General features: G+C 42.9%; 2 protein-coding genes across 3 annotated transcripts in view; one reads left to right on the forward strand and one right to left on the reverse strand.

The window, feature by feature from the left end:
- Nucleotides 1-12920: 12920 nt before the first annotated feature.
- LOC311046722 (uncharacterized protein) lies at nucleotides 12921-47368 on the forward strand. Its single transcript, XM_084059232.1, has 18 exons — nucleotides 12921-13035; nucleotides 13296-13409; nucleotides 13639-13786; nucleotides 21806-22123; nucleotides 22933-23250; nucleotides 23517-23784; nucleotides 29988-30024; nucleotides 30112-30161; nucleotides 30543-30754; nucleotides 31134-31378; nucleotides 31661-31774; nucleotides 36915-37059; nucleotides 39213-39281; nucleotides 41696-41716; nucleotides 42330-42370; nucleotides 43756-43789; nucleotides 43962-44204; nucleotides 45691-47368. Exons 1-18 carry the CDS (start codon nucleotides 12922-12924, stop codon nucleotides 45966-45968), a joined length of 2769 nt encoding a protein of 922 aa, XP_083915358.1. The 5' UTR covers nucleotide 12921; the 3' UTR covers nucleotides 45969-47368.
- Nucleotides 47369-60172: 12804 nt separating this feature from the next.
- Nucleotides 60173-72089, reverse strand: part of dapk2a (death-associated protein kinase 2a) — a 20947-nt gene continuing 9030 nt past the window's right edge. Inside the window, exons 3-11 of one of the 2 annotated variants that reach the window (XM_084062944.1) lie at nucleotides 71265-71486; nucleotides 70075-70213; nucleotides 69109-69238; nucleotides 67725-67800; nucleotides 64961-65113; nucleotides 63290-63335; nucleotides 62638-62790; nucleotides 61396-61602; nucleotides 60173-60613 (exon numbers count right to left, since the gene is read on the reverse strand). In XM_084062944.1, the coding sequence (XP_083919070.1) occupies nucleotides 60263-60613; nucleotides 61396-61602; nucleotides 62638-62790; nucleotides 63290-63335; nucleotides 64961-65113; nucleotides 67725-67800; nucleotides 69109-69238; nucleotides 70075-70213; nucleotides 71265-71486 (1477 nt within the window). In that variant the 3' untranslated portion in view covers nucleotides 60173-60262. The remainder of the gene's footprint in view (nucleotides 60614-61395; nucleotides 61603-62637; nucleotides 62791-63289; nucleotides 63336-64960; nucleotides 65114-67724; nucleotides 67801-69108; nucleotides 69239-70074; nucleotides 70214-71264; nucleotides 71487-72089) is intronic. The other variant, XM_084062945.1, reaches the window with a different exon arrangement.

Below are 72089 nucleotides of genomic sequence, written 5' to 3' on the forward strand. Positions count from 1 at the left end.
GTGTGTTTGTGTGTGTGTGCGTGTGTGCATGTGTGTGTGTGTGTGTGTGTGTGTGTGTGTGTGTGTGTGTGTGTGTGTGTGTGTTCGCGCAGTGGTGGAAAAAGTACAGTAAATATACTCTGTTAAAAGTTAACTCATGGAGTGTGGAGTTTGCATGTTCTCCCCGTGTCTCTCAGGGTAGTTAATACCCTCATTAAAACATGCAGCAATCTTGGTCACTATACTGCCTCCCCCTGGCCAGCCGGGGCGCCTGATGGAGGGGAAAGGAACTGGTTGAAATAACGTGTTCCTTCCACGCGCTACGTCCAACCAGGGAAACTCCCCCCTGTCAGGTGACAAGAAGGTCAGTTGGCTCTCATGCATTGAAGGAGGCATGAGCTCGGCCCTGGCCTCCCTAGGCTGGTGAGGGGAGTGTAGTGCCCAAGATTACATAGACAATTGGCACTGGGTGTAAAAAAAAAAATAGGGTTACAAAATCGTGGGATAAAAATAAATAAATAAATAAAAGTTAACTCATTCAGTGCCAATTAAATTAAAAAATAGTAGTCACAGAATATGTATCTCCAGTATGATGGATCCCCTGATGGTTGCTAATCACTGAGGGTATCACTGTGCTTCAGAGAAATAAATAAAATGTCATCGCGACCTCCCCGTTCAATTTTATACGCCTTTGAAAATAGCATGTTTCGCCAAAAATACATAGCAAAAAAAAAAAAGTACACAGGAGCCGAGATACAGCCTTTTTAACACAACGGGTGCCAGCGTTTTATTAAAACATTACTTTGAGTGCCAGAGATCTCACTGTTTGTAACGCTGTGCTGTTTAGAGCTGTGGACTCCACGGCGAGCACCCACACGTAAACAATGGATGCGTGTACGACGACCGATGGTCCTGGCTCTAACGCCTGGAACAATAACGTCTCTCACGCGAGTCGCCATTACGGAGTGATCGCCCATCGAAAATGAGTCGTTTTCCACCACTGTAAAAAGTTAAGGAGATACAGAGGTTTTCATCAAGGAGATAGAACGGGAGCGTAGTATGACAGCATATACTTTCTTTTACAACATAATATAGTCTTGACTTACTTGACTTAAGTGTCCTCCATTTCACTCGGTTCTTAGCGGTTCTTTCAAGATCTCCCCAGTTGAGCCCACTCTCTGTAATATAGTATTAGTTGTTAATTCTTCATTTTTTTAATTACATCTCATAACTTTTTGGACAACATAGCAGACTTGTCATTTTTACCACTTATAGGGTGAATTTGTCCTTGTTTACATTTTTTGAAATTCCTTCTCATGTTTTTTGATGCAAATGATTTGCTCATTTGTTCTTTTTGAAATGTGTACACTTCCAGGCCACTGTAAATTAACCATATGAAACTCAGAAAATCAAAGGACTTAAAATAGAACAAAGCCTAACTGTGGAATGATGTGGTGACAATCATTTCAAAGTTTCCAAGTTGCTTTATTATGCTTTAGTGCAATTAGTTTGGCTTCATAAAACAAAACAAATCATTACTGTACCAGACATTTTATCAAATATAACAACTTTATCGAAGAATCAATTACACCGAAGGAGACAAGTCAGATATGAATGAAATGCCTGTTTTATGAGATGCAAACCAACACACTGGCAGAGGATTCTGTCAATAGTTGTCCCTCACAGCCTGTGCCCCTGTGCCTGAGCTGTCAATCACACTATCTCTCACCATAGTCACCCATTTAAAAGCATTTCCTAGGGAATGTGATTGACAGGCGTGTTTCTAGAGTCAAGCTGGGGTGCATTATAGAGGCGAGATACATAATAAGAACTACAGCGCAGGAAAAGGCCCGACCCCTGGGTATGGTTTCCCTCTTTGGCACAAAGCAGTCATTCAAACAAGATGCAGATAGAATGGCTACCTCTTGCGGAGTTGAGAATCGAAATGTGAAAAGATCAGCGAGCTGGACAAGAAATAACTGGAATCTTATCGGATCTTAACACTACATCCACCGTGAAAACCTGCGGCACGCCACAAGTGACTTGTCTTGGTTTTAAAATGTCAGCTGGTTGACATTCTATTTGCCTGCCAGACTCAGTTGTTGGAGCATTTATCAGTTAACTGTTTTGTTTCCTAATTTCTTCTTATTTTGTTCATCTGCTTTCCATCTGTTTTAACTTTCTCTTTTGAAACTCTCCTCTCTGAAAACAGTACATACCTCCTAAGTTTCAAACACATTTCAAAAAGTGTAAAATAAAAGCTGGAAGGGGGGGGGGGGGGGGGTCTGGGATCCTGCCCTGTAATTCCTCGACACATTTCTAGAACCCTGTGCTTGAGTGTAAGCCCAAAATCAACAACAGATAAGCCTTTTTCTGTGTGCTGGCTCTTTCATCTGGGTGCCCCGCACCCCCACCCAAACAGCTTGTAGATTGGCTATTTCCACTCTGCTAATCCCACTATGAATGTATTTTTGGTAATTAAATGATGCATATTATTTGTCAAATCTGCCTTGTGCAACTTTTGTTTACAAAGCCCTAAAAGCCAAAAATAAATTACATTTGTATTCATAATGTTCCCTTGCTCAACGTCAAACACATTATATCTTTGATCGCAATCATTTATGTGACAATGAATCGTCAACTTCCATTTTGTAATGGTGACACAGCCCTGGTTTATAATGGCCAGCAGTGGAAGAAAAAATACTGATTTGTTTTTACTTAAGTCCGGAATTCAAAATTCACTTGAGTAAAAGTCCAAAGGTACTGGTATCAAAATGTACTTAAAGTACGAAAAATAAAAAGTACTCATTATGTAGAATATCCCGTTTCACAAGTTTTCAAAATATATTAAAATCCTTTGAAAATAGCAGATCTACAAGCTCACAATGCGTTGCGATGCGACACATTGTGAGCTTGTAGATCGTCTATTTTCAAATGGCTGAAATGTATATAGGGCTGAAGTGGTTAATGTGCATTTTATAATAATCAGTAGAAGTACAATATTTGGATCCTAGGCTAGATGTAGTGGAGTAGAAGTAAAAGTACTAAAATGTGGAAATACTCAAGTAAAGTATAAATCCCTTGAAATTGTACTTAATACAGCACTTAAGTAAATGCACCTAGTTACTTTCCACCACTACTGGCCAGGTGTGATCCAGGTACGTACCGTGTGAGGTCTTCCGCCGCGTGGTTGAAGATAGCTGGTATTAATAGAGCCGCGTAGGTTGTATGGCACCACGTCCCGAGCACCGTACGCCTTGTATCTCAACGGAGAGCGTTCGTTGGCACCGTTATACGTTTCAGCTCTCAGGGTTGCTGCGTTGACTCCATCGAGGTTCCATCTTCAAGCCCCTTTTCCCGAGTTACAGACACTCTATTACCAGCTATCTCCTGATGACTCCATCCATCCAGGACCTTCACTGTAGAACTCATACAGCGAGTCAAACGCTGAGTCATAGCTAGAAGCCATGACTCAGCGTTTTTAACTCACTGTATGAAGTAGATTTAGTCCACTCTGCAGAAGGTCACCACATGATTAACCTGCAAGACACAGATATACACCAACATTACATTTAATATATTGTATAAAACTATTAATAATAGAAAATCTAGTTTTTAAGTAGGCTATAGTGCAGAGGTGATGCAACTTTGATGATGTAGAGGGACACTATATTTCTACACTCACTCCAGAGGGACACATATTGTTGCGGGCAGAAACCTCTTATCTCCTTATTTTTACTTTTTTCGTAAATTAAATTTGTCATTCTAGTATGTCACACAAAAGTAGAAAAAATAGCTGATCTACAAGCTCAGAGCTTGTAGATCAGCAATTTTTGCTATTTTGGAATTGGAATCCTGAAGTATTTTTTGGTCTTTTTTTAATTGGAATCCTGAAAAGTAATTGTTTAATTTAATTTCAAATGCATCTACTCATACTCAAGTTAACTTTATGAACTTAAATACAAATACATTGGATATAGTCATTAAACTGATAATATGACTGAAGTAATTAAAGCGGGTCATGATTGCATGTTTGGAATTGGAACAGCTGAAATCAATAGATTCCTATTAAGGGTCACATAAGGGTCAATTTGGTTTCTAACTATTAATTTGGCTGGGGACCCCCTGGAACCCCCTCAAGGACCACTGGTGGTTGTCCCCGGACCACCAAGAACCACTGAAATCAGTGGTTCAAATGGAAACCACTGACAAATGGAACCAAATGGACCCTAACGTTAGAATTCACCATAGGCCACTGATTCTGCATGAAAAGACAGATGTTGTGCTTCTCATCTATGTTGTTTCACACTCACACCACCAGGTGGCATCATTACACCAATATGTAACAAAGTAGAACCCATGTGTATGAATGTGTTAACATTAAACACAGTGACATCACTGCACAGCTGTTGACAGATGTTTTATAAGCTCTGATGTGCATGAGAACATGAGGCAGAGCAACTACTGTATGACTCCATATATATACTGTATGTTTATTACCTATTGTTCAATTTGCACTGAGACAAAGATCAGTACATTATGTACTATACCTAAGTCTGTCTGTCTGTCTGTCTGTCTGTCTGTCTGTCTGTCTGTCTGTCTGTCTGTCTGTCTGTCTGTCTGTCTGACTGACTGACTTAATTTACCTCTGAGTCTACACTCTCAGAGTTACAGACCTATAAGGGTCCATTTGGACCCATGCCCGAACCTGGCTTATAGAACTATAGTGGCATAATAACAGCATGGCTTCCATCCTGTGTGTGTGTGTGTGTGTGTGTGTGTGTGTGTGTGTGTGTGTGTGTGTGTGTGTGTGTGTGTGTGTGTGTGTGTGTGTGTGTGTGTGTGTGTGTGTGTGTGTGTGTGTGTGTGTGTGTGTGTGTGTGTGTGTGTGTGTGTGTGTGTGTGTGTGTGTGTGTGTGTGTGTGTGTGTGTGTGTGTGTGTGTGTGTGTGTGCGTCGTGCGTGCGTGCGTGCGTGCGTGCGTGCTTTTAGTGGCAGCGGTGGCCTAGTGGTTAGAGGGGCGGCCTTGATACCGGAAGGTCCCTAGTTCGATTCCCCAATTCATCACATCAATCATGAATCACCGCTGAATAGCCCTTGAGCAAGGCTTCCATGCAGGGTCCGGCTGGAAACAAGCTTCGTGCTTAGTCCGACACCCTGGGTAAACAACAAACTTTGCTTTGCTTTGCTTTGCTAATCACAAAAAACACTGGATGGATCAGCACAAACGTTCTTCTTCTCAGTGCAATCTAAATTATACATATTAAATAGTATTGTTTGAAAACATGTTTTCTTTATATACAAAAGCCAGTGAACTATGTATGAGAAATGTTGAGTTATTTAGACCATTGGTTCAAGCTCGTAGATACGAGCTTGTAGATCTGCTATTTTGGAAAAAACAACATTTTTGCAAATCTCTGAATATAATATTTTTTAAAGCAAACAATTGTTACTCTCTTTATTTCTGGGGGGGTCCCTGGAACAAAATGTTTAAAGATGGGGGTCCGTGGCCAAATACATATAATTTTGGGGGTCCTTCACATGAAAAAGTTTGAGAACCACTGATTTAGACCAATTAAACTGAGGGCGGGCTAGGGTGTGTCATTCAGTGTGTGTGTGTGTGTGTGTGTGTGTGTGTGTGTGTGTGTGTGTGTGTGTGTGTGTGTGTGTCTCTCTCTCTCTCTCTCTCTCTCTCTCTCTCTCTCTCTCTCTCTCTCTCTCTCTCTCAGTGCTGTGTCACTATTGGCCAATAGAAGGCTCTGTAGTCTGTAGAAGACCTGGCCACATGAAGTGAACGGAGGTGACGCAACTCTCCTTATATGGCTCTGCTGTGAACATCCGCATACATACCAAGGGCATGAAGACCGTGAGGTGATTGGCTGCCTCTCTCTCTCTCTCTCTCTCTCTCTCTCTCTCTCTCTCTCTCTCTCTCTCTCTCTCTCTCCCCGCTCAGCTCAATTGTTGTTTAAATCAGGAAGACACACATCAGTGTTTTTCCACTGATAGAAACACTTTATTTACCAGTTATTAACTTCAAACAAGGACTTTACTTTGACATCTAAAGCTTTAACTAAACATCAACAACAACAACAACAACAACAACAACAACAACAACAACAACAACAACAAGACATTGAACAACTATCAGACTACAGACTCTTGAACTTGATGTTGAGCTGAATTCACCAGGTAAGAATATACCATTATTAACTCTTTTACTATTAAAACAGAAACATTTCTCTGTTTCACTTTCTCCCTCTCTTCTTTTTTTTGTTGCAAGCCACACACACTGTCACAACTCTCTCTCTCTCTCTCTCTCTCTCTCTCTCTCTCTCTCTCTCTCTCTCTCTCTCTCTCTCTCTCTCTCTCTCTCTCTCTCACTCACTCTTTCTCTCTCTCTCACGCACTCTCTCTCTTTTGCGCGCTCTCTCTCTCTCTCTCTCTCTCTCTCTCTCTCTCTCTCTCTCTCTCTCTCTCACTCACTCTTTCTCTCTCTCTCTCTCACGCACTCTCTCTCTTTTGCGCGCGCGCTCTCTCTCTCTCTCTCTCTCTCTCTCTCTCTCTCTCTCTCCACTTGTAATAAACCATTTACAGGAAACACACTGAAAGTCCACTGAAAGTCCACCTCTTATTCCTCATTTAGTGACTATCTACAGTAGCTTTGTAGATGAAGGTATTTGTGTTGCAGAACTGATCACTTATGACAATATAATGAATAGCTGTAGAAAATAGTCTCTAGTAAGTTTGAAGCCTCTAAAGTCGTCCTCTGCCCACGCCTTATTCTCATCGTGTTTATGCACAAACACACATCTGTGTAACCAGTGGTGAGCTGTGGATTTTTTAACTAAGGGTACTGTATTTTATGACGTCACGCACATAGCCACTCAGCTCAGTGCTAGTTGAAATACTGTATTCAACATGTGATTATTAATGTAATCATATGTATTATTATTTTGTTGTATTGTTGCATTGTTAATTTGTTGTTTTTATTTTTGTTTCAAATTAACTATTTTATTTTCCTTTTAATTTTATATAAAAGCCCTTTACATAGACTCACCCACACATAAGTAAGTTCTTAAAATAATCAGACAACTTGTCTTTGTCTTGTCTCAGAGAACTGGGTCCTCTGCTAAGCGATCCCCTTCACACCTTGCAGTGCAGAGACTGTTGTCTGTCATTGTGAGAGGAATGTAACACATTCAGTTCAAGTCCGTGTCTTTTCTCGAGTAGCCTAATGTTATGCAAAGCAGCCAGGTAGACGCTATTGAGAACGGCTCGCCACTGACGGCGCGAACCTTGAGAGGCTATTGTTTTGAAACTTTAAGGCGTTAAAGACCGCCGCTGACGGTGCGTGCACGCGCGCCCCCAGCTCCCACAGTGTCAGAACTAAGGGTACGCCGTACCCCCCCGTACCCCCTACAGCTCAACCCTGTGTGTAACAGACCTGTCTAGTCCCTGAGCCTAGCCTGGGGTTAGATTACACTCACAGGGCAAAGGTAATAAAAACACCCACAGTGAAAAATCACACCTGTAAACACATTTAACTAATGTATGGATTTAGTTTCATACATATCTCTGTGGTCACATGGTCACAGTACGCATTGTGGCTGATCCGTTTCATAACATGGCAGGTGAATCTGTATGCAGGCACACACACACACACACACACACACACACACACACACACACACACACACACACACACACACACACACACACACACACACACACACACACACACACACACACACACACACACACACACACACACACACAGAGAGAGAGAGAGAGAGAGAGAGAGAGAGAGAGAGAGAGAGAGAGAGAGAGAGAGAGAGAGAGAGAGAGAGAGAGAGAGAGAGAGAGAGAGAGAGAGAGAGAGAGAGTTTCAGTGTTGCTCTGTGGCATTATGAAATAGTGGAACAATTAAACGTCTTTCTGCACTGCTATTTTGCTGACTAGTTCTCTGAAGGCAACAAACTCAACCGTTGCGATAGGAAGCATGTCCTCCTCAACAACATACCTAGCAAATGGCAATCAATCTGTTTAGTTGAGTCTAGGTGACATGCTGTGGCGATTTTTTTTAATCGTTTTTTGGCTGTTTAGATGGAGTAGCTATCTGGATAACTGCCGGTGATGGCGACGGAGAGGTCTTGCTTGGCGCGACATTACAAAGTCTAAACCAGTTGTGCTATAAACACGCCCCCTTCTGTGGCCAACGCGGAAGTGCCTTTTTCAAACAACCGCGGACTATTTCTTTTCGCCGATAAAGTATAGTTTTGGACCATGACGGAGGCGCGCCGACTCAGCAGACCTTGAGGCCGAGGAGACGCGCCCGAGCGCCTCCAGGCGCGAGTGCCCGCGTCGACCGGCCAATGGTCTGCTAGTCGACTCAGCGCCGTTCGAGTTATGTACCGATAGGGACAGAATAGTAAATAATGTTTTGGTGAGAGCGTTTGCCCCAACTGTCACTCAAAGTGGCTACTGGCCAATCACAGCGCGTCCTTGCACAAGCGTATTGGCCAATCATGCACAACTGGTTTAGACTATGGAGTCACGCTTCTTTGGCGACTAGTTTTATAACCCCATGTACTTTAGTTAGGTGATTCAGGAGATTAGCATTGTTGTTACTCGATGTGGACAATGTTTTCTGTCCTGCACACAGTTTACATTTCACTGCAATGTTTTTAGCGTCTTTTATCCCCACACATTCTAACTAATGGTTATCCAAGCTGCAAACTACTGCTGTGCTCTGTGCTGTCGCCTAGACTGTGTGTGTGTGTGTGTGTGTGTGTGTGTGTGTGTGTGTGTGTGTGTGTGTGTGTGTGTGTGTGTGTGTGTGTGTGTGTGTGTGTGTGCGTGCGTGCGTGCGTGCGTGCGTGCGTGCGTGTGTGTGTGTGGGGGGGGGGGGGGGGTGCGTGTGGGCAAGACCCGCCCAACTCTGTCTCTGATTGGCTTATCCTGAAATTTAACCCCGCGTTAACCAATCATCACTCCTCACTTCCACTTTTCCATTTTAGAGTGAGAGGGATCGCAGCTGTATCCAGCCTGAGCTGCTGCGTGCTGCCTGTCTGTGTGTTAGATGAGAGACAGTCTGCTGCCTGTCTGTGTGTTAGACAGGGACGCGGGAAGTGGGGTGCTGAGGGTGCTGCAGCACCCCCTGCCGTTGTGAGGAAAAAAATAAAATAAGGCTGAAGGCGTGCGTGTGTGTGTGTGTGAGAGATTTTCTCCGGTGGGCGCGGCTCCCCCAAAAGAATTAAATCACATAACCCTAATCCAACCCTAACCCTAACCCTAAAACCGAAATAAAGTAACAAAAAAAGTAACTTTATCCGCAGGAAACCCGAAAAAAAACGTGCGCGCGTGCGCACGAGGGACCCATGCACGCGCGCGCACCCCTTGCTCTAAAGTACTTCCCGCGTCCCTGGTGTTAGATGAGAGACAGTCTATTAGACCTCCGTCTAAAACCGGGTTATAATTGGTCTAACAGTGAAAGTTTTTTAGCGGTCTAGGCTTAGCCCAGGGGGTCTTCAACGTTTTCAGGCCAAGGACCCCCTAGCTGAGACAGAGATGAAGCAGGGACCCCCTCTATATCGTATAACATTGTGTTTCAGATTCAACATTTTTAGTTCATGTGGTCTGCTCTCTTTTCCCCTCTACACCTATAGCCTCTTTGCCAAAAAATAGCAGATCTACAAGCTCACAACGCCTCGCAGCACGAGGCGTTGTGAGTTTGTAGATCTGCTATTTTTGGCTAAAGTTCTCCTCAGAAAAGGGATGGTAGGGTTCAAGTGGTTAAGGTAAAATAAAAAGTCCTAACACAAAGATTTGGCGGACCCCCTGTAGTAACTCTGAGGACCCTCTAGGGGTCCCGGACACCCTGTTGAAGACCCCTGGCCTAGACGTTGATTAGCTGTTTTCTAAGCGTCTGTATATAGACGTTATTTCAACGGCTATAATATAGACGGTCTATAAATAGACGCTTAAAAAACAGCTAATCAACGTCTCTAGGCTAAGCCTAGACCGCTAAAAAACGTTCACTGTTAGACCAATTATAACCCCGTTTTAGCCTAGCCCTTAGACGTATTTTAGACGTCTAATCGCCCGAAAAATGCTCAGTGGGAATGGGAAAAGGTAACTATTTACGTTATTAGTTACCGCAAAAAGTAGTTGCGTAACGCGTTACGTTAGTCCCAACACACACACACACACACACACACACACACACACACACACACACACACACACACACACACACACACACACATACACACTTCCTTGCTTGTTCTGTCTCTTCCTCCCAAAAGGAAAAGGTTGCCTATACTGAAGCGACAGTAAACATTATTATCTTCTCTCTAATATAACTAATGTCAACTATGGAGCACAAAGCAATCTTTTGGTGAGCAGACATATGGAGAACAATTGTCTATCGAAAGGAGTCACCAAGCTTTGTAAGTAATCTCCAGAGCTTGTAGATCAGCTAGACTAACATTGGATACAGAACCAGTTTGACTCCATCTTTTATTCTCTTCAAATAGCTCTAGCTAGAAAGTTCTACCTGAGGATCATCTGGGTAATTACCTGTGGTAATATTATTAAGCATTATGTAAACATTCTCATATTTGTTGAGGGTCTTGTGCAGTGGTCTCTTGCCAAAGGTAGGATACAACAGTGGCTACACATAAATGACTAAATTGGGACTTAACTGGGTAAAAAAAAGTGGTACTCTAAATAGCCTTAAAAAAAGTGCAACCCATTAAAAAGTAAGTAAAGTTGGACATTCATATTCACAGATTACATTTTTTGTGGCCAATTAGCTCATGGGTGAAACATTGTTAAAACACAAACGATGCCTTTACATAGAAAATTCAAAGGCTTCTTAACATTATGCTTGTTTAGGAGTTAATATTATAGCTTGCATGATGCTTTCTATCCAGCTAAAGTTGTAGTTTGTTTTTAATAGGATGGTTCAAAATAACCAGATGACACCAATAACACCTAAAGGTCACACATGGGCATTACCCCGCTATGGTACAAAAACAGTGCACTTATAGAACTAATGAATGTGTTAAATCCAATCTGAGAACATGACAACAACCACGTTAAAGAACAGAATTTTCGTTATGGTTATAACGAGCATTATTATAGCCTATGCTATGTGCCGCTACGTACACGCACACTTGAATATGTGATTGAATACTTTATTAGTCAAAAATGTTAACAGCACATGGTAGGCCTGTCAAAAAAAATCGATTCATGAATAAATCGCGATTCTTAATGCCACGATTTTAAAAATCAATTCAAAATATTAAAATCGATTTTTTTATTTATTTTTTATTTTTTATAAGTTAACCTTTTCACTGGCACTTTGTCTGAAATCAATATCAGAAAGACTGACTGACATGATCTGGCTGCATTGAAGTGTATGATTCAACTTTTCATGGTTTATATTATATGAAAATGTTCTAGTATAATTAAAGCAAAGTGATTTGGGGTAGAAAATCGCAATAAATTGCAGAATCGAATATCAATTAATCGCAGAATCGAAATTTTAATCGAATCGGCACCCTAAAAAATCGCAATAAATCGCAGAATCGAATCGAATATCAATTAATCGCAGAATCGCAATTTTAATCGAATCGGCACCCTAGGAATCGATTTTGAATCGAATCGTGAGGTAAGTGAATCGTGACACCCCTAGCACATGGTACAGTCAGACATTAAGGCTACAAGGATAACACAACAATGTCCTGGACTTTTCATTGATGGTGAAAGTACAGGCAGGGAGAGGTGTAACTGAGCCAGTAAAACACAACCATTAATGGATAACGCAGTACCCGTGCATCAAAGCAACCTAATGATCATCATGAGCTCGCACCAATGTTATCACTTTCAATTTAAACTTGCACCTTTTTTGTCACAGTCTGGAGCCCTGCCCCTACTCAGATAAGACTTCAGTTGCAAGGCTTGCCTGACTTTTTTTTAACACTTGCCCTGGGCAATCCGTCACTTGATTGTGTGTGTGTGTGTGTGTGTGTGTGTGTGTGTGTGTGTGTGTGTGTGTGTGTGTGTGTGTGTGTGTGTGTGTGTGTGTGTGTGCGCGCGTGCGTGTATGTTAGCAAGGTACTGCTCAATATCAGCTATTATAGGAAGCCGCTCTATTTGGAGGAGGTGTTGTTTCCTTTGCCCATGATTGTTGTTTGCTGTGTTTGACAAGTATGCCAACATTATTGTATGAAACAGTGTTCTGCCTTATATGCACTTTGTAACTGGCTGTTTTCCTATTATCTGACTGCACCGGCAGTGTGTGTGTGTGTGTGTGTGTGTGTGTGTGTGTGTGTGTGTGTGTGTGTGTGTGTGTGTGTGTGTGTGTGTGTGTGTGTGTGTGTGTGTCTAGACTAGACTCTCCTCTGATGAGGTTGATCATTCAAACATGGACAAAACATGGAGTAAAACCAGCTTTTCTACTTAATAATCACACAGATTGAACATCAGAACAGTTACTGATTGTTTCCTCTCTGCTTTCTGTCTTTCAGACCAGTTTTTTTCCCCAGCGTGCTCACAGAACAGTCAGCCAATGAATACAGGTATAAGTCATCCTAAACATCTTCCTCTATAGATGTAGAAGCTGTGTCTTTAAAGCCATCAGCTAATCATTCACCACTTCCTGTTTCCACTAACATGTTGTTTCTATTCAACCAACTGTATGAACCAACCGCTGGCATTGTAAGTGAACTTAATGTAACATGACACCTTATGAAGTCAACAGATGCTGTCAATTAAAATGTTTGATTTGTGTCACAGGTTCCAGTTGCCAGGTGCTGTTCCAGTGCAGTGTGACAGGGTTGGGGTTTAGAACTACAGGGGAAGGAGAAGTCCTCTACAGGGCTGTTCAGTGGGAGGAAACATGTCTCCATATGGGGTAATCACAGGCAAGCTCCTGGAGATGATTAGGGCGCACTTATCTCGTCATGTTGTCATGCTGTTCCTTCAACCACCGGGACGTCGGACACGGCGACTGAGTGTATTGTTGCTGCCGGTCAATGTGGTTATCAGAGAGGTAAAATGAGTTCTGTTAAGTAGACTTAATGTATTTAACAGTTAAATGGATTCTGATTTAGAAAATACAACCAGAGGCTAGTCTGTAGGTGCGGGCACTTTTGACACCAATTCAAGGTCATAGTAGTAAGGACAAAAGAGCAATGTCAAAATACACTGGTATCGATGGTAATTGGTAAAGAAGCCTGAAAAATCTGGACTCGTACAGTACCAGACATTATGATTGAACCATCTGGTCAATTTGTGTTGGTTTCATTGTAGGTGATGGCAATGTATAAAAATAATCAATACATTGAGTCCAGGCCCATTCTTCTCAACCCAAAGCAACACTACAGTCTGCAATGTAGACCTACTTCACATAAAGTACAACCACAGGTATCACACATTAAAACTACTATCAGTTTATCATGTGTTAAAACAATAAGAGTCAGTAAAACTGTCCTGTCATTTCCACTACTACTACTACAAGTATTATTATTATTATTATTATTATTATTATTACCCTTACACATATTATTATTATTATTATTATTGCTAGCACTACTAAAGTAATCCAATACAATAGTTCAAGAGTTATCTAAATAATGGTTATCTCTGTTTTCAGACTGCCACAGATCTTTTCAGCTATGAACCAAATTTCCTTCCAACATTTGAGGTGGACTTGGATCTCACTGCAGAAGAAGTCTCCTTGCAATTACTGGGACCTGACAATGCCTTAGTCTGGGAGAAAAACATTCACCTTACACTGACAGGTAAAGGCAGTTATTCAGTTTAACTGAATTATGACTTTTCCATATTAAAACTTTATCTTCCATCTTCCCTGAGATCCCCACACACTTTGGCCCCTCCCTCCCATACCAATGCTTCCTACTACTCATAGTGGATTTTCCAGCACAAGTTGACTTCTAACTGCACTTCAGCTGAATGAATGGTCTTACATAAACTAGCTTGATTGGATGTTGCGTTCATATTGTATTGGTTGTAAGAAATACAGTAGGCCCCTCTCACAAATGAGAGAAGCCAATTACAGGCAGACAATATGGAATATCAAAAAGCTGTTTACCGCTCATAGTCACATGACGCCCAATATCATGTGTGACCAGGGGCGATCGGGGCTCAGCCCAAGACATAGTGGAGAGTAAGGCAGCACGAGAATTGTTTCCTCTTTCATCTCCTCTAGCAGCTCCTCCGTGTCATTGCACTTCGAGCCTTCATTCTTATTCTTGAAAAAGTGTCTTAATATCCATAGTACTAGCTAGTAGCTAATGCAACGCCCTCAAACACTGCAAATGTCCTAAAATGCACAGGTGACACACACATACAGGGAAGAGAACCCAAATCCTCTTTTTCCATCCAAACATCGCAAAATCACGGTAAAATCCGCTATTTCTACCCAATCGTTTTGAAAGGTATCACTAGTCTGTTGGCTTGTGTCTAATGTAAACCTCAAAGAAGTATGTATTAACAATCATATTTTGTTAAAACTGTTGTCTAAATGTGTTTATGTTAGTCATCCTGGTGCACTAGTTCCAGCAGGGGGCAGTGGCGAACGCTTACCACTGCCAGCCGTACTGATGTTGCCAGATAGTGTGTTGCCAGATAAAAACAAGCAACCAGATCACCACCAACACCGAACGTTTTTTGTTTCTTAATTTTTTGCAACAACGGCTGATAAGTCTATTGAGAATTACGGAGCCATTCCGGGTGGAAAACGGAACGCTCGTCCCAAAACACACTGCCCCATTTTTTTTCGCGGACGAGGCCGCCGGTTTAGACCTGGGGCGAGGGTGTTTCAGGACGACGGTTCTTCTTCTATTCCATTTCTGAATGGAGAGAGGTGGCCGTCTCTGCGCAATGGAGAGAAGGATGGCCGAGGTTTCCTTTTTGCTACTCACAACAATTATGAAATGTGAAGCTTCAGGGCCCTCTTTATGCTGTGTACCTGGCAGGAAACCGGTTTGACTGCTAACCTGCTTTTTTAATGGCCACTCATTAACAATTTGGCCGAATGCAAATGAGCCCCATTTGAAAACAAAGGCGACTTTCTGTGGTCGGCACAACAGAATAGGGTTAGGGGCTGCTAATGTTGATTTTTAGTTTTTTCCCCTGGCGGATCTTGCCCCTACACAGGGACAAGCTGGGTTTACAGACCGGGCCATGGCCTCATTGGCCCCAATGACGGTACGCGCCTGCATGAGAGATCTACTCTACAGAGCCTGTCTGACCAAACAAGCTAAACAGCCAATCAGGGTGCTCTAGAGAGCCTTCACCCCCCTCTCTTCCTCCTCTTCACTACCCCACGGTTATCGACGGCTCTACCGGTCGGCCCAAAGACCGAACCTGCTCCGTTTGTCATCGACGGCAATCTTCGAGTCCCGACCCGACGACACAGCGCTATCGACGAGGATGAGTAGGCTCAATATCGGTGCGGTGGAGAGCTGCTTTTAGGCACCCGGAACTGGTGGCAAACAAAGCTAACAACACTGCAGAGCTCAAGATCCTGATGCTAGACAGGAGGGTATGGAGGGCAGCGATGCATGAGTTCCAAGTCGGTGTTGGCTAGTCCGCACTATCGCATCACGTTGCATATAGCTAGTTAGTATGGAATGTAAAACATCAGTATGATACGTGTAGAGATGCACCAGTGGATTGGTTTTGGGGTGAAAAATCGCAGCTCAGCCAGTCACAACAGTTATCATAAATTCCGGTTTTATGTCGATGTTGTGTCAAGTTGATATGCATGGGCGCTGTACAGCATGACAGTCAAGTCACGCACATTGCTGAGTCAGTAAACATTCGCGAGTAGCTTAATGACAGCCTACAGATGGAGGTGCTTACCGTTGCAATTAGGGTTGTCCGATATTGGCTTTTTTACCGATAACCGATATACCGATATTGTCCAACTCTTAATTACCGATACCGATATCAACCGATACCGATATATGCGGGGATTATTGTGATTAGGGTAAGCTCAAATTTCATATCACACACACCATATACAGTAAGAACTCCTGTAACTTATTTATAAAGCAAAAAAAAAAAAAAAAAAAAAAAAAAAAAATTTTTTTTTTTCAAAAACTTTATTATTTTTATTTATTTTATTTAACCTTTATTTCACCAGAGAAATCACATTGAGACTAGTGTCTCTTTTACAAGTGTGCCCTGGCCAAGAGAAGAGGCAAATAAAATGTTACACAGCTCTGCCAGTAACGACAATACAGGACATAACAAAACAAAGACAAACATGACATCCGTAATACCAAAGACCTACTACCAATAGCACCAATACAGACTATATAAAATACTAATAACAACAATACATCATAATACTAATAAACTAATATAAGACTAAGATCACAGCAATTGCTACTTGTCAAAGCAGGAGCAATGGTTGGAGAATGTGCCCATGGCAATCCTCTTAAAAGACACTAGAGGGATCAATGAAGCCAATTTTAATCTGGTCTGTAGATCGTTCCATGACCAAGGCCCAAAAAACGCAAGGTTTTTTTTCCCTGCCTCAGATTTAGTAGTGGGTACGACATAGCGCATCCAGGCATTCGATCTGAGGTTAAGCGAATTTTGGACAAGATTAAATTTTGAACAAATGTACAAGGGGGAATTTCCAAGAATGGCTTTATATATAAAAGTGTACCAATGTAGCAACCTGCGAGATGCTAAGGAGGACCACCCTACTAGGGAATACAGAATACAATGATGTGTCCTATAGGTGGAGCTGGTAATGAACCTCAATGCAGCATGATAAAGGGGATCAAGTCTACCCAATATTGAGGGACAGGCGAATCGATACACAATGTCGCCATAGTCGAGTTGCGACATAAACAGGCCAGTGACCAGCCTTTTCCTTGAAGCAAAAGAAAAACAGGACTTCATTCTATAAAAGAAGCTTACTGTGAATTTTAACTTCTTAATCAACGCTTCAATGTGATGATTGAAGTTTAACTTGTTATCCAACCAAATTCCCAGATATTTGTAAAGCACCACCCATTCGATGGTTACTCCTTCCAAGGTGGTGATATTTGGGGGGATAATGTCAGCTCTATTTGGAGTAAATAGCATGGCCTTGGTTTTTTGGCCGTTTAATAGCAATTTGCTATTTACCAATTCATGCTGCAATGAGACAAAATCTGAGGCCAAGTTTGAAACTGCTACATCAAAAGAAGGAGCACAAGAGTACAGAATTGTGTCATCGGCATACATATGATACTTACAATGCTTAGATTGACTACAAATATGATTGACATACAAGAGAAAAAGCAATGGACCAAGAATGGAACCTTGGGGGACTCCTTTCTCAAGGGTGATGGAATCAGAAATGGTATCACCAAATTTGACACACTGTGTGCGGCCAACTAAATAGTTTTTGAACCAACCAAGCACATTTTGGCAAAAACCAGCTTTAGAAAGGACCTTGAGCAGTACGTGAGGATCCACGGTATCGAAGGCCTTACTCAAATCAATGAATAAGGCCGCACAAAAAGATTTCTTACCCAGGGCTGCCCTGATGTCGTCGATAACATTAAGGCATGCCGTTACAGTGCTATGTTTTGCTCTAAAACCTGACTGCATGGGGTTCAAAATAGAGTATGAATCAAGAAAAACCTTTACCTGATTTGATACTTGGCCCTCTAAGATCTTTGCCAAGGTGGAAAGGTTAGAAATGGGCCTGTAATTGTTTACATCACAAGGATCGCCAGCCTTGAGAAGAGGGGAAACATTTGCTTGTTTCCACTCTTCAGGTAGACTTTGAGTGGCTAAGGAGATATTGAACATATCAGTGACAGGTTGAGCAATGATAGCCGATGATAATTTTAGGAAAAAAGGGCCAAGGCCGTCTGGGCCTGCAGATTTTTTAGGGTCTAAGGTAGACAGGGCGTGTAGAACATCCGATACCAGGATGGGAGAAAAGTCAAAAACAGAAACAGAAACAACAGATGAGTCAACGTTATCATCATGGGCGTCTTGATGAGGAGCATTGGCAATTTGCTCATCAAAAATGTGTCCCGCCCTTTTAAAATGCGAATTGAAAGCATTTGACATGATTTTTTTATCAGAAATAAAGGACTCGCCCACCCGAATCTTAGGCGGGGGGCCTGCTGCTCCTTTCTGTTGCAGGGATTTGACTACTCTCCAGAAGGTACAATGATTGCTAGAGGTATCAGTAGTGAGAGATAAATAATGTTCCGATCTTAACTTCCTGGTGAGGACCGTACATTTATTTCTCAAGACACGAAACAGAAGCCAATCATGACTTGAATTAGACTTTCTTGCAAGTGACCATTGTCTATTTCTTTCATGAATCAGATCAGCCAGGTCCCTAGAGAACCAGGGATTTGCACGGTTCTTAATTCTGATTTTTTTGAGAGGTGCATGTTTATTCATCAGGTAGAGAAACTGTTCGTGAAAGAACCGAAAGGCCTCATCCATTGATGGAATTAAGGACATGCGAAACCAATCAACTGCAGCCAAATCATGAAGAAAGGCTTGTTCAGAGAAGTGTTTAAAGCAGCGCCTGATGACAGTCAGGCCTTTGGTTTTGGGCAGCTTAGTGTTTCTGACACATGCAATAGCACAGTGGTCACTCAAGTCATTTGCAAACACACCAATTGAGGCATATTTGTGCGGTGCATTTGTTAGAATAATATCAATCAAAGTGTCACCATCCGGTCTGGCAGGGTTTAATCTAGTGGGGCTATGGATGATCTGTGTTAAATTTAGGGAATCACATTGCTGTTTAAAACTAGCAGATTTATCAGTCAACCAATCCCAATTCAGATCAGCGAGAAGGGCAATCTCGGAACTAGTACACTTAGAAATTAAGTCTACTAGGTTTCCCATAGCTTCACTAGATGCAGAAGGAGGCCTATAACAGCAGATAATAGTCAAAGGAGAGTTAGCCACAACTATCTGGACGGCTAAAAATTCAAACTGCCTAGGTATAGTTACAGAATGAAGAACAGACCCTTGAAATCTATCAGAGATGTACAGAGCAACTCCCCCACATCTGCCTTTACGATCGGTTCTATAGATGTTATAGCCAGGCACACGAACCACATTATCAGTAGTGCCAGGTTTTAACCAGGTTTCTGAAACCGCGACCACATCAGGCTTGGCTAATTCAAACCAACAACGAAAAGTGGGCAATTTAGGCACCAGGCTTCTAGCATTAAAATGGAGGAAGCCTAGGCCATGTCTACAGCTAAAATCATGGGGGGTAGACAACATTGGTAGGGCCTCAATGAGGGGGTCCGGTCCAGGATTAATGTGTACATTACCTGAGATAAACAGCATTAGTAAAATCAACAACCTTGTTGATGTTCTCCTAAACACTGAAACAACACCAGGGGCTCTGGAGGAAGACATGCAAGAGTGAGCAGTACAACAGGGATCGCGCCATAATCCAAGAATCACCATATCCAAAGCAGGCTGAGAAAAGCAATTCAGAGAAACACGTTTACATGGTCTTTGTGGCCAAAGTACATTTTCCAGAAATCCTGATGTAACGCGTGTTTTACCAGCAGTGTTTAGGTTCGAGTGTGGCAAAGAAGTGGTGTTACCCAGATGGAGAGTGTCCAGTGACATGAGACCCATGCCCAACGAGACAATCAACACAGCCAACATATTGCAAGGCAACATGTTAAACATTTCACCACAGGGCATACACAATACAATGAAAACAAAAACAAAAAACAGCCACAGAATATTATGCACAACGTTCAATGAAGCATGTAGCATAAACAATGAAATGAAAACAAAACAACCACAGAATGTTTTGAGTTGTGTTTTGTGCGACCAACCGTGCGCCGTACTGGAGCAGGAGGAGGAGAACTGTAATCCAACAGCAACAGCCGAGGAGGCGACGAGGGGAAACGGAGAACGGGCCGAATCCGAGGTACAGAAACTGTTCAATCCGTGGAAGAGAAGCAGGGCAGAGGCTGGAGGCCTCGCAATTCGACAGGCTATGTAGCGCAGTAGTGCAACGAGATTAGCGTGCCATCTGAACTAGCATGCCAACACGAGGACGCCGGCAACAACAACAGTGCTCGCCGTCGCAGAAGCCAGAGATAGATGAGAGACGAGACCGCCGCACAAGCCAACCTGGAGGCGCCGTTTATATCCACACATCCACCGCAGTCCCTCCTCACAAAGCCCGAGAAGAGGCAGGACGCAGAGCCACGGATCAGCAGGGCAGGCGAGCCCTCCGAGCAGCAGCAGCAGAGCAGATCCGGCGCAGAATCACCGTTGATAGCGAGATCACGGCCGCCGAGTATCCGCGAGGAGAAACGCTATAATTGTACTAGCGTTTTTGCCACAGCCAGCGGTGGTATAAACACTATGTCTAGTGAGCAGCACAAGCTACGATGAGCTAGAGTTGCCACCCAGGGTGATCCCAGCACTCAAGGCCAACCAGACAGGAACGGAGCGGACAGTCCAGGGGACACCCTGGCCTCACAGACACAGCCCCTCGGTTGAGGTGTAATAGCGTCGTACACCGGGTCAAAGCCGGCAGACACCAGGCGGATTGTGGAACAGGCTTCTCAAAGGTAGACTATCCACTATTTCCTAAACTTCAGCTAAAATAAATCCCAGGATATCACGATAACACCGAACTATATTTTAAAATGTCACTAAAAAGAAGCAACAATAAAATTCGCGAGGCATAGATGACTTAAAAACATAGAAACATAAAACCTAGCAGAGCATGTCACATTCGTGCCGCCATCTTGGATCCTGACCAATACCGGCCACACAATATCGGTAAACCGATACCGATATTTTCCCGATATCAATTTTTATGCTAATATCGGCCGATAATATCGGGAGGCCGATAAAATCGGACATCCCTAGTTGCAATGTAAGGAGATATATTCCATAATCCTGCATGGAGCATAGCCTGCCCTATGCTGTGACCGTCATGCCCTCTTTAAGAGCCAAATTAACAGAAACATTGCATCACCAGGCTTTCCAGACGGTCCACGGCAACTGGAGACACTTTCACTTTCATGCAACAGTTTGTTAGGGTTAGGTGTTGTAGCATTAGCTTAGCCTGGTCCACTAGAACTGTCCGTGCCTCGCTGAGAAGTCCTGAATTAGAAGACTTATAAATCTTCATAAATTTCTGCAACAGCTGCTCTGCATTCTCTCATTGGCTAATGTGACAGTGTTAATCTGCGATGCATAGGCTTGTAATTCAGGAATCTTTTATACCCCATCATACAGTGTCAGAAATCCAAAATAGCAGATTAGGATGTACTACCAAGCCATAAGTCACAGGTTTGACCCTTTGTGAGGACAGTAGGCTAACAGTATATGGATTGCATCTTCAAAATCTGCAGTTTCATTATCATGGTAATTGAAAATGGCGTTTTAATATCTATCGATCTATATCTATCTATCTTAGCCAATGTTCTTTCATTATTATTATAAAAAAAGTGAAAACTTTTTATTAAAAGTACTTATTAAAAGTACTCGTATCAGAACTCTGTATTGGCAAATAGGCCTTCTCAAAATTAAGTACTTGGTCAGAAAACAAAAAAAAATAGGCATCGGAGCAACCATACTGTCTAATTATAGTTCTTAGATTTGTAAAAAAAAGAAGAAAATCCTACCTCTCCACAATAATGTCTTGGGCTAATCCCCGGATCAGGAACCTAGAATCGCCCCTGCTATGACTTCACAAAAGTCTGTTACTAAGACGGTTTAATTATGTATATTAATTGTAACTGAAAACAATGCATTTATTTTTTCTCCAGGTGGTCGATACGCCGGCTCTAGTCAGCCAACGAGGAAGATTAAATTACCGATAGAAAAGACGATGCTGTCCGTGCGGACAGAGTTCATCAAACGAGTGTCGGAGCCCGTTCTCTATGGTCTGGTGGACAAACTTTTGGAAGAGAAGGTTCTCAACGATGAAGAGGTTAACTCCATCAGAGCAGAGAAAAACAGAAAAGAGAAAGCACGACACTTGATCGACAGGGTGAGAAATAAAGGCAATGAAGCATCTTTGAAGATGATTACTGCACTTCATCAACTGGATCTGACCCTTCATCACCATCTGGGTTTGGAAGAAGGTGTGTGATTTGTAATTTCTGTTTAGTATCAATGTGGTCTGAAGACTAGAAATGATATGATCTGCAGGATCTCAGATCTCTTTGATTTTGGTCTGAAAGTGATTTATCTATTATAGCAAAAGATGTTTCATTATTATTATAACAAAAGGGAAAAGTGCAGAATTATTAAAAGTACTCGTATCGGTACTCTGTATTGGCGAGTAGGCTGCTCAAAATTAAGTACTCGGACTCGGTCAGTTATGTTCCTGGTCCCTTTAGCAGTCACCTAAAATTGCAGAGTGAATTCATGGATACTCATAACTGCAGTAGGGTCCAGCGGTGTTGTTCGGCACTTATCGGCGTTGCCATTAAACAAGTTCAATCCATATTTAAACATTTAGTTTTGCTCTCTCGCGCTCCATGTCCCGCCTCCCACGTCTTGTGATTGGCTAGGCACTGTGCAGCTAGGCTTACAGAATTGTGTGTGTGTGTGTGTGTGTGTGTGTGTGTGTGTGTGTGTGTGTGTGTGTGTGTATTATAATAATAATAATGTTAATAATAATAGCACATACTATGTAGTATTTCTTTGTTCAGATAAGTGTTAAATAGCTCTATATAGTGATAGTAATTATAAAGAAAAATGTATTCAACTGTATTAAAACTACAAAAAGGTCCTTGTTTAAATGTGCCTGCAATTTTAAAGTCCCTCTGTTGGTCTCTTTGTCTGTTAGCCTTTCTGTCAGTGATTTAATCCATCAGTGTATGTTAATAAGACAGTTTAATTATGTATATTCATTGTAACTGAAAACAATGCTTTCATTTTTCTCCAGGTGATCAATGCGCCGGCCCGAGTCAGCCAACGATGATGACTACATCACAGGAAGCGGAGATGTTGCTGTCCAAGCAGAAGGAGTTCATCAATCAAGTGTCGGAGTCCGTGCTCGATGGTCTTCTGGACAACCTGTTGGACGAGAAGGTTCTCAACGATGAAGAGGTGAACTCCATCAGAGCAGAGAAATACAAAGAAGAGAAAGCACAACAATTGATCGACATGGTGACAAGGAAAGGGAAAGAAGCATCTTTGAAGATGACCACTGCACTTCATCAACTGGATCCAACCCTTCATCACCATCTGGGTTTGGAAAAAGGTGTGATTTTGATGGGGCAGGGTGGGGGTGTATTGTCTTGTTTTGAAACACAAAGGCCTGTTACCACCTTTCCCTTGTTTTGTTTAGTAATGGATTGAGTATCACACAATGTGAGTTATTTGTTAATATGTAATTGCAGTTTAGTCAGTCATTAAGTCCCTTTGGTCATTCTGTTAGCTTTTTGAGTCAGCCATTTAGTCAGTCAGTTTAATTGTTTGTAGGCTATTTTAATTGTAACTGAAAACCAGGCATCATTTTCCCTCCAGAGTACCTTCCAGGAGCCAGCTCGAGCCAGCCAAACATGCCGATGACATTATTACAGCAAATGGAGATGTTGCGGACAGTGATGGATGAACGACCAACAGAACCCGTGCTCAAACTACTGCTGGACAATCTATTGAAGGTTCTCAAAGATGAAAAGATGACCCCAACCAGAAGGGAGAAGTACCTGGAACAGAGAGCACAGGAATTCATCACCACACTTCAACAACAGGATCCCAAACTTTATCAACAACTGGGTTTGGCGGATATGAGGTATGTGTTTGGGCTGTAAAGTTCATGTTAGAGAAAGAGACAGAGAGATGGAGAGTGAGCACCTATTTCAATTACCTGGCCAATGAAGGCTACCGAAACCTGAACATGCTGCTTGATGCACAGCAAGCCAGTCAAGCAATAATTAAAAATCAGCCTCATCAGGGGATTTAAATGAAGTGAATAAAAGAGAGCATTATTTCATTCAGCTATAGGACGTTTTGTCACTTTATGCGACAGATTGGGACGTTCACGGCATGTTTTGCACCATCACTCTGCGTTCATCATCGGTGACGAGTGCCTCTAAACAGCCGCTGCTGGCTGCGTGCACGCAGAGAGGCGATGCGAGACACTGACACAATCACGTGCAGCATGCGTCCTCGATCTCCAGGCTTTTATTTTTTAGTTTTACTAAAAAATAAAAGCTTGGACATTCCTGTCCCAACTGTTGGTGCGCAAAAGCGCTTCGCGTCGTCTGACGTGGTGCTCATTTTTTATTTTGGGTGCGCATGCGCACCTGCGCACCAGTTATGTGCACCCCTGGATATAAAGCTGTGTGTTATTGGCTTAAGAGTGTAATGAAATGTCATATGTTTTGAATGATTTGGCCAAGGGGAAACATATAAATAGAAAAAAAGGATGGGGCCTAAGGTGGAACCTTGTAGCACTCCAAAGGAGAGACTAGCAGAGGGACAGGAAAACGCTTCTAGGATGTGAACCAGTTCAAGGCATTGCTGGCAGCCCTGTACTAGAGACAGTGTATCCGGTTAGCTCAGTCAATAGAGTACTAGCCTTTGGAGTGCCAGGTCCTGGGTTCGATCCCGGGCACCGCCAACTCAGCATATGAGTAGCATGCTTGCACTTGCTAAGTTGTGAGGTAAATCCATTCCAATCCCATCTCCCAGGGGCATTGAAAAGGAAATAGACACCCTCGTTCGCCACCGATAGCAATAATAAGCCACTCTAACCTACTTACTTATTTGTACTGGAGACAGTACAAGCACAGATGGAGTAGTACGATATCATGATCAACAGTATGGAATGGTGAGGTGCAGAAGTAATAGTGGGGCGGCATGGCACGATATATCAGCCTAATCATTCACTTTTGTGATTAAAGCACCAAATTTGGCAGAAGTGTTGATCGATATATTGGGAACAAAACTGGATATTGGGACATCACAAATTCTCACCCTGGTGGGCGTGGCAGCCATATTTCAAAATGGCCACCAGCGGTTGATCAAATCTTCCTAATTTTTGTCCTAGTAGGCCGAAATGTTGCTCAAGTATGTGAGTATGAAGGTGTGTGGGTGTGTTCATGTTAATTACCTAAAAGGGGGCGTTGCAATGGGAGTGGCCTAGATAACAGCAGAATTTGGGAGAATTGTTCAAATGGTGATACAAGCGGGACATTTGGTACAAATCATCTTTGGAGATCACGCTTCGATTTAGGAAACCGGGCATTATAAATCAAAGATGGCAGCAATTTTTTTTCAAGATGGCCACCAAAAGACTGTATTTTCATTTCTGCATATCTTTACCTAAAATGATTTGAGGTCAATTACCAAATCACCTAATAGCACGACCATAGTATGTTTTTGAACATTTTCAAACAGGAGTTACCATTTACGGTGACGGTGCCAGCGTATGAGTAGCACACTGTAAAAATGTATGGACAAAGTGACGCCATTGGTTTCTACAGACTGTAAATGAAGCCGATTGTTCAGGAATTTCAAATCCACCATCTTTCTATATCGTGTCATATCGCGTCATATCCTGCGCAACCGGAAATAATGCTATTGATTGGGTAGCTTGTCAATCAAATCATCCCGCCCCCCAGCATACCCTACTTTATCATCAATTTAAAAATAAATGGGACCATAGTTTCCCAAAACGCATATCATGGTGATTGAAAGAAGACTTTAAACTAGCGAATGGAAGCATAGTATTTATGACAATGTTTATTAAGGTAAGAAAATCAAGTCTAAAGTTCGTCAACATCAGCCGGGGTAAAACAGTGAACCTGCTGGCCATTCATATGAACTTTTACTTCCTATATAGACTATTTCAAAGCAGGAAGCTGGGCCCTTGGAGCCTGCAGTATTCAGGCACGGCTTGAGTACTGGGAGCTGGTGTGAAGATGAAGATAGAACAATGCTGTGTGGAGCTCAGGGAGGAGATAAGAGATGGCAGCCAGAGAGAAAGTACGAGGAGTACAAAGAGATGAGGGGTAAGGCAGAGAGAAAGGTGAGGTGAGGGTTAAGGAAAAGATCATGAGTAGTTGTATGAAAAGTCGGACACCAAGGTGGGAGAAAATGACCTGCACCTTTTGGCACTGAGATGGGAAGGATGAGCAACAGGTTAAGGTGATAAAGGATGGATGGAAAAGTTCTAGCAACCAAAGACAGCGTGTTGAGAAGATGGAAGGAGCACTTTGAGGAAACAGATGGAGTAAAGTGTCAGGAGTTATTTGTAACAGAAGTATACCAGTGAGAGGGAAGATGTATAAGACGGGAGGAGGACCAGCCATGATGCTGTACGGCTTGGAAACGGTGGCACTGACGAAAAGACAGGAGGTGGAGGTGGCAGAATTGAGGATGAGGAAGGAAGGACATCATCAGAAATTATTAAATTAGAGGATCAGCCCAGGTTACAAGGTTTGGGGATAAAGTGAGGGAGGCAAGGTTGAGATGGTTTGGACATGTGAAAAGGAGGGATAAGGGGTACATTGGGAAAATGATGCTGAAGATTTAGCTGCCAGATAAGAGGAGAAGAGGAAGGCCAAAACGGATGTTTAAGGATGCGGTGAGAGACGACATGCAGGTGGCTGGATTCGCTGAGGAAGACACAGAACCAGATGGGATTTTTTTTTGTACAGGTTCATTCATGAGATTTTGTTTTGCTTTAATCCCTAAGTTTGACTATGAGCACAGTTGTAGTGCGTGTTTCTGAAAAGTTTTAATTTAGATGGTTATAAATGGTAACTCCTGTTTGAAAATGTTCAAAAACATACTATGGGAGTGCTATTTGGTGATTGACCTCAAATGATTATAGGCAAAGATATGCAAAAATGCAAAAACTAATTTTGGCGGCCATCTTGAAAAAAGGCTGCCATCTTTGATTTAAGAGTGGCCTGGTTTCCTAAATCGAAGCGTGATCTCCAAAGATGATTTGTACCAAATTTCCCGCTTGTATCACCATTTGAACAATTCTCCCATAGTATTGCTGTTATCTAGGTCACTCCCATTGCAACACCCCCTTTTAGGCAATTAGCATGAACACACCCACACACCTTCATACTCATATACTTGAGCAACATTTCGGCCTACTAGGACAAAAATTAGGAAGATTTGATCAACCGCTGGTGGCCATTTTGAAAAATGGCTGCCACGCCCACCAGGGTGAGAATTTGTGATGTCCCAAAATCCAGTTTTGTTCCCAATATATATATATATATATATATAACCTTCAGGATGATGTTGGGAGTCATGTGTGGCTGCACAGTCATGTGTGTACAGGGAGTAGAGGAGAGGTAGCCAGGGCAGCATTCCTTTTCGGGTATATGATCCGGTCGGGTGCGGAAGTAAAAAAAAAAAAAAGTGGCCAGATGGGCAGAACCGGAAAGACGTCTCACCCGTCCGTCCTAATAAAATCCTTGATGCGGCATAGTTTAGCTTATTTTTTAAATGTAAATGTGCGTGCACTATCCAGAGACTATTTAGCGTCTGTATTATCCCACGGGGAAATTATATTCCATTTAAATAGGGATTGGGGAACCAAAACAAAGCGGCACCGCAAAACCGGATGGGCAGAATCCGGAAAGAGGATTCTTTTTTTAGGCGTGGCCTAGACCGGATCATATGGGTCTTTAGTAACGCAGACCAGGCTTTCCTCCGAGGTGGAAAGACGGGTGATGCGAGGTTAGAGGACAGGGCTCAGCATGCATCCTTGGGGTGCTCCAGTGTTGAGGATCAGGGTGTCAGATGTGATACTATCTTTCTCACCACCTGGTGTTGGTTCGACAGGAAGTCTAGTATCCAGTCGCACATGCTTGGGTGTAGCTCTAGGTCTCTGAGCGTTTTGTCAAGCCTTGTTGGGACAATGGTGTTGAAAGCTGAGCTGTAGTCCATGAACAACATACGCACGTACTTGTCCTTCAGCTTCTTGTTATCCATGAGGCGACAGGACGCTGTGTAGAACCGTGGCAATTGCATCGTCGGTGCCGTCGATGTGTGAATGTTTGTGAGAATGGGTGAATGTGATGCACATTGTAAAGCACTTTGAATAAAAGCGCTATATAAATGCACCATTTACAGTTATTTCAGATACGTAGAATATCTGTATCTGTCCTTTGCAAGACTGCAGCTTGTTAATGACACCTGACCTCAACCACTCAGCAATTAGACTGAAAGAACGAGCCCAATCGATGGTCTCGAAGGGCGGATCCAAACCCAGGCGCTGGATTCCAACGCCGCTTCCTATTGCTTCACCAATCTATGTCCCCGCCTCCCCTCCCCTCCCCCCCCCCCCCCGGTCTGTGCACGAAGCACGCTGACGTCACCAAATTTAGAGCGACGCCCCTCTGCACTCTGGTTGGTTAGGAGTTAACAAGGTCCTAAGACCATCGTTCCTGCATCGTTCGCCCAGACTTTTTTTCTTTTGTAACAAAAAAAAATGCATGGGTTTCCGAGGCTACTCAGCAATAGTCTCAGGTAGCCAGACGATCGGACATCTCTGCCTATAATGGAGTGGATAGGGGAAGAATCGTGCAAATTATGATAAAAGAGCGAAATTTGGTACATTTGCTCTCCAAAGGGTATCGATAAAAAAAATCCGATTGGACATTTGAAAATCCAAGATGGCGACCATTTTTCGACGAGGTTGCCAAAATTGGCCTCCCGAAGTTGTTTGTTGTATTGAAATGTATGTAATTGACCAATTTGAATGATATTTGGTGTCAATTTGTATTTATTAGAATATTTTGATAAACATGGCCACCAAATTGGCCTCCCAAAGTGAGGCAAAACCGAAAAAAATGTTTTTGGCTGAACTGAATGGTCTTTGATGCCAACATATCTTTTGTGACAAGCCAGCTATCTCTTAGACGTGGATGAGTGGTAGAATGATTCTAAACTCATCGCAAAAAGTTAAATAATACCAATTGGTATTGTATTTTATATCATTTGTATCGTTGATTAGTCACCTTTATAACGAGGTATAACTTGCAAGGATTGTGCAATCGTGGAATGAGGAACACAGCTAAACGTGTGGGTACCGCCCTGCTCTCACACCCTGCTTGCAGGTGTGTGCCAGTCACAGGTGTCTGACTGGCACCTGAGCATGGGTGTGTGGTTTCAGGTCACTCAAAACGAGAGTGATTACCAACAGAAGCATATTGGGGGATTTTGGCAAATGTTTGGGGGGCGCAACCCACACGTTTAGCTGTGTTGCTCATTCCACGATCCTTACAAGGTATACCAAGTTGTAAAGGGAGTTTAAAATGTCGGGATATGTCATTCCTTCATTTAGTTGGGCTATTTCCACAACTACATTCAGGCAAGTTAATACAACAACAGTAAACACACACGTTTTAATTTCTCATATACCTTCGAAGCTCCATGGCAGGTAGAACATTAATATAGGCCTGGATGGGGATGTAGAATTGAGACTCCACCTCAAAGTCGGCGCTCGTAAAGACAGTGATGTCACTGAATTGCGACTACTTGTCATTCTGCCGTCTCCCCTCTGCTCTGTTAACATTACTAGTCCATACCCGTGGGGGGATATGCGCACATGATGTGGCAACCCGGGGGCCATTCATCCCATATGTGTGTGCAAATGCAGAGCAATTGCTCCAGTCACTGAGGAGAACCGAGCAAAAGAGATTTTGGGCACACCACCTCACCACCCTCACACCACCCTCACAGAGCTTTGTAGAATTATAGAAGGATGGGTAAACCCCATTCAAGTCAAATTAAATGTGAAACACACATTATCTAATGAGAAAACAAGACGATATGTTGACAAAGACACTCCATACATTTGGAAACATATTTTTATTCAAAAAAAATATAATATATGCCTCTATTCCATTGTGTGTGTGTGTGTGTGTGTGTGTGTGTGTGTGTGTGTGTGTGTGTGTGTGTGTGTGTGTGTGTGTGTGTGTGTGTGTGTGTGTGTGTGTGTGTGTGTGTGTGTGTGTTTTTTAGACTCTCTGATGAGGTCGATCCTTCAAACATGGACATTGTAAGTAAAACCTGCTCCTCTGCACAATAATTACACAGACTGAACAGCAGTACAGTTTTTGTTTCCTGACTGCTTTCTTTCTTTTAGACACCTTTTCCACCAATTGTGCACAAAGAACACACAACCAATGAATACAGGTAAGTCATCCTAAATGGCTTTATTGGTTCCTAGTTGTAGAAGCTGTGTCTCTAAGTCCATCAGCTGATCACTAACCACAGCTGAGGCTATGTTTGCACTGAAAAACTGCTGTGTTGTGTGATTAAAAAGTTGCATGCAGAAAAACTGAAAATGCTGTAGTGTGCATGCCAGGTGGCTAGGTGGCAGCACGCAACACCACAGAATAGACCACGTGCCTAAGTAATAACACTTCCTTCTACATCCTTAAACAGCACGGTGTGAACAAACATAATCTAGTAATACCTAATCCCTCAAGTATCTGTCAGCAATGTAACAGCGGCAAAATGACAGATAATGAAGTGAGTAAATCATATCATATACATTTTTTTTGTGTGTCACAGGTTCCGGTTTCTCAGGCCGGGGCTATTCCAGTGCACTGTGACAGGGTTGGTGTTTGGAACGACAGGGGAAGGAGATGTCCTCTACAAGATTGTGAGATGGAAAAGATGGCTCCAGTCAACAGGAATGACTCCTGCAGGGCCTCTGTTTGACATCGAGTGTCCTCAGCAGTCTGTCTGCCAGCTATACCTACCACACTGTGATGTCACACCCGGTGAGGAGCTGCTTCTTGTTCAAAGTGACACATTTTAACAGAAACTATGTTGAAATCCAATGTGGGAAGTTTGATTTGGTTTAGGAAAAATATAATGGATTCTATAAATTTGCCTATATTTAATGTACAACATATCCTGGAGGATGTGAAAATTCGCAACACTTGCCTTCTATGTGCTGAGAATGCAAATCACATCAAGTATAACTTGGTGAAATGCGTTTTATTACGTAGGCTGGTGGTATTGTCCAGGGCACAGCGAGTGAGGCTGAGCGATTGGTACACAGAACTTATTGGACTGTGTTGTCTGATTTTCACATCTTCCTCACAATAGAATGACAGCATTGTTAAATATCTGCAAAATGTAAAATAACTTTCACAGAGGAAGACCTTTCTGTGGCCCACATCTCAAATGAGGAGGTGAACTTCTTGGAACCGCTGAAAGTGACTGAGACTCACGTGGTTGTAAATGTGACCCACCTGTGTTTCCTTGGGCTGGTGAGGAGTTGTTTTAAATGTGACCCTAAACCAATCAAGGGCCAAGTTCTGCTGTTCCTTCGTCCACCAAGAAGATACAGACATGAGATGAGTGTGTTCCTGCTGCCACGCAATGTGCCTCCTGAAGAGGTAAAATATCAGTTCCTCAGAGAGTTTGAATCTCTTTAGACGTACTGTACCAAAACATGAAACACATCATTATGCTTTGGAAAACAACCAGAGGCTAGTCTGTAGGTGCCAAGTCAGACCAAGTTCATAACATACTGTAAAAGATCAATGTAACAACAGCCTGTTTATCGACAGTCACATACTGCCATATACTGGCCTACAGTACATTTAGATTGAACAATCTGCCCAAATAAGAGGCATTATGATTGACCATCTGGTCAAATTGTGTTTGTGTCATTGTAGGTGAAGTTTGAGTATGAACATTGTGAATACATCGAGACACCCCGCCGTTGTCGCCTCACCCCAGACGATGACTACAGTGTGCACTGTCCCGAGGCACATATTGTTCAACCAAAGGTACACATTAGAACTACAACCTGAGTTCATCATTTTAAATGTCTGTGTTGTTATTCATGTCCTCAATGTTTTGCCTGATTCACTGCCTTTTTTGCTTTTATTTTAATGTTGTTTTATGCTTTTGCTTTTCTTTTTTGCTTTATAGTTAAATTATTTGTACTTTTTCTGTATTTGTGTTCTTGCCCTGTAAAGAACTTTGAGCTGCATTTCATGTCATGAAAGGTGCTATACAAATAAAGTTAATTATTATTATTATTATTATTATTATTATTACCCTTATTAGCACAAGGTAACATTACAACTTCAGTTATTGTAAAACTGCAACTTTATCAGGTAAAATTACAACCTCAGTTTAGAGTTCTCAACGGGCCTGAAAATTAAAGCCCGGCTCTAACTGGGCCCGACTGGGCCAGCCCGAGGCCCGGCTCGGCCCGAACAGTTCTCCTCATTTTAAGCCCGAAAACCCGACAAAACCCGAGAGGAAAAAAAAACAAAAACAACATTGCCAGTGTGCGGGCAGCGCCATGTTGCGACTCGCGAGTGAGAGAGAAAGAGAGAAAATGGAGTCAACGGACATTATAATAGTTTTCTAAATGGAAACATCACAATCATCAGTTGTTCATAAATCATCATGTTAACTTAGTAAGTTCTCTTCTGCGCAAAATAGGTTATAGTACGAAATAGGTATTTAGAAATAGAATTAGTTAGTACTAGAATGTTAACTCCCCGTTGTATCTCTCTCTCTCTCTCTCTCCCCCTGACGGCGCTGCCGTGCCGCTGCTCGTGTAATTTATATCTTATCAGCAGAGCAGAGATCTATTCTAGTCTACAAAGTTAAACAAAGTTACAAACCCAAAACGTGTTATTCTACTGCAGTCGCAGATCTATGTTCGGTGAGCGACAGACGCCACTGACAGTCTGACCACTTGCGCTGTGCAGTAGGCCTACAAAACAAATCATCTTCTAGTATGAGAACAAGGCAAGCACAAGCAGACCTTGTATTTAGAACTATTGCCTACTGTCTTGCGCTTGTATGTATAATTTGTAAACTGCTAATAAAGTATTCAGTCAATCAATCAATGCTTCATCTTGAAATGCGTCTGCTCTGTCTGGTGCGTGCTGCTGCTGAGCACCGCCGCGCCACGGCTGTAAGTGTAACACCTTAGTTTAGTCATGTAAATTCAGTCTATTCATTTCTTTTTTCTAACAAAGGGAAGGCTATAATAACACCTATAACATCACTTACCAGTTTACCACCTCATGATGACCAGGCCAGCCAGACTCCGCACTAGTAGTCAGTCGTTAATCATATTCATAGTCATATATATAGGCTGGCTAATGGCTACACACTTTCTTTAGTAATAGACTTTTGAATCTTTGATGTTCTTCTTCTTATTTAATTATTACTGACTATTATTAATTATCATATATCACAGTAATAATCACACACAGCATACGATACTTCAACTCCATACTCCCAACTTTATTATTATGTGTAGGCTTAGCAGCAGTGCAAACTTGTAAATAAATATATAAACTAAACTAACAAAATAACAGTCTCTGACTCTGATAAAAAAAACTTGTATAACAAATAAACGTAATAAACAAAATAACAGAAACCTAGTTTCTTGTTAGCAGCAAAAAGTAAAACGAATGAAACAAAACAAAATAACAGAAACCTAGTTTCTGATCCTGATTAACAATAGACAATGACATTAGCAGCCAAAAATGAAAAGAATGAAATAAAATAAAATAACAGAAACCGAGTTTCTGATATAGCAGCCAAAAATAAAAGGAAACAAAACAAAATGACAGAAACCGTGTTTCTGACTTAAAGTGACTTAAGAACAGTAGCCTAGAAGCAAAATATAAAGTGAATAGGCTACTGTCTGAAATTCTGAATAAAGAGATAAATACTAAATAACACTTCTAACTTAAATAAAACAGTTAAATCTCGCACGCACACTATCGAGTCTAGAGACTACATTTAAAACAACACACACAAACTGCAGTGCACACCGATCTTTGATCAGTCCTTTTCTTTTACAAATTAAGACATTAAGCTGCTACACAATAGTTAGGCTACTACTTATTGCCGTGGAGGAACAACAACGCATCCACAGTGTCTGGCTTGAGGCGTGTTCTCCTCTCCTCGATAGTGCGGCCTGCCGCACTGAAAACCCTCTCACTGCTGCTGCTGCTGGCCGGTACACCCAGAATATTCCGTGCCAATTTAGCGAGCCTGGGATATGCCGTGGTGTTTTTTTCCCACCAGCCCAGCAGATCCTGGTCATCACTCATGACTTGCCTCTGGCGTACGTAGCTCTCCACCTCATCCTCCTCAGTTTCATCATCTTCTCCAAAGCGGTTCTCCCACTCGTCAAACTGACGTGGTCTCTTGGGAGCTGGAGGCTCTGGAGCAGCAGCATCTCCACCAGCCTCCTCTTCTTCGCCACCCTCCTCTTCTCCAGTTTCTTCAACCACCACCACTGTCTCCTCCTCCTCCTCCTCTGATGGTCGTGTGACTAGGCGGGACTTCACGTATTCGTGAACGGTGGCCCTTTCAGTAGCAGACAGCATGCGCAACTGGTTATATTTTGGCCACAGAAAAATTGCGGCCTTGTGGAGAGCTGTAATCTCCACTTTCTTTTCCAGCCACTGCGCATGTCGCTGGCGCACAAAAGCTTGCTGTGGTGCGTCTTGTGCGTTGGGACCACAGTGCCTCCTCAGTCTTTCTCTCCACAGGCAGACAAGTTGGAGAGTGGGGTATTTGTCCCCCTCCAGCTCCCGCTGTGCGTCCCAAAAGGGCTTGAGGAAGGACACCAGAAATGCCAGCGTATCAGGGCCCACCTTTTCCACTCGCTCAGCCTCTCCACGCGACTCCAGCTTGTCGTGCAGTTCTCCGTATACATCCTGAATGGACTTCAGACACATGTATACAGAGCTGAATCTTGTCTCAGCCACCTGCAGTAGGGTCTTACTCAGCTGCGCTGATAATCCCGACTGCTTGACATACCTGCAGTGTAATACAATAATAACAAATAAAAAACTGGAACACGCAAATTACGCACATTTTAATTTGCTTTTTAATTGTGTAACACACACATAGCCTACATAGCCTATAATAACCTGAGAAGAAAACGAAAAGTAGCCTATAATAGCCTAATTTAGTAGTCATTAGTGCTATAATTATAGTAATAACAGTATAACAAGCCTACCTCACTAGGGCCCTCGCTGCAGTCAGGGTTTCAGCGATGTCGGGGGCATTTGCAACAAGTGCGGTGTCATGTTCCAGGCCATGTTTCAACACCGTATTAAGGACATGATCCTGGCAGTCAAGTCTGGTGTAGGACTGCAAGGCTTTTATCATATTTGACCCCTGGTCAGTGACCCAAACAATCTTGCTCAGCGAAATTGGCTCAAATCCAAACTTGTTCACCAGCTTGGTGTCTATCTCCCGTTTAATGTTGTCCCCCGTCTTCTTCAATTCCAATGGGAACATGGCTGTGGTCAGATTTCTTCCGATCAATTGGAAATCTTCCGTTACAAAATGGCATGTAATGGCAAGATAACTAATTTTTCGGAAGTCATCTGTCCACATGTCAGTTGACATTCCTACTGTGCCTCCGTTTTTTATATGTGCTTTCACTTGGTCTGTGAAGACTCCCCGTTTCTCCTCAGCCAAGGCCCTGCAGTGTGTGGCTATGGTGTTGGCACATGGGATAACGGAGCTGGCTGGTACTTTACCGTGCGTGGCCCCGACGTTGATTAGCTCCTGGGCTAATTCCATGAAGCCATCGCCTTCTACAATATAAAATGGCCTGATGTCCTTTGCACAAAAAGAGACACACTTTTGTGTCACTGTTTGCTTTAGTTTTAGAGGGACAGTCACGGCACTCCTTGTCACAAATGTGGCCATTGTTGACTGCTGCGGCTGGCCTGAGCCTGATGGTGTTGCCGACGTTCCAGAGCACGAATCCTTAATGTGACGATTCATGGTGGATGTCCCCGTTGTCTTGCTGTTGTATACCAGCACCTGTTTGCATTTTGTGCACTGGGCAAAGTCCAACACCTTCCCTTCGGAGTTCACGACCAATTTGAATCTCTCCCATGCTTTGGCCTTCCCAGCCTCGTTAGTAGATAAACTAAACTTTCCTGTCGCAAGTTTTCTTTTAATTGTTTTCGCATCCATCTTCTCCAAAGTTCTTCTCCCCTCTGGCTGACCTGCTGTTAACCTGAGTCGGACACGCCCCCCCATCATCCTCTCTGCGCACTGTGTGATTTATGGCCCTTTAAAAAAACGATCTACAAGTTAAACAAGTGTTAGCTCATGATGCATTGTGCACTTCAGTGGGTTTGTAGATTGAATGTTTTTTTTGTGCGCAACACCAGACTGCAATTAAGTACAAATCAGGCCATCATCCTCTCTGCTCACTGTGTGATTTATGGTCCTTTAAAAAAAAACGATCTACAAGTTAAACAAGTGTTAGCTCATGATGCATTGTGGACTTCAGTGGGTTTGTAGATTGAATGTTTTTTTTGTGCGCAACACCAGACTGCAATGAAGTCTAAATCAGGCGCCCTCAGCCTCACTCAGTCTGACAGACTTTATGCTGCGCAACAGCGCGACGCGTGCTGTTCTCTTCTCTCTCTCTCTCCCAGCGCCAGTCCCAAACTCCTAATCAGTCCAGTCAGAGCGCAGCACAACACACAACACAACACACTGACAGCACTGCTGTTCATTATTAATAAATAAATACACAAAGACAGATTGACAGAACAGAATCATTATTATTGGGAAAAAAAAAAAAATCCCCAGCAGCAACGCCAACCCGAGAGCCCGACCCGGCCCTACCAATTAGCATAAATTTCGGCCCGGCTCGGCCCGAACCCGTCGGGTCGGGTCGGGTACCCTCGGGTTCGGGCAGAATTTGAGAACTCTACCTCAGTTTATTGTATGGTGCAATTACAACTTGAGTTTCTTTTTTGTTTGGCTTCATTAAAACTGGGTTGTCATGAAAACTGACTGTCCCATTTCCTCAATAAGTGCAACTCCTCCTACTACTGTTACTGATACTATCGATACTGCTACCACTGCTTGCACAGTATAATACACTTATTGTATAATGTATGTTTTCAGGAGTGCCCCTTTGAGCTGGACTTTGATCAAAAGCACGATCCATTATTTGAGGTGTTCATGGATCTCAACCCAAAATACTTCTCATTGGAGGTGCGGGGACCTGACAAAGAGAAAGTGTGGCAACGAGACAAGCTGGAAGTTAAAGGTACAAATATTTGCACTTCTATTCATTTTCTATTGAAGCAGGCAACATTGCTGCATTAATGAAATGAACCATAGCATAACGAGTGACACTTCACACCACTTGAGATGGACAGAAGCAAGACTTATGGAAAAGTATCAAATATTGAAATGTTTTGACTAGCAGTTTTAGATGTGAAAATGAATGAAGATTGACACTACATGGCCTGCTATTTGTTGACTAAAATGTATAAATAATTTACAGACAAGCAGTCAAAGATGGCCCCGGGGTTTCTCTGTCTCTCCTCCCAGATGTAGCTATATATATGTGGATAATAGGACAGTACGTGTTAAGTAATATGTTACTGTAATATCATTGTTTTACCCATTAACGAGTAGTGTAACTTATCCAAAACGGTAATAATGTTTAAGTTATTAATCCAATAATGCTGTGTTACAGCATTACAATGTTGACCGAGTCGAGTCTATGAGCCGCCGTGTTTGTCCGTCCTGCTGCGTAGCATAGCTGAAAGCATTACATTACATTACATTACATTACAGTCATTTAGCAGACGCTTTTATCCAAAGCGACTTACAATAAGTGTATTCAACATAGGTAGGGAACGAAAACTACTAATCACCAGAAGTTTTAAGTACATTTCCTGCAAAAACAAGCAACCAAGAGTATACCTAGCGCTAAGGTAAAAGTGCAATATATCAGCTACCTACTTTCTTAAACAGATGAGACAAAAATGGCAAAATCAAATGAGCACGAGCTAAAACAAATAAGTGTATCGACTAAACAAGATCCAATAAAACAATACAAAAATAAAACAAGAGTTCGTACAACTAGTTAACAACAAGTAGGCCAGGCAAAGAGGAAGGATAGTGTTTCCTGAAGAGGTGGGTTTTCAGCCTGCGGCGAAAGATGGGCAGTGACTCTGCTGTCCTGACATCAGTGGGAAGTTCATTCCACCACTGTGGGGCCAGAACAGAAAAAAGTCGTGACCGTGTCGATCGACCAGAAGGACCGTTGAGTGGCGAGGGAGTCAGTCGCCCCGAGGTGGCAGACCGGAGTGGTCGGGCAGGGGTGTGGGCATTGACCAAAACCCGGAGGTAAGAAGGAGCTGTTCCTTTCACTGCTCTATAGGCTAGCACCAGGGTTTTAAACTGAATGCGAGCTGCTACGGGGAGCCAGTGCAGAGAACGGAGAAGGATAGTTGTGTGGGAGAACTTGGGGCGGTTGAACACCAGACGAGCCGCAGCTTTCTGAACAAGCTCCAGAGGTCTGATGGCTGATGCCGGAGCACCAGCAAGGAGGGAGTTGCAGTAGTCCAGGCGGGAGATGACAAGAGCCTGGATGAGCACCTGGGCTGTTTTCTCCGTGAGGAAGGGGCGAATCCTCCTGATGTTGTAGAGGAGGAATCTGCAGGACCGTGTCACTGATGCGATGTTAGCCGAGAACGACAGTTGATCGTCCAGGGTCACACCCAGATTCTTCGCAGTCCGAGTTGACGTCACCACAGCATTCTCAATGGTGATGGCCATGTCTCGGTGAGGACAGCCCTTCCCCGGGATGAACATCAGCTCGGTCTTGTCCAGGTTGAGCTTCAGGTGGTTCGTCGACATCCACTCCGAGATGTCAGCCAGACAAGCAGCAATGCGTGCCTCCACTTGTGTGTCAGAGGGGGGGAATGAGAGGATCAGCTGGGTGTCATCGGCATAGCAGTGGTAGGAAAAGCCATGGGAGTGGATGACAGCACCAAGAGATGTAGTGTAGAGGGAGAAAAGAAGAGGACCCAGAACCGAGCCTTGGGGAACCCCAGTAGTGAGCCTGTGTGGTTCTGACACAGACCCTCTCAGCATCACCTGGTAGGAGCGACCCGTCAGGTAGGATGCAAACAGGGAGAGTGCAGAGCCTGAGACACCCATCCCCTCGAGGGTGGAGAGGAGGATCTGGTGGTTCACTGTGTCGAACGCTGCAGACAGGTCCAGGAGTATCAGGACTGAGGAGAGAGAGTTCGCTCTCTCTCCTTTCCCAAATTAAATTCTCACGATCCAATCCAACTTTATTTATATAGCACATTTAGAAACAACAAAGTTGACCAAAGTGCTTTACAGAAAACACGGTGGTAACATACTGTATGAGTCTGTCATGATGAACTTGTTCTTCCTCAGCTGCAGACACAGACACAGAGAGAGGAGCAGCTGCAGCTCCCTCATCATCTCCTCATGATGTGAGACAAGGTGAGCTCATATTGTGACAACTACGTTTTTCCAACCAATCATTCCAAGCAATCATCATGACAAACAAACAAACTAATAAATAACGGTGATAGTGAAAATAGCAGACTGCTTTTGAGAGAGGACTTAAGTGATTAATTATTTATATTATACTTTTGTACGTTTGGGTCTAAGGTAGACACCAAACTTCTCTTTTGTGTGAGTTGAAAACGTTTGTGAAAAGCTGTTGTAGGGGTAGATGTTTTTTGATTGATTGAATGTAAAACAACACAGTTACATTTATAATACTTTTGTCTAAAAGGTCCGACCAAAAAAGTCCTTGCGGACTTGTTTCCGTTGGGGTCCTTGAATTAATTTCATAGACATAATATAGTAGCAACCAAACAGTTCAAAAATCAACATAAAAATACAGTGAAAAAATACCACTATGTACAAAAATGTAAAAAAGCATGAAAAATAAGAAATATATACATTACATTAAATTACATTAAATTACAGTCATTTAGCAGACGCTTTTATCCAAAGCGACTTACAATAAGTGCATTCAACATAGGTAGGGAACAAAACTACTAATCACCAGAAGTCTTAAGTGCATTTCCTGCAAAAACAAGCAACCAAGAGTATACCTAGCAAGGTAAAAGTGCTATATATCAGCTACCTACTTTCTTAAACAGATGAGACAAAATAGCAAAATCAAATGAGCACGAGCTAATACAAAAAGTGTATCGACTAAACAAGATCCAATAAAACAGTACAACAATAAAACAAGAGTTCGTACAGCTAGTTAACAACAAGTAAGCCAGACAACGAGGAAGGGTAGTGTTTCCTGAAGAGGTTGGTTTTCAGCCTGCAGCGAAAGATGGGCAGTGACTCTGCTGTCCTGACATCAGTGGGAACTTCATTCCACCACTGTGGGGCCAGAACAGAAAAAAGTTGTGACCGTGTCGATCGACCAGAAGGACCCTTGAGTGACGAGGCAATCAGTCGCCCCGAGGTGGCAGACCGAAGTGGCCGGGCAGGGGTGTAGGCATCGACCATAGCCCGGAGGTAAGAAGGAGCTGTTCCTTTCACTGCCCTATAGGCTAGCACCAGGGTTTTAAACTGGATCCGAGCTGCTACGGGGAGCCAGTGTAGAGAACGGAGAAGGATAGTTGTGTGGGAGAACTTGGGGCGGTTGAACACCAGACGAGCTGAACCTTTCTGAACAAGCTCCAGAGGTCTGATGGCAGATGCCGGAGGGCGGTCGCCACTGCCGTTTTGGGATTTCGCCTCTCCTGGAGAGGTCCAGGCAGGAGATGACAAGAGCTTGGATGAGCACCTGGGCTGCCTTCTCCGTGAGGAAGGGGCGAATCCTCCTGATGTTGTAGAGGAGGAATCTGCAGGACCGTGTCACTGATGCGATGTTTGCCGAGAACGACAGTTGATCATCCAGGTTCACACCCAGATTCTTCGCAGTCCGAGTTGACGTCACCAAAGCATTATCAATGGTGATGGCCATGTCTCGGTGCGGACAGCCCTTCCCCGGGAGGAACATCAGCTCGGTCTTGTCCAGGTTGAGCTTCAGGTGGTGCGTCGACATCCACTCCGAGATGTCAGCCAGACAAGCAGCAATGCGTGCCTCCACTTGTGTGTCAGAGGGGGGGAATGAGAGGATCAGCTGGGTGTCATCGGCATAGCAGTGGTAGGAAAAGCCATGGGAGTGGATGACAGCACCAAGAGATGTAGTGTAGAGAGAGAAAAGAAGAGGACCCAGAACCGAGCCTTGGGGAACCCCAGTAGTGAGCCTGTGTGGTTCTGATACAGACCTCCTCAGCATCACCTGGTAGGAGCGACCCGTCAGGTAGGATGCAAACAGGGAGAGTGCAGAGCCTGAGACACCCATCCCCTTAAGGGTGGAGAGGAGGATCTGATGGTTCACTGTGTCGAACGCTGCAGACAGGTCCAGGAGTATCAGGACGGAGGAGAGAGAGTTCGCTCTAGCGGTATGGAGCGACTCCGTCACTGCCAGGAGGGCAGTCTCGGTCGAGTGACCCACTTTGAACCCAAACTGGTGGGAGTCCAGGAGGTTGTTCTGGTGGAGGTATATACAAAAAAGGGGAGGGGGGGGGGGGGGGGGCGTCTGTCTACAGGGAAAATGGTACTAGCTCTTCTTTTGGCCTCCAGAAAGATGAGTTTTTAGGGCTGTTGTAAAAAATATCTCTCCTTCAAATGTTTTCCTGAGGTTTAAATTATCTTTTAAGTGTCTAATATTTAGTTCCAACTTTACTTGTCCATAATAATTCAAGTCTAACTTTAATTGTCCATATTAGCCCACGTCTAACTGTACTTGTCCATATTATCTTAAATTTCGGCCTACTTGTCCATATTAGCTCACGTGTTCATGTTTTAATTTAATTTGAATGATTTATTTCTTGCAGCTCATTCCAGAGGTGCAGCAGGTGAGTAATGTTCGAACCTGGTTGACTCTGAATGGAGACATTTCATTTATGTCTCCATTTATGCTGATCGATTCCTATTATATTATTTTCATAGTAGTCCATCATAGTCTCCTTTGGATTGATACATGTGTAAGCTGCTGTTGCTTAATATCAGTTAATTACTTTTGTCATTTTAATGTAACTTTGTATACAGTGTGGGACAAAATACACTATGAGCCCTGGGGGAACTTGAACACGAGGTGCAAAGTGTGTGGGGATGTGTCCACGCTTTGTCACTGTATGTTTCTGCAAAATGCAAATAGCGTTGATATTTGATGTTTTTTAATCATAAAAAGTAGTATCATATAGCAGAATCCATACAATCAATTTAATAACACAAACACCAAGCATAAATATAATCTGTCTGTCTGTCTGTCTGTCTGTCTGTGTGTGTATGTATATATATATATATATATGTGTATGTATGTATGTATGTATGTATGTATGTATGTATGTGTATATATATATATATATATATATATATATATATATATATATATATATATATACATATATATATATATACATACACACATGTATACACACACACACAAATATGCACCTCTTTCAACAGCCGTGTCAAGAGCTGGAAAAACAAGAGGTCCCTCAGAGCAGGTATGTTTTATGTCCAGTCACATGTCACGGATATAGTTTTACTTCCTGTGTATTTCATATTAATCAAAATTTATCAAATCTACCCTGAAACTGCGGAACCTAACTCTGTCTGTCTGATATGATCACATTTTAAATACATATCGCATCACCTTGGTGTGCATTGTTTGTGACTGAGCTGGTGTACAATAACATTTTACTGTGGTTACAAATCACTAGTGTACCAATAGAACCAAATGGAACCATAAGGGTCTAATTGGTTCCATGTGTACACTCAGAGTTAAATGAACACTGAGAATCGCACAGTATAGATTGGGGTCCCAGAGATAGAAATCTTATTTTCGGGGTCCGTGGCCTAATGCAAATCAAACTGGTTGAGAATCACACCTATAGAATATAGGTTATTAAAACAATACATAATGTAAACATTAACTGTACAAAGGGCTTGGTTTGGAAATGTCCCAATACATATATATCACATATATATCTTTTATATATATCACATATATTTTTTTTTCTCCAAAATGTTAACGTTTCACTTCCCAAGACTAGAGGTGGACTGGTGAGGGAGACGATGCTCTCTCTCCCTCAATGCAGAACATTACGACCGGCTTTGAATGCTATCAATGCATTGAATGGGAGATTATCACGTTTTATCAGACCATTGAATGGGCGAGTAGGTGACGAGGCGATACACGGATCTACCCGCGATTTGTCAGACCATTCATTGGGCGTAATCAGGAGCTACTGACCTACTTTGGAGGCGGAGCAGTCCCCACAACAAGATTTACGATTCTGTGCCTATCGGTACATAACTCCAACGCCGCTGAGTAGACTCAGGCGAACGTCACACCGTTCAGGACGGCAACTCGGTCGCTTAACTCCCTCGGTGGTCCTTCACGGGGCTCCAGTTCGCCTGGGACTGCGCGCCTCCGTCATGGTCCCAAACCAAAACCAAAACCGAAACTTAACTAAATATTTAAGTCATCTCCGTTGGTAGGACAGTATGTCTTGATAACACCCAATGAATGGTCTGATAAATCGCGGGTAGGTAAGTAGGTCGCCTACTTCGCCCATTCAATGGTCTAATAAAATGGTGATAATGTCCCATTCAATGCATTGATAGCATCCGAATCAGGTAACATTACAGGAATTTGTTGCAGTCAACTAAAAGACCAAGTGAATTTCCAGCTTTCCACAACATTCTTCAGATGTGACAGTGCAGTTTGAGTTTGTGCCTGGAGTCCAGCATTTTGATAAATTATGTTCCATCCATCTTTCTCCTCTGTGCTCAGGGGAATCTTATTTTTTTTTATATAAAGTATGAAACTGCACTCCTTATATCTTTACTCCTTCACTTTCCATATGCTGATGATGCTGTTCAACAGGATGCTGATGATGACTTGACGGATAGAGAAAAAGGTGAGCTTTTTTCTGTCCTTGGTAAAGTTCAATGATTAAGGAAAGTAACAAGTTGGTAGTTGTGTGTGTACCAGTTGTTAAACTACTATTTATGTGGGGAGAGATGCCGAGACTGAGCTTAATAATCTGTTATGTATTTATCTCAACACTTTCTTTTGTCTCTTGCAAACAGCACGTTTTGTGATCGACTACAAGGCAGATTTGATTCAAATGGTTCCCACAGTCAAGGCTATAGTAGACAGTCTAGGAGACAAAGTTCATCGTGAGATCTATGCCGAGATTTATAAGAAGGAGATAAACATGGATCGAATGAGGGTACTCTACATGTATGTGCTAGAACCAGGGGGGACATCCATAAAAGCAGCATTTTACAATGCACTTAAAAAACACCAACCGCACCTCTTGGAGCTACTTGGTAAGTTCAGATGTACTATTATTATTATTATTATTATTACATTTAGGTTTTTATCCCCGTCAAGCCGAAATAGCCAAATGCGAGGGACTATGTTTTCACTCCTATGAGTCTGTCTGTCTGTCTGTCTGTCTGTCTCTCTGTGGAAAGCTAATTTAGGGGCAATTGGCTTTGCATGCAAACTTTCAGTTGCCAACCTCAAATCAGAGCCACCATGAGGCAGATTTGTCTGCCTCTACTCCAACAGATTTTTTCCAAACCTCAAATAAATTGGTATACATTATCTATGTGGTCATGTGATCTAGACACATCTGTCAGATTTTTCATATTCAACTCTGGTTGGCTATAATTGTCTTCCAAATTTGCGAGAGTGGCCCATTTTGCACAAAATGCCACAAATCATAAACGTAGCGTCCGAGTGATGTGATGCTTTGCACACTCATTACCACAGGGATGAATTGCCTCGCTTTCTTTTTACAAATCGGCCTCATGGTGGCGCTATAACAGGTGGATTCACATTTGGCCTATAACTCTTGAACTGTAGGTCATACAATCAAGAGCCAAAAGCCTTCAGACTTTAACACATTAATCACCAGCTAACTCCAGTTAGGAGGTTTTGTTCATCATTGATAAGAACAGCTGAATGGACCTCCAAGCTCACAATGAGGTTGGAGGTCAAAATGTTGTGGAGCCTGGAGTCAGCAAAACCAGCTAACTCCGGTGAACTTAGCTGGTTTAGCAGAAATGTTGAGGATCCAATGGAGTTAGCTGGTTTTGTCAGAAGCACTTTTTAATGCTTTTCATTGGTTCAATATTTCTTTTTACCAACAAACAGATGTAAAGGGTGTTCAATGGCCCTGATTTATGAAATCAAATGCAAAAGCATAAAAATGGAGTTAGCTGGTTTCTGCCGGACAGCAACGATGCTTACACTCATGATCACTTGTTTAGACTTTAGGGTAAAAGTTGTTTCAGACGGGGAGCTGCTGAGATGCCTATATGTAATTAATTTTCAATGAGAGGTGGGGAATTATTTGGGGGTGGGGAATTATTTGGGACTCGCGGAGAAGTTGAGGGGACGGTGAGGCGGGCGGGCGCGGTCCCGTGAAATTATCATGCTCGTGCTCGTTTGTGCACACGCCCGCCGGTGGCAAAAGCTGGATTGTGGTCATTTTTTTTCTTCTCCCCGCTACGCGCAGGTGGACAAAGCGACAATGATTGCGACACGATCGCTGCTGATCCAAGTGAGAGCGCCCGCATCAACCGCTCCCCGTCTGAAACGACCTTTACTGCCATTAAAAATATTTTCACTACAGTTTATAGTTTCAACTATGATGGGCAGGGTTTATGTGCGCGTGCATGCTTGTGCGTGCGTGCGTTGACTGGGTGGGTAGGGGAGTGTATGATTATTTTTTGTTTCATGTGAAACAGAGAGTTTTCCAGGTATGATATTACATTGACATGACTTTCACTTTTGTTGTGTTTGTAGAAAAGGTCTCTGCCAGCAGTGTCCCGTCTGAAGAGCAGTTCCGGTGTCCTATCTGTCTGAACGTGTTCACTGATCCAATCACCACTCCATGTGAGCACAGCTTCTGCAAAGCCTGTATCACAAAGTCTTGGGACACTTCTGGTGTATGTAAGTGTCCACTATGTCGAAAGAGCTATAGGAGATCAAAACTCTCTGATAACAGATCTCTCGCAAAGAAGGCTGATGAGTTCAAGATTTCACAGCAGCTGAAAGAAACTTCCATCACAGAAGCAGATTAGTGATTTTGAACACAAGTTACATCAAATTGTATCTGAAAGAGGCGGTGATCACGTCTCCCAATCCAATATATTCACTGAATAAAGAGATTCCTGAAATGTATATACTATATATAGTTGCTGTCGGTCAGAAACCCTGTATCTACACATTGTAACTTTTTTACTTTTCTTTCTTATTTTTTTTTTGTAAATTAATGCCATACTTCATCATGCAATGTCATGCATGTCACACAAAAGTAGTGAAAATAGCAGATCTACAAGCAAGTAAATTTGATCCGCTCTGGCCGTAGCCAAGTTAGCTTATACAGTATTATACGTGGTCCAAGTGCGGTCCAGGGACCCCCAGGGGTTTGATTTGACATAATTGATAATATGTTGGGGATGGGGAGATGACACTCGTGCACCTTTGATGTAGCTGGAACAATGAACGATTGGAGCTTTCCAGCTACATATTACGCACAGAATAAATTCCATGCAGGTATTCACCTGTTTCCTAGGCTGTGTGTTTTCCACTTCCTGTCGGATTTCATTGGATATCATTAGTCATCTGACCAGTTTCATTGGATTTCATTGGATCAAATCGACAGGAAGTGGAACACACACAGGAAGTGAAAAGCCTAGGAAACAGGTGAATAGCTCCGCTTGGAACCTCACTCTCTGCTATTAACTCTGAGATGAGGTTCCGCTGTGCTGAACCCTGGCAGAGGTCTGGTCCGGTGAAAGTCCCCGGTGATGAGTAAATTTTTCTGCACATCCTATCCAAAAAGTAACAGTAGTCCGAGACGCAAACAGATCTTTGCCAAATAGTCGTAAAGTACAATTTAAGCAACGGGTTATAACAACCGTTTAAATGGCTTATTTAGTCAGCCTGAGCCGTGTTTTCTCATTGCAGCCGCATCGGTACAGTACTGACACCCACACAGTCAGGGGTTGAATGGGAAAAACATGGAACAGGCTGATTGAATAAGATATTTAAAATGTTGTTTCAACCCGCCGCTTAAATGTCCTAGAGGGATTCAAAAACTGTGGGAAGAAATAGACTTTGTACATTTCTCCTGCAAGATGCAGTGATGCCAAACGTGTCATTGGTTGTAAATGTATTGTTTCACATCATTGACGATGTACAGTATGGCAGATGATGCAAAACAATGAGAAATACACACTCTAATATATCTTTGGTTTCCTCACATCTGAAGAATGGGATTACGGTTCAAAATTCCTTATCCGTATCCTTAGTGTAAGTGTAATTGTATTTAGCCACTCAAGAATGCATTGGTGGGGAACTACTGTACTGTATGTATGAAAGATTTGCCATTGCATTAAATTGCTTACATTTTTATTTTATTGTTTTGTCATGTACAGAACATTTAAATGTTTACCTATATCTGGTGTGTTTCACTCTTCATCAGGCTGTAGTTTTATATGGGAAAACATTTTGTGAAAAATAAAACTATGCTTTTGATAAGATCTGATGTGTTTATTTTTGTAATGAAATTATTTGGTCAACAGTTCAAACATGTAACTTGTTACAGTGAAAGTGACTCAGTCAGAATCAAATAGACAAAATAAAGTCAGGTTTGAAATAATGAGTGATTCATTATATTTTAGTTCTAAAACAGGACATAGACTTACAATTTCAATGCGGCAAAGAAACATGTTGGGTAAATCTGCCAGGCCCACTCTCTGGTACTAGTTATATTGAACAAGCTTAACTTCAATGTTTTTCTTAAATGGTCATAAAATAAAATGTGAACCTCCTGTGTTTAACCCATTTTAGCATTATTTTTGTATTGACAACACATGGTAGTAACTTTAGGGTTAGGTTTACAGGTCAAAGGTTTTGGTCATTTAAGAATGCTTTTCTTAACATAACTACACACTAACTGTGGTTGCGAGGACATACGCACACATAAGAGTTCTCTAAATGATACAATAACTCACTTTAGGTATTCAGAAAACCTTAATATAACCAATCCATAATGCCAAACTCATTTACATTGTTAAAAAGGACCATATATGCGAAAAGTTAATCCAAAGATACAACACAGCCTTCCTTTGAGTATGGACTGTTTTATATTAGAGTTTCACATTGTAGTTTACTTATAGCAATAGTAGGCAGTGAAGATGTATATCAGCATGTGATTTGCACCTATCTGATGTGTACCTACCTTTGTACTATTCATTTTATTGTAAAGTTGTTTTTATAACAGATTATCAGTCTTTCATCTCCATAGTTGTAGCCTACAGTACAGTGTTAACTTCATATCTAGTTTACTATACCTACCTATATAATATATCTACTGTACTATACCTACCTCTATAATATATCTACTGTACTACAGTTGTAGCCTACAGTACAGTATGTTGACTTCATATCTGTAATTATCTTAAGGCCAGTCCACACCAATGCAACTCCTTGCAACCATAATCTCCAATGGCAGTTGCAAGGAGTTGCATGTGGACTGGCCTTAAAGCAAGGAGTTGCATGTGGACTGGCCTTAAAGCAAGGAGTTGCATGTGGACTGGCCTTAAAACTGTTTTGTTACAAGGAGTTGCATGTGGACTGGTCTTAAAGCAAGGAGTTGCATGTGGACTGGCCTTAAAACTGTTTTGTTACAAGGAGTTGCATGTGGACTGGCCTTAAAGCAAGGAGTTGCATGTGGACTGGCCTTAAAACTGTTTTGTTACAAGGAGTTGCAACTTGCATTGGTGCGGTTTGGCCTTTAGGACAGTGAGTCCCAGCCTGTGTGATGGGGCCCCCTGGTGGGCTGTGAGGACATTGCAAGTGGGTCCCAAAATAATTGGCAAAACACTAAAGATTGTATTGATAATATAACATTGAGAGTTTGCATTGTGACACAGATTAATAGGACCTCAATATATACTCTGTTAGTTCCAACACAATGTATTGATTGATCATTAAAGTAAACATGCTCTTTCATGCATTTTCAAGTGGGTCCTGATCCAGAAAAGGTGATTTTAAACCCTTTTCATTTAAAGGACCCCCACTGTGACATGCATTATGCTACGGACCCCCATGTATACCAATTTGTTTTTCATCCCGGCATGGGACCCCAATCTACACTTTAAAATCCTCAATGCGTTTTACTCTGAGAACCAAATGGACCCTTACAGGTCTGTAACTCAGAGTGTACACATGGAACCAAAAAGACCATTAAGGGTCCATTTGGTTCCATGTGTACTATTAACCATTCCAGACCACGACTGGAGCGGTGTACAACACAGATAGGAGGTCCCCTTCACTCAGGGACCTTTTAAACAAGCAACACACAGAAGTGCAGAAAATATTTACTTGTGGCGACTTGAGAACTACCGTTTCTCCGCCATGGTGAATTCAGAGCAAACTCGACCGTGTTAGCAGGCCCGTGGCCTCCGGGGAATTAGCGGCTAATTTTTAGTCTAAGTCTGGTCACCATCCGTAAGCCCTTTAATAACTTGATCCACTACCACAATATCCAGTCCCCGACTTAAGACAACCTATGGATCTGAGGATACTGTGTTATAAGAAAGGCAGGAGGCAGAGGGGCCCCCTGAACTTACTGGCCAGCTTCAACAGAACATCAACTTGACCTTCACTCAGTCAACAGACACCATTGAAACAACCTATCTTACTCCTCTGACTAGAGAAATGCATAGAAGCTCATGCGTTACACCAACCCATTACATCCCCATGGCCTGCCACCCAGAACTTCACGACTCATTCTTAAGTCCAGTCACACATAGGGATAATGAGCCACTCTTCACGCCACAATGCCAACTCTCAGCACATCATCATAGCACACAGTCCTTGCAACACACCTAAATGCTTACAATTTATTGCATACAAAACATTGTGCTCCTAAAACATTTGCTCAATACATTACTCCGCTTAGCATTGCATCAAACGTTGGCATCAATCTTAGCTTCAATTACAAATCTCCACCTGTATGGAATGTGTATGTATGTTGCCGTAGTGTGGAATTCTCATACTCACCGTTCTATGTCATTCACATACACCTAATCACAGTACTTATAACAGCTTCAAGGTTCTCTTTATCTTGAAGCTTGAAGCTGTTGCTCCTTAATTAGGGGCTTTATTATTTTCAATAGTAAGAGCAACCACCAGAAATGTAGTTTTCACTGACTCTTTAGGTTGAGAGAGATGCTGCGCCTGTTTGTGGCTTCGGGCTGACAGAGTGTCGGCTAGTCTCTCTCTGCAGGAGCACATGTCCTGATTACCAGTCTCAGAGGAGAAATAATTCATCTTTCTAATTTCTATTCCCCTCATAAGGAGGTGGTTTTAAACTTGCATCTTTTAAAAAATATATAAATATTAATGATATAATTACATTTGTATTTCATTTTCCATTTTTCACATAAAGGTATGACATAAGTGTATTCACATTTTGAATGCTCTAATCTACATGGAAGCCTACGTCCATGTAGATGGGTAACTCTCGACATCGGGAGAAAGCCAGGTTCCAACCTCCCTCATCCCTCTCTACTGGAAGAGCGTGGTGGAGCATCTCTGTCTATCTCAGTGGTTCTCAAACTTTTTCATGTCAAGGACCCCCAAATTGACACTTATTAGCCCGCGGACCCCCATTTGAAAAGATAAGCAAGGGACCCCCATAAGAGAAGATTTTTACGGCTCTATAGCAGTGATTCTCAACCACTTTTCAACCACAAGGACCCCCAGTTTGACATGCATTAGGCTACGGACCTCCATTTAATGACAATTATATCTCTGGGACCCCAATTCATATTATAAAATCAATGTTAATTTAACTCTGAGAGTGTACAAATGGAACCAAATGGACCCGTTAGGGTCCATTTGGTTCCATTTGTACACTCTCAGAGTTACAGACCCATAAGGGTCCATTTGGTTCCTATCCATCATTTAGCTGGGGACCCCCTGGAACCCCCTCAAGTACCCCTGGGGGTCCCCGTACCCCACTTTGAGAACCAATGGTCTATCTCATCATCATGTATGGAGCCAAAGTCAGTCTGCGCTTCCTTTGCTCCACCAAAGGTTTCCCCGTCAGCCATGTGCACGGTTCTCCCTTATAATATATATATTCTTATATATATATTTCTTAAAACTAACTTATGTTAGGTATTGGTATCTTGATTTTCTAGTCTGCCAGCTTTATAACAATAATCGCTGTCCGTCACTATTCTTATAGTCCATGGGCCAGACGAGATGTCGGTACACCGAAAGGTGGCAAAGGTTACTTATCATTTTTGAGAAGCTCTATGTCTGTAGATAACATTTTGGTATGATAACCCTTCCTGGGTCACAGCTAAATTGGTGTTATCAGGTGCTGAAGTTACCCTCCCCCATTGAAAAAAGCCATTTTAGATGCAGGTGCATATCTTGGTATTGGCACCTGTTGAGTATATATTTCAATATATTTCACCATAGTGTTTGGTATCATTTTTAAGGGGACACTTTAAGCTTTCATTCAAGCCCTTTTGTGTATATGTGGGACAAGTACAGTGGATACTGGAGCTCTTCAAACTTCGAATAAAACATTTTTAACACAATATTTGCCGAAATCATATTTTTTCTTTTAGTCCTGTGCCATCAAAAAACATCAGTGGCACAAAACACAAAATCTGGAATGCTGACATGACCCTAAGGATTCGGGAAATGTATAATTTACCCATATTATTTCATTCTGAGGGACAGATTTTCAGCCTTATATTAAACGAGCAGTTTTAACGCGAAACTAATCAGACCATAGTCAGTTACAACACAGACTTGTTTTAAGCATTTGTTCAATAGTAGCATTTTATAATAAAGCAGTTCATGAGTCACAGAAGTAGTCAAATCAACATGAAAGTATGTGCATGAAATTATGTTTCCTTTTATCTACATGTACTGTATATCAGCAGTAACAGTGTAGTAACATCAACAGTATATAGATATACATTGTGCAACATTGGGTTGATCACACTATACAAGAGACTTCAGTCCTTTGTGCCGACCCACTTTATTTTTGCTCAGTTTTTTCCTTGTATGGCGTATTCTTTATTTCCTTTTTTCTCTTTTTGTCTCTTTTTTCCCAATGTCCTTGTTCATGGTCTATCTGCCGGGTAGAAGTTTTTTTCCAAGCCTAGGGCCATGTTACACATTAAAACTGGTCATCAATTTCTCCATCTGACTCCCCAAGTTCAAATTCTGGTTGTGGATCATCTGCCTGTATTGGTTGCTGCAGGTCTGCAACCTGCACATGTCGGTGCAGGTCAGTCCATTACAGGCACGTGCAATCTGGCAGTTTGCACACACTTGCAGGACAACAGCTCCAAGACCACATCTGGTGCAGGTGGGGAACGCATCCAGTGAATGGCCAGCTTGCCATCGCTGTCGGTACGTACATCCATGGAGAATAGGGCTTGGCACAACAGGAGATGCCTGTAGACAGCAGTTCCAGATTGCTGCCTGGTAGTTTGCCCGTTCAATAATGCATATAGAGACAATCTCTACATGGTGGCAGCTGGCTGGATTCGATTTCCCCCCTTTTGGTGCAGAACAGTTTGTGGCGCAGCTTACTTACATCTTATTTACATCACCTGTGCTGCTATTGGCGATGTACATGCAACAGGTAAACTTCTCAATTTTCCGGAAGAGATCATCAGATACATTCCATGACTTCCCCAGTTGACTGAAAGTATCTTGCCAGAAAGGGTCCTCATCTTCAGAGCATTCAGCTTCCCTCGACCGGCGAATGCACTCACTGTGTCACATCCTGTGAAGGTGGGTAAGCCAATTAGGCCGTCACATACACTACGTCCGATTGAGCCTACCAGTTTTGTGATGTCCAGAAAACGTGTGCGGTTCTGTGTCCCACATTTTTGATAGATGGGACAGGCAATATCTTTCTGGAAGCCAAGACAGAGCACCATGCCATCAGTATCTTCAGCTGTAATTACTACTGCCTGTGAGCCTGCATTAGATGCATGCAAGGCATGGCGAAGCAAATGAGTATCAGCTTCCTCATGCGTGGAGTGCAACTCTGCTATTTCCTCACACTTGTCCTTGGCCTCTTCGCCTATCTCAGGAACTCTCAAGAGATCCCTGGTCACATCAGGTGGTGCAATGGAGCCAGTGGAGAGGCCAACCAGATCAATGCCATTTGGAGCCACAGGATTGAACCAGTTATTCTCCATAAGGTCAATGAAAGCCTTGACATCCTCATAATTTCTTTTGATCCTTGGACCCTGTAGATCTGGATGGGACAGCTTGTAACTGCCTTGACCTATCAAGTCTCTCAGATGTCTGAGGAACAAGGTTCTGTACTCGGCTGTAAGGTTATCACAGCTCCTGGCTTCAAGCTGAATCCCTTTGTCCCTCCAGCTGTCTGGGTGTCTTTGTTCACCGTTTCTTCTATGGCTTGGTCAACAGGGATTCGGGGAAAGGGATTGGTGGAGCCCATTTGAACTGAGAAACCCCCTTCCATGAATTCTGTATACACATCTGGGTGTGTGATGGGCAGTTGAGACATTTGGGCGTAATAGTAGGGAAGGTACCGTGCATAATTAATTTGGTCATATGCAAAGCACCAAGGAATCATTGCTCGAATGCTTGCCAGGTGAAGCATCCAGTCTCCCTCTCTAGATGCTCGAATGAGGCCCAACATGATTTAAACCATGTCCAAATAAGACATCCAGAAGGCAGAGAGACTGCCATTTCCATTATTTCCAACTCAACCACTACCAGGCAGCAATCTGGAACTGCTGTCTACAGGCATCTCCTGTTGTGCCAAGCCCTATTCTCCATGGATGGACCGACAACGATGGCAAGCTGGCCATTCACTGGATTCTGTTCACTGGAACAGAATTTGAACTTGGGGAGTCAGATGGAGAAATTGATGACCAGTTTTAATGTGTAACATGGCCCTAGGTTTGGAAAAAAACTTCTACCCGGCAGCTAGACCATGAACAAGGACATTGGGAAAAAAGAGACAAAAAGAGAAAAAAGGAAATAAAGAATAAGCCATACAAGGAAAAAACTGAACAAAAAATAAAGTGGGTCGGCACAAAGGACTTTAGTCTCTTATATAGTGCGATCAACCCAATGTTGCACAATGTATATTTATATTGATGTTACTACACTGTTGTTACTGCTGTATATACAGCATTATGTAGATAAAAGGACACATAATTTCATGCATATACTTTCATGTTGATTTGACTACTACTGTGACTCATGAACTGCTTTATTATAAAATGCTACTATTGAACAAATACTTAAAACGAGTCTGTGTTGTAACTGACTATGGTCTGATTAGTTTCGCGTTAAAACTGCTTGTTTAATATAAGGCTGAAAATCTGTCCCTCAAAATGAAATAATATGGGTAAATTATACATTTCCTGAATCCTTAGGGTCATGTCAGCATTCCAGATTTTGTGTTTTGTGCCACTGATGTTTCTCAATGGCACAGGACTAAAAGAAAAAATATGATTTCGGCAAATATTGTGTTAAAAATGTTTTATTCGAAGTTTGAAGAGCTCCAGTATCCACTGTACTTGTCCCACATATAGCAGCAGACGGCACTTCCCGACGCCTTTTTCGTGGTAGCAGGGGATTTCAACCAGGCAAGTCTCAAGTCTGTGTTACCAAAATTTTACCAGCATGTTGACTGTGCAACTAGGGGTAAAAACACATTAGATCATGTGTACACAAACATCAGAAATGCCTACAAAGCAGCCCCCCTCCCTAACATTGGCTCTTCTGATCACTCAGCTGTTATGCTCACGCCCATATATAGACCTAGGGTGAAACAAAGCAGAGCAGCACTTAAAGAGGTCAGAACGTGGCCACAGGAGGCAATTCCAGCACTGCAGGACTGTTTTGAAGATACACAGTGGGACATTTTTAAGGAGGCAGCAACATATGACAATGTCACCAACCTGGAGGAATACACAGAAACTGTCATTGGCTACATAAATAAATGTATTGATGATGTGACTGTGGTTAAGACCATTAGGAAGAGAGCCAATCAGAAACCTTGGCTGACCGGAGAGGTCTGTGCACTGTTGAGAGCCCGAAATGTGGCGTTTAAATCTGGGGACACTGCTGCATTCAGTCTGGCGAGACAAAATCTGACCAAGGGTATCCGGGAAGCGAAGCGGCTGTATGGGCAAAAGCTCAATGGCCACTTCACGGACACCAAGGACTCCAGGCGTTTGTGGCAGGGCTTTAAGACACTTTCGGACTATAAGCCCCCTCCCCAGCAGGTTGGACAAAAAGACCCCTCATTGCCGGACAGACTAAATGACTTTTATGCACGTTTTGAGGTTAATAACACCATTGAGGCACAGATGCCCCCACCACGCCCCAGTGAGCAGGTGCTACAGCTGTCAGCAGCTGGAGTAAAAAGGGCCTTCGCCTGCGTCAACCCACGCAAGGCGGCGGGACCAGACAACATTCCTGGGCGTGTGGTAAAGGAGTGTGCAGAGCAGTTAAAGGATGTTTTCTCAGACATCTTTAATATCTCGCTCAGCCAGGCAGTTGTGCCCACTTGCCTCAAGAGCGCGACCATCGTTCCAGTGCCAAAAAAGTCAAATCCTGCCGGTTTAAATGACTTCCGACCTGTGGCCCTTACACCTGTAGTGATGAAGTGTTTTGAGCGGCTTGTCTTACAGCACATCAAGGGCAGCCTCCCTGCAAAACTCGATCCACTACAGTTTGCATATAGAGCCAATCGCTCCACAGACGACGCTGTCTCAACCATACTCCATCTCACGTTGTCGCATCTAGAGAAAGAGAACACCTACGCCAGGCTCCTCTTCATCGACTTCAGCTCAGCATTCAACACCATCATTCCACAACAGCTGGTGGAAAAGCTGCGGTCGCTGAATGTGGACTATGGCACCTGCACCTGGATCCTCAACTTCCTGTGTCAGAGGCAACAGAGAGTCAGGGTCGACAGCCAAACATCAAGGACAATCACAGTGAGCACAGGATCGCCCCAGGGCTGTGTCTTGAGCCCCCTGCTGTTCAGTCTGCTGACCTACGACTGCACTGCCAAATTTGGCAGTAATCACATCCTCAAGTTTGCTGATGACACAACCGTGGTGGGACTCATCAACAAGAATGATGAGTCTGCCTACCGGAAGGAGGTGGAACTATTAACATCTTGGTGCAGTTCACACAACCTCTCCCTGAATGTGGACAAAACAAAGGAGATGGTGGTCGACTTCAGGAGATCCAGGATCTGCCATCACCCACCGCTGACCATCGGTGGCGCCCCTGTGGCAAGGGTGAATAACATCAAATTCCTGGGGGTTCATCTGGCAGACGACCTGACCTCCACTACGAACACCACGGCCATCATCAAAAAGGCCCAGCAGAGGCTATACCCCCTCCGGAGGCTCAAAAAGGCAGGCCTTCCTACTCCTCTCCTCACCACCTTCTACAGGGGCACCATTGAGTCCATCCTGACCTACAGCTTCACCTCCTGGTTCGGCAGCTGCAAGGCAGAAGAAAAACATCGGCTGAACCGGGTGGTGAAGACAGCTGGGAGGATCATTGGTGCCTCTGTTCCCTCCTTGGTGGAGCTCTATGTTAAGCGCTGTACACGGAAAGCTACCAGCATTATAAGGGACCTCCATCACCCTTCCCATGGCCTGTTTGCCCTCCTACCCTCTGGGAAGAGGTATAGGAGCATCAAGGCTCGAACAAGGAGAATGCAAAATAGTTTCTTCCCAACTGCAGTAAGGACTGTTAATGAACTGCGCCCCCTGCCAATCCCCCCCCCCCCCCCCCCAGGCCTACTGACCTAAAATGACGCGTTTGTGCTTAAATGGACATGATGTGATATTGCACTTTTGAAATGCATAACAGCACTTTATTAAGATTATGCTGGATTATTGCACCATGGCACTTTACCTACCATACCTACTGACGTGCTGTGTTGGTAGCTTTCTTTTCTAGATGAATTGCACGTCAACACATATTGTTTTTTTTTAAATGTTTGTTTATGCTGTTTTAATGGTTGTATGCTGTTTTAGTCTGGGTCTTTTATGTTTTTAGATAGGCTTGATGTTTTATGTTTTTATGTTACACTGCTAGTGACTGGGGGGAACGATATTTCATTCTTGTATGTATGTAAGTACATGGAGAGAGTGACAAATAAAGATTCATTCATTCATACACAAAAGGGCTTGAATGAAAGCTTAAAGTGTCCCCTTAAAAATGATACCAAACACTATAGTGAAAGATATTGCAATATGTACTCAACAGGTGCCAATACCAAGATATGCACCTGCATCTAAAATGGCTTTTTTCAATGGGGGAGGGTAACTTCAGCACCTGATAACACCAATTTAGCTGTGACCCAGGAAGGGTTATCATACCAAAATGTTATCTACAGACATAGAGCTTCTCAAAAATGATAAGTAACCTTTGCCACCTTTCGGTGTACCGACATCTCGTCTGGCCCATGGACTATTAAGACTAGAGAGATTTATTTTCTTTGCAACAATCAGGCCTTCCAAAATGGCCGTTATACCTCCGCCTGTTGCACGGTTCCAGGGCAATGTCCTCTCCGTTTTACAACGACATTGCCTTCGTCATCTTTCATTATACAAGCCCACACGGCCTCTTTATCACCACCTTGCAGATTACCATCTGTGAATGAAGTTATCCCAGGCTTTGTCTGCTTCTTCTCTAATGTCCTGTCTCAGTGGCGTGCACAGACATTTTGAGGGGCAGGTGCTCAAGTAAATTATACTTTTTTTTGTTTACTTGGTCTGCTCTTTTTCCCCTCTGCACCTAGACCTCTTTGCCAAAAAATAGCCGATCTACAAGCCCACAACGCCTCGCAGCGCGAGGCGTTGTGAGCTTGTAGATCTGCTATTTTTGGCTAAAGTTCTCCTCAGAAAAGGGATGCTAGGTTTCGAGTGGTTATGGTAAAAAGAAATATCATATCACATAAATATTTGGCGGACCCCCTGTAGTAACTCTGAGGACCCCCTAGGGGTCCCGGACCCCCTGTTGAAGACCCCTGCTGTAAACTTTTTCTAAAGGGCACTTCTGGTCAAGAGGGCAAAGGGCAGGTGCTCTAGCACCATCTAGAGTCTATCTGTGCACGTCTCTGACCTGTCTTAGGTTTTTTTGGTGTCCCTCTACCTGGCTGGAACTCAACCAATGGGTCACAAATCATCAACTGCCATTTCCCCATCGAGACATCATGGCTTTTGCACCTTCCGTGGTCTGCTTTGTAGCTTCTTTTATGGAGGGAAAAGGGGTGTCAAATATTAACTTCTTCTCGCCTGCCACTTCTCTCATTGCAGGCCAAAACTTATAGGCTTAAGCAAAGGTACTTTTCCCTCATCTGCATATTTTACTTCAGTAGAAGACCAAGTTTCCGAAAGCAAAAGACAAGGCTGTTTTGAGTTCAAGTTACATGCTTCTACACCACTCCCTCTCTCTCCCATCTCTAGATAGGCTTCTACGGGCATTTCCATCATCCGTTTTTCCAAATGCCGAGCTGCCGTTTATTACGTGATTTTTCATGTCTCGATAATGGTGTTTATCCTCTTCCGTTAAGCGGATATCTGAGGGGGCATCCTTTTTCCTGAGTCTACCTTTCAGCTTATGTAGAGGTGCAGCAACTTCTCACTACACTAATTCTCGATATGATTGCGATAATGTTTACATTGCGGCTCGTGGTGGTTACTACCGCCCGGGTTTCTTGCAAAAGGTTGCTGGTTATCAGTTCGTAACCGAGTTGATTCAATTTGCATTTCGGCCCCCGGCCATCACGCTAAGTGCATATGCCACCCCACCACCATGGGACAAATCTTCATTGGCGGGATTCACGATCATGCAAGGGCGTCCGGCCAGATTCGATATTTCAGCTTGAATAATGGCACGCCTCCCTTGCCCTTGCCTTGAGAATTAGCCACTCTGATGGGGCGGCCATAGCTGAGTGGTTAGTGAGCCCGCCTAGGGAGCCAGAGGCCCTGGTTGCCCCAGGTTCGATTCCAGGCCACGTCAGCATGTGTGTCGATGAAATTAAATTTGTCCCTGAGCAAGACTCTTAACCCCTAATTGCTCACAGGTTCTCATTGGAAACAAGACCGCAAGGACTTTCATGAACGACCTGTTAAAAGGAATTATCCTTATCTGATCTCCTTCTGAGGGATCGGGAGGAGAGGCTCAAACTCAGCATGAAAACGATTAGTCTGTGTCACATTTGGTTCTCTAGACGGGGACTCGCCCTCTCCTGGATACGGAGGGGGGTTTCTACTGTCTATTCTGTCATTATCGGTCTCGGCATAAGCGGGCACCTCCCTATAACGGGAGAAAGCCTGCTCCCACTCTTCCGAGCTCCTTGCTCCCCGAGGGGCATTGGGAGAGGGCCGCTCTAACTCTTCTTCTTCTTGTATGGAGCCAAATTCGGTCTCTACCTCCTCGGCCCCATCATAGGTTTCCCCGTCAGCCATGTGCACGGTTCTTCCTTATTCTATATACTGTATATATATATAGGGTTTTCTATACACACATATAAATCCTCTTAATACACGTACATTGTATGGTTACGCATACATATACTCCATGCATTTATTTTCCCTATAAATACACGCTTAGGTTTCCCCGTCAACCATGTGCACGGTTCTCCCTAAATATATATGTACATATATATACAGAAGCGGTCTGCCTACATATACACATATATCAACTACAAAAATAATAAACCTTTTGGTCAGGGTTTATGCCTTTTATGCAAACAGTATGCAATCGTCCTGTGGTTCCTAGATCTTAATCTCGCTGAGGGATCAATTCAACTTGATCGTCACCTTGTTCCAGATCACGGAGCGGATACAGTGGTGCAGGACGGGGGAGCTATAGCCACAATTAAACTCAACAACTAACTTCTCTCTGGCTTATAAAGCACTTTCACCTGCAATACCACATTGTCCTGTTTGGCACGGGGCGCTATTGAGCCAGTTTGTATGCATGTTATCTCCTGGTTCTGTGTGGAAAAAGTAAAAAAAATATATAAGAAAAAAATATAAATAACTGATTTCAGGGACCAAATCAGTTTGGCCTGTTTTGAGACCAATTTACAGAAAACCTCAAATTTGCTGTGAAAGCCTGAGTGTTCAAACTGGGGTATTTTGGGGGATAGAAGAGAGGTCGGGGAGACTAAAAACACACAAAAAAGAAGAAAAGGTTAAAATTCATGGTGTAGTTCATTTAAAACGATTGTGATGCTGTGTCAACACATTTAGCACATAGAGAATCACTGATATATAAACAAGAATGTGACAGCCGTCAATCATCATCTCTGCTGTCCGGCCTCGGTCAGGTCCAGGTTGATGCCAGAGGACAGGAGCTCTCCACCGCACGAGCGGTTCAGCAGCTCCTTCAGGGCCTCGTTCACCTCGTTGTTGTTGAAGACCACCGCGGAGAAGCTGCAGTTCGGACCCCCACCACCTCCTCCTCCCCCTCCTCCCCCTCCGCCCCCATCCCCCCCCGCGGAGGAGGGGGGAGGGGGGAAGGAGCCCAGGGCCTCCTGCACCCACTTCAGCTCGTTGCTGAGCTCGTGGCGCAGGGCGTCGAAGTGGCTCCGCCTCTCCTGGTAGCGGCCGCTCACCGCGCCGAGGCTGACGCTGAACGCCCGCATGTCGTCCTGGAAGAGGAGGTACACGGTTAGAGGGTTAATCCCACTGATTCATTGTAAAAAATAAAAGATTTAAAGGAGTAGTTCACCCCAAAAAATACTTACTTTCTATTAATTACACACCTCAGTTTTTATCCCACGATTTTGTACCCCATTTTTTTCACCTAGTGCCAATTGTCTAAGTAATCCTGGGCGCTACACTCCCACACTCCCTTCAATGCATGAGAGCTAACACGCCTTCTTATCACCCGACAGTGGGGACTTTCCCCGGTAGGACGTAGCGCGTGGAAGGAACACGTTAGGCAGTATAGAGACCAGGATTACTGCATGTTTTTAGTTCCCATGCAGCTATAGGCTCAAATATGGAGTGTGTTGTCTTACCTCAATGTGTCGTCATGGCATCAGGCGCAAACAAATCACTCAGCTCCATATATGGCCAAAAAAGGGGGCATGCCCATATATGGGCATATACTGATGACATCAGGGATCTCCATATATGGGCATAAAAGGGACAAGGACTGACGGATAGATCTCCATATATGGCCATATCAGTCGGATCGGCTGTGCATCAGAGGTGTGAGCGACCTCTAGTTTTCAGAAATAACAGACCTACGTACAAGTGAGCTTGTAGATTGACTATTTATAGTTAAAACATTTACATACAATTTTTTTCTGTTGCAAAAAGTGGTGGGTATGAATCACGGATCTGTGAGAGTGAGGGTGTTGCGTCGTACGCACAGTGAATGGCTGTGACGCCTCTGATAATCCATTGTTTTTTTTCATCTCTATACCTGCAGGCTCCTCTTCATGGCCTCCACCTTGCGGAACTCGTAGCGGATCTGTGAGAGCTCGTGGCGCACGCCCTCGCTCTCCTCCTTGTACCACGCCTCCTTCTCGTTGTAGATGGACACCATGGCGTCCATGTCCTCCTGCAGGGAGTCGTGGGCCAGCGCCAGGCTGCTGAAGGAGCCCTCCATCTGCCCGATGTCCTCCACCACCTGCACGGGCACGGGGGCATTTTCATGGACTTTTAGTCATATAGTCTTTTTGAATGAAAGTCCATTTAGTTTTAGTCATGGTCTCACTTCTATTTGATCTCTTCTCCACTAATATTTTCATCAATCTTTTATTTGTTGACGAAATTGCCAATATAGTATTGTTTTGGTTCACGATAGTTTTAACACATCGAGTGCCAGAGTTTTTATCGGCGCTAGCCGCTCTATACCTTTAGGTATAGAGCAGATCCTGCTCTATACCTGACTTTGTCCGTGTTCACCGTCAACGTTCTGATTGGTCAGACACGTCAACAAAGTGATTGGTCAAGCTTCACGTGACACGTGGCTATAAACACATTATAAACACATATCGATGACAAAATGTATCAAAGGCGCCACTACCTTCACACAGGGTGTGATTTTTTAAAAACAGGGTACATCCAGTGCCAGCGTTTATTAGTGTTTACACCGATCGTTTTAGAGCTGCAAAAGCCTCCACAAGGACCCGGATGTAAACAAAAGGTGTCTGGGCGACCCATGGAACAATAATGTTTCTAACGAGCGATCCGCAATTGCAGAGAGATCGCCCGTCGAAAAGAGTAGCTTTGAACTCTGACAGTGTACGAAATCTACGAATGGAACCAAATGAATCAATTTGGTTCCATTTGTACCCTCTTAGAGTTAAGTGGGTCCTGGGTAGGGGTGTGTTGATATATCGTCCCGCGATATATCGCGATACGTTTTCGTGACGATATGTATCGTTTTGACGTTTATTTTATTTTTTATATATACCTTTTTGCAATAATAATAATGCAAAAACAGAAGTATGTGTTTGCATTTGCTCCCCCCCCCATATATTTTCATAATAAAAAAGTGCCATATATCGTATCGAGAAATTAGTGTATCAGCACACCCCTAGTCCAGAGACTTAAAAGGTTGTTTCAAATCTTTGCACGGCTATGTGTGCATGTGCGTGTGCGTGTGCGTGTGCGTGTGCATGTGCGTGTGCGTGTGCGTGCATGCGTGTGCGTGCAGCACCTGGGCGAAGCGCTCCATGTTGACGTAGGTGTTGTTGGGAGGCATGCTGGAGTGGGACTTGATGGTGTACTCCCTCAGCCTCTTGGTCTTCAGCTGTCTGCGCTCACGTTTCTTGGTCTCGCGGGCCTTGGGCTCCTCCTTGCATTCGTTGGACTGTTAAAGGTCAGAGGATAAAGGGTGGGATGGAAGTTTAGTGAATGTTAATGTAACATTGAACCCTTGTATGTTCAAAACCATTATTGTCAGGAAATGGAGAAAAACAAAACCTGTGTTTCAATGGATCCAATGTAGTTATTATTTAGTCCCAAGTTCTTATAAATAGGTTTCATTGTACAGACAGACTTAGCCACTTTCACGTTCAAAATGTTTAAAAACTACAGACATTTGCAGATCTACAAGCTTGTAGATGAACTTGTAGATTGGCTACTGCCACTATTGTTTAAAATAATTTGAAAGTATGAAATTACTAAGGATATAGCCTGGTTTGGCCATAGTGGCTACATTATCTATATTATTGGTGCCAGTCATTTCATTGTATATTTCAATAAACAAATTGAACAGACATAAATAGTCAGATCTCTATGCAGTCCATGACTAATATGGACTCATGACGATGAAACAGTGTGGATGTGAAACAGTGTTGTGTTTGTACCTTTATCCATGGATGATTCAGAGCATCTTGGATGGTTAACCTTTTCCTGAAGCAAACAAATACATAGAATGACCTGATTACCATCATTATAACTTATAGTGATCATATAGTTATCGTGACGTAGTCATGTTCTGGCATACAGTAGCTATTATACTGTTGATGTGCATATTCCCATCCACACTATTTATGATAAAACCCACATGGACATAATATTCTCCTCTGAAACCTTGTATCTCCATATTTACTTTGTATACTATGTTGTATGAGAGCATTGTGCAAAAGAAGCCTGTCTACAAGCTCACAACGCGCTGGGGTCCTTTTAGACTAGCGGTTAAGGTGTTAGGTAATGTCTCTTCCCACACGAGAATCCCGGGTTTGAATCTCGGGTGTGACGCTGGTGTTGTGACCTTTGCACTGAGATTGTCAAGCTCTAGGCCGGGATACAACAAGACTGCACACAGACTCATGAACACGGTACACATACATAAACATATGTGCATTTTAATGAAGGGCCGTCTGAACCAGGGGTGATGCAACTTTGATGATGCAGAGGGACACTATAATTCCACACTCACTCCAGAGGTCACTGTCAGGCAGAAACCTCTTATCTCCGTATTTCAACTTTTTTCCGTAAATTAATGCCGTACTTCGCCATTCTATGTCACACAAAAGTAGCAAAAATAGCCGATCTACAAGCTGAAAACGTTTTGAGCTTGTAGATCTGTTATTTTAGCTATTTTTGAATTGGAATCCAGATTTTTTTTGGGGCTATTTTTGAATTGGAATCCTGAAAAGTAACATTTTTATTTAGTTTCAAATGCATTTAGTTATACTTACAGTATGTTAACTTTATGAACTTAAATACAAATACATTGGACATAAAAGAGACAATAGAATTGTAATACTATTAAGCTACTAATATAGACTGAAGTAATTAAAGCGGGTCATGTTTGCATGTTTGGAATCATAACAGCTGAAATCAATAATATATCAGTATTCTGATATTAACCTGCGGGCCACATTAAGTGAAGGTGGGGGCCGAATGTGGGCCCCTGGGCCGCCAGTTGCCCATGTATGGTCTGAACTATACACTACACACAATGTCATTGTTACTGTGAATTGTCTTTATTAATGTGGTTCTTTTTATTTTTTTCTCTCTTTCTCTCTTTCTTTGGATTGTTCCCGTCCCTGCCTGTTGTACTGTATCTGGTACTGTATGGGTAATGATGGCAGTAGGGTGTAAAGACAGTCTTACTTTGGGTTCATGTCAGGCTAAACCCCAGAGCTCTGTGCGTTTTGCTGATAGCAGACCAAACCCCATCCGATCACAATGATGTAGCTGTGCAATATTATCTATCTGTCTATTAACACACTCTGACATGTGACACCCCACCGCCCACCCCCCTGTACTCGATTGTGTTTTGTTCATGGAACCAAGGCAGTATACTTTAAGTTGCTATTTATGTGCTTACGGTATCACAATGTGAACACTTTTTAGAAGGTTTTAAATATTTTCTTTTTTTACATAATGTTTTTACAGTATATATTCATGTTATACTATAAAGATTGTTTGCCGATTATTTGGAGGCCCACTTGCAATACCCTCGTGGCCCACCAGAGGTCCCCGGCCCACAGGTTGAGTGTGTGAAAGGCTGCTCTAAGCACTATTACATCTTATCCCTCTCCAGCAGCTGTCTGATGAATCTCTTGGCCAGTTCGCTGGTGTGGCCGAAGAACTCCTCGTCAAAGTCGTAGTTTATCGCCGAGATGTTCTTCAGCGTGTCCTGCTTGGTCTCCCCGAGAAATGGAGATGCACCACTCAGTCTGAAACGGAAGATCAGAGGGTTTTTAGTATGATCTGCAGGGGTTCCCAAAGTAGGGGTCGCGACCCCACTTGGGGTCGCGGGAGACTGACGTGGGGTCGCGAAATAATTTTGGGTCATTAAAAAAAAAAAAAAAAAAAAAAGTTTTTTTTTTTTTTTTTTTTTTTTAACTTTAAATTCAACAGAATGGATGAAATACCATCTAAAATGATCACAAATGGTACATTTTACCATTTTAATACATTACAAATGCGCACCGAACATGCACGTTTATGTTTATAAATGACCTCCAGGTTTAGGTGGGGTCGCGAGTCAATTTCCGCCTTATTTTGGGGTCGCGGGCTGAAAAGTTTGGGAACCCATGATCTATAGTATGACAGCTAGGGGAACGTCGTGTGGCTAAGGCTGAAAATATCATCAAGGACATTCACCATCCCAGCCATAATCTGTTCAAGGCGCTGCCGTGTCCACGGCCGGGCAAACGGTATAGGAGCCTGGCGAGCACGAGCAGTACCACCAGATTCTTGAACAGTTTTTAACCAGCAGCAATCCGGCAGCCGGCTAACAGAAACTAAGTCTGGTGACACTGCACAGACTGAACTGTGAAATGTGGTTAACCCTTTTTTTTTTTGTAACCCAAATCTTTGCTTCTGGGGGTCCCTGGAACTAAATATTTTGAGATGGGGGTCCGCGGCCAACACCATATAATTTTGGGGGTCCTTGACATGAAAAAGTTTGGAACCACTGACATTATAGAAACATACGTTTTTTGTTTTTGTTAGGATTTAGAAAGACATTTGTAGAATCCCCAGAAACAAAGATTTGAGTTACAAATGTTTGCTTTAAAAAAATCTTGTTTTTTCAATAATTAGCAGATCTACAAGCTCATAGCGCGGCACTCGTGCCGCACTATGAGCTTGTAGATCTGCTATTTTTGAATAGCCAAAGAAATCGTACGTTCCCGGTCTTAAAGGGTTAAGGGGACTTTTTTATAAACACATTCATGACTTTTTATTTTAATGCACTCAGTCACATTTTTGTATATGTAGATTAGTCATATTATGCACTTTATGCCTCTCCTCTCTCTCTATGAGATGACTATCGATCGTTTTTAACTGCAATTGATGAGCCTGTACAACCAAGAATTTCACCCACCTTACTTGTGATGTGACAATAAAGATTGATTCTGATTCTATATTCAGCCCCTCAAACCGGGACCCTTACATCGATGTGCACGTTCATGCACATGCACATGTATACGCACCATAGCTGTTGCATACAGGCGACAATGACTGATTGACAAACATCAGCCTCAGCGCGGAATTCAGACACGCAATGTATTTGTTCATGTTTTCTGATTGGTTTAGGTGAGCATGTTCACATGATAAAACACTGAAATCTATCACCTATTCTTAGTAAAAATGGAACCCGAGTTGCAACTGTACATTTTCTTTTCACTCTACACCAAATCTCTGTGCCAATTTTTCTTTATTTTTTGTGTCGATCGGCAAATGTTGGCAAAGTACCCCCAAGAATAAAGATGCTGGGGTTCATGTGGTTAAGAACATACCAAGGAGTAAAGGACTGGCTCCCTTTCTGCCAAAGGGTTGATTTTAAAATGCTACTGTTGGTCTATAAAGCATTGAATGGTTTAGTCCCAAAACACATCTTATGCTTCACTATGAATCATCCAGACCTCTCAGATCATCTGCTCCACCACATCACTCCACTGACTTCCTCCACACATTTCATTGGTTTTAAGATCTTACTGTTTGTTTTTTAAAGCCCTAAAACATGATTTTTATATGTTTTTGCCCCTAAATGCCAAAAATAGGGACACCAGGTTGAAAATGGGTGAAAGAGCATGGAGCAAATAATGATGTGGAAATAATGTCTCTGTTGGCTGGAAATATATATTATTATCATCATCATCATTATTATCTTATCATCTTATTATCTTACTACTACTGTATAATTGACAAAAAAAAAAAAAAAAGTTCGTCCGGGATTCGCAAGCACAAGATCCCTCCACATGCCTCCAAGACCCGCCACAGACTGTTGATCAGAGCTATGGCTATGTTTTAGACATCTTACGCCACCTCCATCAGTGATCAGACACTCGGCTTGATTGATTTTCTGATTTGCCTATCAGACCCTCAGCCTGATATGGCAGGTTGCCATAGCAACCATATACAGGAAGTTTGACCTCTTTATCACAATTACGGCAAACTCAAAGAGTGACGGTGTACTAGCAGACATACCTGACCCACAGAAGGAGCCGGAACTGCATAAGCCGGTGCGTCAATCCATGCTACATGGACGCTGTGGGACAGCCAACCCTAACAGCCCCTGCATGGTCAATAACAGCTGGGAGGTTGGGACTAGAGGGCCGCGAAGCGCCACGTTATTATTATCATTATAAACTATTATATTATATTATGTCCAAAACTGTTTCTTTTCAAGATTCAAATTCAAAAGCATCAAAAGTAGCAGATCTATAAGCTCGAAACACGGTGCGAGCTTGTGGATCTGTTACTTGTGATGCTTTTGTGTGACGCTAATAATATTAATAAACTCACAGGATGTAGGTGATGATGTCATAATCAACTCACAGGATGTAGGTGATGACTCCGATGCTCCACATGTCGGCCTCTAGACCCAGAGGCTCATAGTTGACGATCTCTGGTGCTGAGGATGGCAGATGGCGAGGACAATACATCAGCTCTACTGTAGCGTCCAAGGTGTAAGGTCTTAGGTGTAGGCCTTAAAGGGCAACACCACTTTGGTAGAGGTTTGGGTTGTGTAGTTACTAGGCCTGACCTCTATTAGTCGAATAGTCGACTAATTAGTCGAGGGGTGTCTGAGTCGACTGCCAATCTCTTAGTCGTATTAAAAAAAGTTTAAATTTTTTTTGATTATTCGACTGAGAGGTTGGCCTAGTTTGTTATATTAATTAACTAATACTTTGCCAAAGATAGGATATACATCAAGATTTATTGGGAGAAACCAATAGTATATGTTAAATCAGACAGTAAGCACCCCTACAGCCCAAATGGAATGTTCCTCTATTGCATAACATATTTTTTGCATGATTTGACTGAGAGATTGGCAGTCGAATCAGACTTATTCCACTGACAATCTCAGTCGGAAAAAAAAGTATATACAAAAAATATATATATTATTATTTTATTTTTATTTTTTTGGGGTGTTGCATTAGTCGACTGCCAGTCGACTATTGGCAATTAGTCGCCAATCAGATTCGACTATACAATCCTTCGTCGGGGACAGGCCTAGTATTTACCTTGCCATGATGTAACACCAAAGGCGTTAATAAAGAATAATTGCTTCATTGATTCGAAATTGATAATTCAAAATATGCTCCTCATTGACTGACGCTGAAACAGCTCTCAAAGTCACTCTTTTTTAGCACATAAACGAACACAAACAAAGCTGATTCAGACAATATAGAACATTAATAATGAATGTCATAAGACCTTTAAAAAAGAAGGAAAAAAAGATGCACATGAAACCACACATACAGGAACTCTATGTGACACTTTAAAACCACACAACCCCACTGTGAGGTAACCTGAACATACAGACATTCTAAAGGTTACATAGCAATGCAAGAACTAATAAATAGTGTATATTAACCCATTGAGACCTGAAGCCGATTCTACACGTCTCCTAAATCCCAACAGTATTCTGAAAAACGTATGTTTCTATATCAGTGGTGCTCAATCTTTTTCATGTCAAGGACCCCCAAAATTATATGTATTTGGCCGCGGACCCCCATCAAAATATCTTGTTCCAGGGACCCCCAGAAGCAAAGATTTGAGTTAAAAATGTTCGCTTTAAAAATATATATACAGTATTCGAAGATTTGCACACATTTTCACGATTTTTCAAAAATAGCAGATAAAAATGAGATAGTTCCAGGTCTCAATGGGTTAAAATGTATTGTCTTTTTAATCTCCGAGCTGTACCATGACTTACCCACAAACTCAGGTGTTCCGAAGATGTTCTTAAACTCAACGCCAGCTTCTATCTTGTGGGCGAGTCCAAAATCGATGAGTTTGATCCTTGGCAGGGGAACGTTCTTGTCCAGGAGCATGATGTTCTCTGGCTAAAGCGCACAAAGCAACAGCATGGTTTACTGAGGGTCGTGAGGGAGACAGTGTTGCCCGATTCTGCGAGTAAATAAGCAACCAGGTCCATGAAAACAAGCCCAACAGAAGCAACTATAGGCCACATGAGCACTTTAAAGCTATGTGACCCCACACAATAAAGGTCTTCTAGGCATTTGTCATTTTCGTTGTCATATGAAAGCAGGGAATCATAGCTACAAATTGACATATTGCTTGTGCAGATTGACCCACCAGTTTTCGAGATATGGCTTATAGAATGATGCCTTGTAGAGATTCAGTGAACTGAGAAAACTGCATTCAAAGATTCACTTCTGTGATCTGTAAGATTTGAACACCTATCCCAGCATGCGTTGCTGAAAGGTGGGGGTTTGAGGGGGGCCAGGTAAACACCTCAGATGTGTCCCAGGGTGCATTGTTCTCAAATGGGGGGTGGGGGGCTTTGATAGCTCCCAGGGTCTTTTGGTGAACACTTCACAGTTTTAAAAGAAATGGCAAAACTTAGCAAATCTACAAGCTGTAGGCTAGTACCTAAATATGTTACCACTACTGGCTTACTGTACCTATAAAACATTAAACAATACCCAAATGGGCCACATACATCGGCTATTTGAACATAGCCGATCTACAAGCTCACAATGCGTTGTGAGCTTGTAGATCTGCTATTTTCAAATAAATCTTGAAAAAAAGGCGACAAATGTGGAATATTTTTAAAACATTTTAACAACACAAATGGTGCGGGAGTACCAAGTACCACGCTATGAGCTTGTATGTCTGCTATTTTTGAAAAATCGTGAAAACACACACACAGGCACACCTTGAGGTCAAAGTGTGCAATGTTCCTGGAGTGCAGGTAGTGAACTCCTTCTAAGATCTGTTTGATGAACTGTGTCGCCTCCTCTTCACTCAGAGACTCCTTCTGGGCCAGGAAGTCAAACAGTTCTCCTCCAGAAACCCTGCAACACGCACACACACACACACACACTGTGTTAAAACATTCAAAAAAGTTCAAAAATGTCGCGCTGTGAGCTTGTACATCTACTGTTTTTGAATAGTTTGCCAACGCTAAAATCTAAAATGACGCAGGGCATAGCAGTGGCGGCCATTTTGTGTTTCCACAGATAGAAAACCCATACATTTTGCCCATAGAGATTTCCGAAAATATTTATATTAATTGTTTTAAGCCTGGAACCAAAGCCATGTAGACTCCTGGTGAATCATGACCATAAAACATTTGACTCTATTTTTTAAATATATTTATTATATAATGTAATTAAATATTTAAATATTTTTGACACAAATGTCGGTTATGGTTATGATGAATGTTTTTTTTTTATCTGTGGCACCACACAATGGCCGGCACTGCTATGCCCTACAGCATTGGCTCTCAAACTTTGTCATGACAAGGACCCCCAAAATGATATGTATTTGGCTGTGGACTCCCATCTCAAAATATGTTGTTCCAGGGACCCCCGGAACAACATACCCACCAGATTTGAGTTACAAAGATTTGAGTTACAAAGATTCGCTTTAAAAAATATATATACTGTATATTCATAGATTTGCACAAATATTCACAATGTTTCAACAAAATCACACCCTGTGTGAAGGTAGCGGCGCCTTTGATACATTCTGTCAGGGATATGTGTTTATAATGTGTTTATAGCCATGTGTCACGTGAAGCTTGACCAATCACTTTGTTGACGGGTCTGACCAATCAGAACGTTGACGGGTCTGACCAATCAGAACGTTGACGGGTCTGACCAATCAGAACGTTGACGGTGAACACGGACAAAGTCAGGTATAGAGCAGGATCCACTCTATACCTAAATGTATAGAGCGGCTAGCGCCGCTAAAAATAGCAGATATACATGCTCATATGAGCTTGTATATCTGCTATTTTTCAATAGCCCAAAGTATAAAAGGTTAAAGCGGTTAAGATCATATTAAAACATTTTTAGCTGGGGACCCCCTGGTACCCCCCCCCCCCCCCCACCCCCCGCTCACAGCTCCAGGATGAGCACCACGTCGGTGCGGTTCTCGTAGACGTCGTGCAGCGTGACGATGTTGGCGTGCTGCACCTCCCTCAGGATGTCCACCTCCCTCTGGATCTCCTCCCTCCTCACGCCTCTCAGGCTGGCCGAGCTCTGACGCTTCTTGATGAACTTGGCGGCGAAGGGTCGCCCCGAGCTCCTCTCCACGCACCGCTTCACCATGGCAAACTGACCACTGTGACACGACACACACACACACACACACACACACACACACACACACACACACACACACACACACACACACACACACACACACACACACACACACACACACACACACACACACACACACACACACACACACACACACACACAGACACACAGTTTAACAATGTATGTATGTCCACACACAGGGAAAGCTTACAGGGACACAAATATTTTAGGTGCAGCTAGCCTGCAGCTTGTCCAGAATGCCGCTGCGCGCATACTGACAGGAACCAGAAGAAGAGATCATATCACTCCTTCATTGGCCTCTTTGCACTGGCTCCCGGTTAAATACAGAATAGAGTTTAAAGTTCTCCTCCTCACATACAAGGCTCTCAATGGACAGGCACCAGTATATCTCAAAGAACTCATCGAGCCCCGTAAACCAGCCAGAACACCACTGCGTCCACAGTATGAAAAAATGCTTACGGTTCCAGTAAACCCCCAAAAAACTAGAACAGGAGGTAGAGCATTTAAGTTTCAAGCACCTCAGCTGTGGAACCTTCTCCCAGTCTCAGTCCGTAAAGCAGACACACTCTGTATATTTAAAACTAGACTAAAAACCTTTCTC

The sequence above is a fragment of the Gymnoscopelus microlampas genome, assembly GCF_963454915.1.
Source record: "Gymnoscopelus microlampas genome assembly, chromosome: 1".
Taxonomy (NCBI): Eukaryota; Metazoa; Chordata; class Actinopteri; order Myctophiformes; family Myctophidae; genus Gymnoscopelus; species Gymnoscopelus microlampas.

Coding starts and splice junctions, on each gene's coding strand:
- LOC311046722 (XM_084059232.1), top strand. CDS start 12,922: ATGATTAGGGCGCACTTATCTCGTCATGTTGTCATGCTGTTCCTTCAA. Junction 37,060..39,212: donor AGACAAGCTGGAAGTTAAAG/GTACAAATATTT, acceptor GTTCTTCCTCAG/CTGCAGACACAGACACAGAG. Junction 42,371..43,755: donor CAAGAGGTCCCTCAGAGCAG/GTATGTTTTATG, acceptor GCTGTTCAACAG/GATGCTGATGATGACTTGAC.